At 50.9% G+C, this 70,897-nt stretch overlaps 9 protein-coding genes across 9 annotated transcripts; 7 read left to right on the forward strand and 2 right to left on the reverse strand.

Annotated features, from left to right (window-relative positions):
- Positions 1-13,802: 13,802 nt before the first annotated feature.
- Positions 13,803-13,994, reverse strand: LDX57_013046 (uncharacterized protein; the record flags this gene model as incomplete). The annotated part of the gene is made up of 1 exon (XM_046094795.1): positions 13,803-13,994. The coding sequence occupies one exon, from the start codon at positions 13,992-13,994 to the stop codon at positions 13,803-13,805; it is 192 nt and encodes a 63-aa protein (XP_045950774.1).
- A 1,112-nt stretch (positions 13,995-15,106) lies between these two features.
- LDX57_013047 (uncharacterized protein) lies at positions 15,107-16,557 on the forward strand (the record flags this gene model as incomplete). The annotated part of the gene is made up of 2 exons (XM_046094796.1): positions 15,107-15,298; positions 15,361-16,557. 2 exons carry the CDS (start codon positions 15,107-15,109, stop codon positions 16,555-16,557), a joined length of 1,389 nt encoding a protein of 462 aa, XP_045950775.1.
- Positions 16,558-26,395: 9,838 nt separating this feature from the next.
- LDX57_013048 (5'-methylthioadenosine/S-adenosylhomocysteine nucleosidase family protein) lies at positions 26,396-28,589 on the forward strand (the record flags this gene model as incomplete). The annotated part of the gene is made up of 2 exons (XM_046094797.1): positions 26,396-27,332; positions 27,379-28,589. The coding sequence occupies 2 exons, from the start codon at positions 26,396-26,398 to the stop codon at positions 28,587-28,589; spliced, it is 2,148 nt and encodes a 715-aa protein (XP_045950776.1).
- A 119-nt stretch (positions 28,590-28,708) lies between these two features.
- LDX57_013049 (Pfs domain protein) lies at positions 28,709-32,335 on the forward strand (the record flags this gene model as incomplete). The annotated part of the gene is made up of 4 exons (XM_046094798.1): positions 28,709-29,273; positions 29,322-29,984; positions 30,045-30,767; positions 30,948-32,335. The coding sequence occupies 4 exons, from the start codon at positions 28,709-28,711 to the stop codon at positions 32,333-32,335; spliced, it is 3,339 nt and encodes a 1,112-aa protein (XP_045950777.1).
- Positions 32,336-39,104: 6,769 nt separating this feature from the next.
- LDX57_013050 (uncharacterized protein) lies at positions 39,105-41,116 on the forward strand (the record flags this gene model as incomplete). The annotated part of the gene is made up of 2 exons (XM_046094799.1): positions 39,105-39,423; positions 39,471-41,116. 2 exons carry the CDS (start codon positions 39,105-39,107, stop codon positions 41,114-41,116), a joined length of 1,965 nt encoding a protein of 654 aa, XP_045950778.1.
- A 2,977-nt stretch (positions 41,117-44,093) lies between these two features.
- On the forward strand, positions 44,094-45,138 carry LDX57_013051 (putative MFS polyamine transporter; the record flags this gene model as incomplete). The annotated part of the gene is made up of 2 exons (XM_046094800.1): positions 44,094-44,956; positions 45,012-45,138. 2 exons carry the CDS (start codon positions 44,094-44,096, stop codon positions 45,136-45,138), a joined length of 990 nt encoding a protein of 329 aa, XP_045950779.1.
- A 2,249-nt stretch (positions 45,139-47,387) lies between these two features.
- LDX57_013052 (DUF2786 domain-containing protein) lies at positions 47,388-48,602 on the reverse strand (the record flags this gene model as incomplete). The annotated part of the gene is made up of 1 exon (XM_046094801.1): positions 47,388-48,602. The coding sequence occupies one exon, from the start codon at positions 48,600-48,602 to the stop codon at positions 47,388-47,390; it is 1,215 nt and encodes a 404-aa protein (XP_045950780.1).
- A 2,506-nt stretch (positions 48,603-51,108) lies between these two features.
- Positions 51,109-54,499, forward strand: LDX57_013053 (uncharacterized protein; the record flags this gene model as incomplete). Its single annotated transcript, XM_046094802.1, has 4 exons — positions 51,109-51,426; positions 51,474-51,735; positions 51,785-51,933; positions 51,989-54,499. 4 exons carry the CDS (start codon positions 51,109-51,111, stop codon positions 54,497-54,499), a joined length of 3,240 nt encoding a protein of 1,079 aa, XP_045950781.1.
- Positions 54,500-62,372: 7,873 nt separating this feature from the next.
- Positions 62,373-63,220, forward strand: LDX57_013054 (uncharacterized protein; the record flags this gene model as incomplete). Its single annotated transcript, XM_046094803.1, has 2 exons — positions 62,373-62,958; positions 63,012-63,220. The coding sequence occupies 2 exons, from the start codon at positions 62,373-62,375 to the stop codon at positions 63,218-63,220; spliced, it is 795 nt and encodes a 264-aa protein (XP_045950782.1).
- Positions 63,221-70,897: the final 7,677 nt, after the last annotated feature.

The raw sequence follows: 70,897 nt of genomic DNA on the forward strand, positions 1-70,897 counted from the left end.
ATGTCTTTCCAAGAATTCCCGCCGGGTGAGAAGAGTCTGGGCAGTGATAAGTACCTCCCAGACTGTTTCTCGATGTGTTTCCGAGAATACCCCGCCGGTTGAGGTTGGTCTGGGCAGCGATAAGTACCTACCAGAACCCTTGCAGGCGCTGGAAGAACCTGGGCAGTGATGCGAACCTACTAGATCCCCTCGATGAGGCTGGGTCTAGGCAGCGATACGAACCTACCAGAAGCCCTCGATGAGGAAGAGCCTGGGCAGCGATGCGAACCTACTAGATCCCCTTGATAAGGCTGGGTCTAGGCAGCGATACGAACCTACCAGAAGCCCTCGATGAGGAAGAGCCTGGGCAGCGATGCGAACCTACCAGAAGCCCTCGATGAGGAAGAGCCTGGGCAGCGATACGAACCTACCAGACTTTGTTCTTGATGCATTTCCAAGAATCCTTCAGCTATGAGCAGGTACCAGGCATCGGTGTGCTGAAGTCTAGTACTCAGGCAGATTTGTCCTGACGAAGCGAAAGTCTGCTCTTTTACTCTATTATCCTCGTAATAGCCACTTTTTATTATTGATGTCCATCTTATATATGTAGAATGCAGGATAGTATTATAATTTAAAAATCATGGCGCTAGTACATTGTTCAGGTTTGCCTAACTGATATATATTCTAAAGTAAACCATAGAGTGCAGCTTGACCACATATACAGTACGTCTTTTCTTATACTTAGTCGAGCGAGTTTCGGCAGGTGTCGCTATCTTATAGCGACGTATAATATAGGGTAATTGTAAGAGCGCCCTGGAATCTCCCAGGATCGACGAACTATAGCGAAAAACATAGTTCCGCTGACGGATGTCTATCTTCCCCCTGGCCAAGAAACGAGTTAACAGATATGGGAGCGGATAGCTGTCTTAGGTACTCCGCGCCCTATAAGTCCGTAGACCTCGAGTACCTCGCTCGACATTGCTGCGTAATTACAGTTGGTTGCAGGGTCGCTCCTCGATATTCTTTCTTGGTTGTTAGGTGTTTAGACTAAGCTAAATATAGCTAGGTTATCTTATCAGAACGACTAATCGCGGGTGAATTCGGTACGATATATAGTAATACCGTTATGAGATATCCGATAGAAAATAATACGGGATAAAAAAGATGCTAAGATGTGTCGCTCCCAATCTTGACCGGCTGGACTTTGTCCGATAGCAGCCACGGTGAATGCGCCCGCGAGGGTTTAATATGATGAACATGAAAGTTAACGATAGCCAGGTCCAGCTAGGTCCAGCCAGGACCTGAGTGGAAACTCCTGCCTCCACTGGAACGGCCGTCATCAGCCATAATGGGGCCCTACAGAACTAGGGAGCGCAAGGGCGGTTTAACCACCTTAAACTAGGGTAGGCAGGTGGGTCTCTTTCGTCGCTGGCGCTCAACGAGGCGTCTATTTGTTTGCACCAGGTGCGCTGGCCGAACATGTTGAATAGGGTATAAGATATCACAGCGCGCAGTAAATGCTGAAATATTCGGACTGATGATTTGGCTCCTTAGCAAGTGGGATCTATTCCGCCACAGCTAGGGCTGAACTGGGCTATTCGTTTGTTTTCGCTTGTTAAACGATAGTGAACATTAATAGTGGTCCAGCGAGTCATGGGCGGGCCCACGGCCCCGTTGGTGCGGGTTCCATTGGCAACCAGTATGGGGCTAAAGAGAAGCTAAGGCGACTAGTGTGGGCCAAAGATTGCAAGCGGGATCCACTCTAGAGGAAGAACTCGATTAAACCGTCAGTTGGTTTACGCGCTAAACACGCTGAACCTGCTGAACCTGCTCAACACGCTGGACACGCTGAATATAAGGCGGAAATATTTAACAGATCATTTTGCCCTTTAGTAAGTGGGACCTATTCCGCCGCAGCTAGGCCTCTACTAGGCCGTCCGTTTATTTCCGCGTGTTAAACTCGCTGCTTGAACATGGTGAACGATGTCTCGCCAGGAGATGAATGAGAGCCTATAGTGCCACCTACACGGCTGCCACTGGCGGCCTTGGATCCCAAAGACAGTGTTTACTACTACGAGATGCTAGCCTGGCTAGCGCCAACCAAGACTGGCAAGCGGGATCCACCCTATCGAGAGAGTGCTACTGGGCCATCCGGTTGTTTCCGCTTGGTGAACGAGGGTGAATATGGTAAAATCGGACGATGTCCAGCCAGGAGCTGAGTAAGGGCCCATAGCTACACTACTGCTAATAGCAGCTATAGCGGGGTCGAGAAGAGCATGAAGCACTAAACACTCGTCTAATTTCTCTTAACCATAATAGGCAAGCGGACCGTTCTCCGCCATCGCAGGCGTTCAGCGAGGGCGTCCCATTTATTAGTGCTGGTTAAACTGCTTAGATTATAGCGATACCCAATGCTCCTGGGAAGATTCGAGCGGTTAACTACGTTAAAGACCGTAACGTCCGTCGACCCGGTCATCCTACGCACTGTTCACGCTCGATAGTCCTTACGCTCGCTCAGCATAATCCAACAGCGCAAGGAGTTTAATCCTGTAGTTTTGGCTCTTATCAAGACTAGGGTAGTTAGTCATGGACTGCTCGCGCCATTCTGACGAAGTTACCGGACAGTTCCTGTTATTGGTATTAGGGGGAGTTTTCGGCCGGACTAACGGAAAATATAAGAACCGAGGTGGAGACATTGCCAATTGGTCAGCGACTGGACGTTTGTAGTGGATCTGAAGATGGAAGAATAGATGAAGGCCGAGTCTAAGACCCGGACTATGAATATGATTCTCACAGTCCATGGAGTCTTTACAAGGTATGGCAGAGAGAGTCAGGCAGCAGATTAGATAAACAGCGAAGCTTAATCAGCCTTGCGTCGGGCAGAATGAGGGTGTTTACATCGATTCTTAGGGGGGTAAAAGGGAACCCATGCAGAGCGCACGGGAGAACAGATATTTAAAGAATAAAAGCAGCCATGATCGACTCTACGGGATTTACGAAGCTTTGGGGTGGTAAAAAAGAAATAAAGGCTTCTAACGCCCCTCTACCTCAAGACTAGGATTGTATTATGCTATTGTAAATTAGGTAGTTGCGGGAGTCCGGTATTTGGCAGAGTACTACGAAAGAAGAGCCGATAAAAAGGGTAGTCCAGGCAGAAGTGGATAATGCAAGAAGAGCTGATAAAGAGACTGGTAGCACAGAACAAGAAGCCTCCCTTTCTAGACTCGTGCTTTTTTAGCCCGGCCGTCATTATAGCAGTCATGATCGGCCGCCGGTACCGACCGAATACTTATTCCGCGCTTCGCAAACTCTCCAGTGATGCGGGAAATGACAGTCGCAATCCGGCGTGCGGCATCTTCGGGAACCCCATCGGGGGGAGACCGGGCCGCCAGCAAGTCTCCGGGCGGAGAGGAATTGGCCTCGCCGTTCGGTAGAAGATCAGCAAACGCATGGTCGACCCACTGCGGTGGAGTACTACGCGGGCCGGCGAGGAGCAGGAAGAGAGGCGACAGCGACGTGGCGGGCTCGCGCGAGGAGGGGAAGGCCCGGAGGGTGATAGAGAATCCATTTCCGAGGAGGAGGTCGACCGTACGCGCGAGTGAGCCCTGTAAGGCGTGCTGCTGATGGGCGTGGGACATGACCAGCGCGATAAAATCGGGGCTCACCGTCGGGGAAAGGGCGGCAAGCCCACAGAGCCGGAGAGAATATGACCCATCCCGTAAGGCCTCGACTGGGCTGGGGGGAGAATGGGCGGGAGTCAGCCGCGCATGCGTGGAACCAGGCGGTTGAGCCCATCCGGAAACTGCCATAATCCGCGGCGCATGGTCTTCTCCGGTCCCCGGCCACAGTGGCTCCGAGGACTTTAAGCCATTAACCACCGATACAGGATCCCCCTCGTGCACGGTCGCCTCCGGGAATCGATGCTTCGAGCCGCTAGGTTAGCATCCCATCCTGGACAGAACCGGGGGGGCGCAACTCTGTTCGAGTCGGAGGACTCACCTTCCACTCGGGGTGGCATGGGCCGATGGCGGCTTGGATCCGACAGCCTGCCTGTGCGAATCCGGCGGAGAGACCAGGGTCGATCGGTGACAGGTCCAGAACAGACGGTGCAGGCAGGGCCGAGAAGCGGGGGAAGGGATGTGGGCCCGGGGCATCATTCGGATGGTCCTCTCCGAGCAGGGCAGGCGCCAACGGCGTCACAAAAAAGCCCGCCAGAGGAGAACCGTCCCGAATGGCGTACCGCGCAAAGAAGCCGCGCGCGGGATCTAGGCAATCGGGCGGTGAGCACGGCGGGGAGTCACGCCCGCCCCCGAGCAGTGGGTGTGGAGGACACAGCATCACGGAGAACTTACCGACAGTATGCTGTACGGTCCACGCGCCGTGTTCGGTTTGGACGGGAACCACAGTGTCCGCATCGATCACCTCGGCATCCTCCGCGTCGGCCATGTGCGCCGGGTCTCGGAAGTGGAGGAGGAGCTCGCGCTCCCCAGCCGTGGGGCAACGCGCCCCGATGGCTGGGTGATCCGCTCGGAAGGAGTATTTGGTGACCAGCAGGCGCGGGCTTGCGGGGCCCGCCGCGGCCGCGGAAGGCGGCAGGATGTTATGGATGAACAGAATCCACCGTGTGGGACTGTCCGCTTTGGGCACCTTCGGGTCCACACGCACATAGCTTCCCTTTGGGAAGTCCGTGGGCATCCTGGGGTTCGGCAAGGGCCCGTCGGTCTGGACAGAAATCAGCACGTTGGTGACGAGAGATAGTGGGTCTCCCCGGGAGGACAGCAGAACAGGGGGAAGGGCGTGGCGTGCGTCGCAGCCGGCCAAGCAGCATCTGGTCTTACCTCAGTCGGGGGCTCCGCAGCATCGGATGGACGGGCCTCCGCCTCGGCCTCGACCGCAGAACTGGCCGTCACCAAGGAGCTGGGAAGAAGAGTAGCGGCGGGTGCGATGGGCGATGGACCAGGACGGCTCGGGTTGCAAGGTCGGTCCATGAGGAGTGGCGCCTCGTCCGGAGCCCCGGGGGTGGAGCACGGCGTGCGGCGGTCGGGGAGGTGGGTCTCTGCGATAGGGTGGTCGGGGAGAGGAGGGAATGTCACCAATTCCTGGCTCAGGCCCTCCCCCGGCTGGACCGCGCTGTCGTCACGTACGCGCAATTCCGGGCCACCATCGATGAGGGGGGTAAAGCGCTCCGCGGGGATCGGCGGCACGGACGAGGATCGAGCCTTGGGTGCAGGTGCGCGGGACGCCGACATAGGATCTGACGCCGGCGAAGATGTCGTGGCGGGTACTGGCGCACCCCCGCGAGCAGGAACCGGCCCAGGGTCCATGCCCGCGCGGGCTGAGGGCACCACCGGCTGAACCACCCCCACGAGCGCACCATCCTCCCCTTTCACCAACGGCAGCGGGGAGTGGTCCGCGGCCTGTCCGCCATCGTCCGCCATCCGCACGGCCATCGGGGCCCACGGTCCGTCGCCAACGTCGGAAAAGACGGCCGTTCGCGAGTCCAACGGGACGACTGTCCGGGGACAGCGGCAGAGATCGGCCGCAGCCCGATACACCGGGCCCATGGCGCGGGATGCACAGTCCGCCCGATGCAGCACCACGAGGTAATGCACATGGGCCCCTCGCCGGGCCACGAAGATGAGGGTGTGGCCAGTGTAGAAAGAAACCCGTAGCCCCCCATCGGCTGCGCCCGGCGAGATCTGCAGCATGCACGGTGCCTGATGAAGTTTCCGATGGGCCGCGGCGAGGAGGCCTCGCGCTCTCGGGCTCGGCGACGCACCGTCGGACGGGCCGAAGATCAGGGCCAACGCGCGGGAGTAGAGCTCCCCCACCCGGTGATGGCATACGACGGGGTCAGAGGCGTGAGGGTCCGCGTTCGGGCCGCCGTAGGGGTCGGTGGCAGGGTGGAGCCATTTCTCGTGGACGTAGAGGAGATTCTGGTCGGCCCGGTAGGCCACGTCCACCGCGTGGGTAGGGGAGTGGACGAAGACGGCCCGGGTCGCTTCGGTGCTTGGATCTGATGCCAGTAGGCCGCGAAGAAGGTGTGCGACCCCCTGCGCATACGCCGTCTCCGGGACGTCTACCGACCGAGAACACTCGAACCGCCGGTGCAGCTCCTCCAACGGGCTCCGCACCAGGTGGTGCTTCCGAAGGATGCGCCACAGGACATCCGGGAGCACGCAGGGTTTCTGCTCCAGCTCCCGCTGGATCATGGACAAAACCTAGATAGAGGCCGTGGGCGGCGGTCAGCACGGCTCGTCACATTCTTCCATCGGGAGCGACGAAGGCCCCGAGGGTGGGAAGGGGGGAAGGGTCTTGGATGAATCTACCTCTGGCGGATTGCGCTCGGTGCAATAGAAGACCCCGGCCGCCGCCGACCCCTGGCACAGGACGGCCCACAGCCGCTGGGCCGTGGCTTCGGTCACGGCCCGGTCCGCATCGCGCACGTCAACGGAGGCGGGGTAGTCACGAAAGAGCTGCAGATATCGTGGCAGGGCCACCGCTTCGTTCGTGGCAATCGCGTAGCCCCAGATCCGGTGGAGGTTGTCCGTCACCTGGTCAGGGTCCAGTAGTCGCTGGCGGTCGCGATCCACGCGGCCGTGGAACAGGTTATAGCCGAACCGGACCGCCCGGCCGTCCAGGTTGGGCTCCGGGACTCGAATGCCCTTCAGGTACAGGCGCCCCAGGTAGACCGGCTCCAACAGCAGATCGCCAAACGGGGTGCGCACCCGTCCAGTGGCGGCATGCAAGTCGACCGTGTCCGTCATCCACGCACGGAACTCCTCCGGTGGCAATCGGCCCTTCGGGCCCCCCACCTGCACCGACACATCGCCCCGGAGGCGGACTCTCAACAGCGAGGGCGAGAAGGTGGCCGGCCCGCTCGGTCGGCCGGAATCCGCCCGGGCCCGGGCAGGCGTGAGCCGGCAGTAGAAATTGGCTTTGGACTGGCCGTTGAAGCCAAAGTTCCAGTACGAGTCGTTGGTCGAGATCCGGACGTGGTGGTTCTCGCGGGTCAGCACGAGGGCCGCGATCTTGAGGCCCTCGCCGTGGCCGCCCGCCAGCCGACCATCATCCCGCTTGGTGGTGTGTCCCATCTCCAGGCACTGGGGATCCAGGCGCGAGTCAAAATTAGTGAACTCGGCGCTCCCCTGGATCCGATTGAATCGAATGTATCCCAGCACTATCTGGGTGGGCGGTCCATCCCCACCGGGGGCCGGAGCGGGTCTCTGCTCGACCGTGATGATGATTTCATCTTCGTTGGGCGAGATCATCACGCGGGGGAGAAATTCAAGGAGATCCATCCGAGTGGTCTGCAGGATGGCATCTTTCCTGCAGGTCCACTTCAGCAGCCACGCCTCGAGCCCAGATCGCACTCGGGCGGGAAAAGGGGGAAGAAGAAGAGACAGGGGGGAAGGAACGGGAGGGCGGGTTACCAGTTCTGATAGAGCTCCCGCAGGGCGTCCTGGACCGTCCACTCGGCGGCGTAGCCGCGATTCAGCCCCAGACCGATAGTCCGCGGTCCCGGTTTCGCATCCGCATCATCCGGCTTGTTACTCATGCGAGGGTCGCCAGGGACGCTCGGGGGCGTCATCGGGGGAGGATTGAGTTCCACAGCCTGCGAGGCGGCCATGGTAAACGAATCAGTTGATCGTCTGCGTCGATTTCAGCGATGCCGGCACCCGTTGAGACAGGTGATAGAGTCGATCAAGTGAATGCTGGGATTTTCAGGCATTCGCACCGGACACCAGGTCCCTTTAAACCTGCCGAACGTCCCTCGCTGGGCTCGTGTGAGGGTAGAGCTTCCATGGTCGTGGTACACAGTGCATTTTCTGAAGCTGGGAAGGTGTGTTGGTCATTCCCGCCCTGTCAGTCGTGTTGGGAAGTTGCAGTGGCCCTCATCAAGCAGAGGCGCACGTTTATAACAACTATTATACGACACCGGGTTGTCAGATCTCGTCCTTCGGCCCAAGACCTCTCAGCACAGGGTCAGCCCATTCTACCAGATGAAGAGAACTGTTCAACGAGGACGGGTCTGGTGCGTAGGGTGGTGTAAGTTAACCAGCTCTTGTATATCGGAGTGTAGAGTCGGTGGATCGTGTGGCCCTCACTTTTTCGTAAAGACCAAAAAAGATGGGGGGCGGAAAGAGGGAGGAAGTAAGGAAGGGTACACTTCCTTGAACCATGTCTTTGGCCCTATGGCACGGTTCTCATGAATTATAAGGGGCCCTGCGTGGGATCCCCCACTCGCTGTGTTCCTTGTGAGCAGACAGGAACCTCAAAGGGCGTAGCACCAAAAGCAGTCGATCTTCCCTCGGCCGTGTCCTTTAAACTCCAGGTGCGAACAATTTCGGGAGTCTCTATTGCCTCGGCATACCAGATATGAACGAGGTAACTATAGTGGCCGCTCCCTAATGCGTGAGTCATCCCTAAATCATTCATGAAACAGGATGCGTTCACCATGGGGGCTGGTTCCCCGGCACGATGTGCCATGGTCGCCCAGGCTTTCGAGGAGCCGCGGACACAACTCCAGGACACCCAGGACACCCGGGAGAGCTTGGGCCCTGCCCATACCGAGCTGGTGAACCTCAAAGGGCTGACAGAGACTCAGTTCAAATTGATTGAGCGACTGTGGGCGCTGCTTGGCTCCTACGATCGAGTGAGTGGTGAAACGCTGCGACAACGACAGCTCTCAGAATCCATGCTTGACGCCGCGATCGCACAGTTGAACCTCCAAACCGCCCAGATGGAGTGCGAGCTGTTACGTAGGGAGAATGGGCAGCTGTGGAGGTCACTCGAGGCCAGTCAGGGCGAGGGAGAAGATCAAGCCGACTTGATTAACTCTGCAGTGCGCACGCGTTGACTACGTCTGCAAGAGCCCTCCGAAGGGAGGTTCGCAATTCTGCCCCTTGGTACCGCGTCCGGTAAAACCGCCTTCCTATTTAGAATAACGCGGACTGGACAAGATCTCGATCAGTGTTGATATTGAACTAGCGGTAGGGGGTGGTTTATTTTATTCTATTATATGTGTATATAAATGCATATCTATATCACCTATCTATATATCTGTTCCCTTATCTTTAGCCCTAAAAAGATCATAATATTTTAATCGAAAACGTTCATGTTCTGGGCAAGTGTCATGGAAATGTCCACAGGTAAAGGGTGCGATCTTATGGCTACCGGTCTGTAGATCCCAGTAGGTTCAACGATATTGGAGTAGTTCTTTATGTCCTAGGCCTGTTAGCCTGTCTATCCTCTCTCCTAAGGCTTGTCGAGTTGACATTACTACATTATAGTCTAATTGAATCTAGGGTGTGGACCGTTGGAGGATCCGTGAATATATATATTTAGACAGACAACAGTTTCATCTTACTTGCGCACACGTTTCCTATCCTTAAAACCCGGCTCCACCAGAGTGTATCCAGTAATTTCTAATAGTATGATCCTAGAAACCTACGACAAGAGCTAGTAAGGCCCAATTTCGTCAGTCTACCAAGCGAGAGTAAATGAAAACCGCGTAAATACCCTCCCAACCGGTGATGATGGAAGTTAAACCCCAAGTGGGTCCCGAGTGAAAACCCTTGTAAAAGCCTTACTGCTTGAGAACTAGCGTGATGTATCCGCCATGTGGCGACTTTATCTTCCACCTCCTTTTCGAGGGATCCTCGCGTCGGCTAATCTCATGGGACTCGGCATGATTCGGTGTTAGGGAGCCCCAAGCACTCAACCAGCGCGCTTCTGGCCCTCATTGGGTCCAAGGCAGCGCGTGGCACTATTATAGGGTGAAGAAGGAAGGGCTTGGAGCTTACTACTCCATCCTACCAGTCCTTCGGACACGTCAGGTGGACTAACTAAGAAGATTGTCTTAACAAGACTATGTGGGTCATTCATGGCCTCGACACCAATGAAAACCAGCCCGGTGGATGGAGTGGGTCCTGCCGGACCAACCATGGCCTTGGATTTGATTTCGTCAGGTGGACTCCATCCTTCAACATACGAGACACCGCTCTGAAGCATGTCGCTTACTTCCTGCCGCCCGGTTTTCCTTCGTCTCTCCTCTCCATTGCACGGCACCTGTTTACTACTTAGGACTACGACGCCCCCCTCCCCCTCTTCTCTCCCATTTTCTTCTGCCCCGCGACAGGTGATTCGGGGCTGCCTGTGATTTAAAGGCGCCGCCTTTTACATGCTCGCTCACTGCTGGCGGACTCAGGAGCCCGTTTCCATCCCGTGCAGTAGCATGGTCGGGATGGTGGCCACGAATCGCGGCGGTGATCCGCGCGACCAAACGGGCAGTCCGCCTGTTGGTCTTCCAGAAGCTGCTGGACGGTGGTGGGGAAGCCACCGAGAGGACTGAACCCGATGCCACCGCTGATGCCCAAGTGAAGGGCCTCCTGCAGGCTGACCACCCGGAAGGCGACGCGATGACGGTAGTACCCGCATCGGTCGCATCCGTCGGTATTATCCACGGGGCCTAGGTCGCTCCCTCTGAAGACCGTGAAACGGGCCCCGGGCCACCGACGCTGGACCTGGCAGAGGAGCCCTGCGACGCCCGCCCTGCAGCACAGGATGGACCCGTGGCACTCGTACCATCCGCGGGCCGGGATGGGCTTCTCGTCCATCTCGAAGAAGAAGGACCGGGTCAACCAGGCCTGGGTCAGTTCGTCGGGAATGCGATAGTCAAACTCCCCGAGGTCGTCGAGCGCGTGAACATCGTCCAGTTCGGGCAACGCCCCGCGGACCGGGCGATCCAGGCGGAAGACATGTGGGACGACGTCCTCCGGGATGCTGTCCCGGGCGTCTTGCCAGCCGCGCCATCCATCCACCGCGGGCGAGCACAGGAAGGTCCGGATGCCTCGCGCGATGAAGCTGTCGCCGAAGAGGCGATTGCCCTTTTCCGTGGACGCCGTCGGGGCGGCCGTGTCGTCTAGGGCATGGCCGGTCCCAATGCTGACCACGAGGTCCGGCCTCGGGCAGGAGGGCCAGATGATCTGGCTCTCGCGGAGGGCGGCCCGGAGCGGACAGTTGGCCCGGACGCCCCCGTCCTGGAGGGTTCCGATCCCGTGGAGCGTTTTGGGCGTGAAATACCTGGCTTGGTCAGTGCTGCCACGTCCGTTCTAGGATGCATGCTGGACGGCATGGACGTGCACGTACCCAAGCGCAGCCACGCTGCACCGCGCGCTATTCCGTGACCGGTCAGTACTTCCTGGCAGGGGTCATGCACCCGCACCTGTCCATGGACCCACGACTTACGCTTCCCACAGGAGTGGTTCTTTGTCGGAGACCAGCGCCTGGTGGGCCGACTGCATCCGATGCCGTCCCACGCCCCGGTAGTTGGCAAGGATACCGAGAGCTCCATCGTCAACACGGCTCGCGGTCAGCGCCACGCGGCTTCCGGACACCAGCGGGGCGGTGACGTCGAAGAGTCGACGGACGGTGCCATATGCCGCCTGCAAGGTCTCCTCCAGGGCCTGGGAACTGTAGCGACTGTCGGCGATCCAGGTGGTGAACAGGCCCCATGATTGTCCCCACAGGGTCTGGAGGCGGGACCGTGCTGGGAAGATCCGTCGCGCCAGGGCTCGGAATTTCGTATCTGCTTCTCTGGCCGACGTCCCGCGGACGATGATTTCCGAAGCAATAACCGCACCTACGGACCAAGTGACAGTCATCTGGCATGCTCATAAGATATATACAAAGCACACCACCGCAATATCAACAGCATCAACAGCATCAACAGCATCAACAGCAACAAGAGTAATGGGACTTACCTGCACTGGTTCCCACGGTGAGGTCAACCGCATCGCGAAGGCCTCGACTCCCTCCCACCGCATCCTCCAAGGCCCGAAGAAACCCGAGAGTAACGACTCCACGGACCCCGCCCCCGTCAAGGACCAGGATCGTCGGCCGTTTCGTCGGCGGGAGTTGGCGGACCACGACCGAGAAGCCTTGGAGACACAGAGGACACTCCGGGATCTCAAAATGATACTCGGCGGGTCCCCGGCGGATGCCGACGATGGCAACGCATGTGTCGCAGAGCGCGTGTCCACAGGGTAAGAGGTGCTCGGGTGGCCGCTGTAGACAGAACAGGCAGACGCAGGAGGACTTCAGCGGTCCCCACATCCACGGCTCACGGCGCAGGAACGCCCGCCGGGCCTGTGCCGATGATCGATTCGACGCTAGGGCGGTGAACAACGATGCGAATGCACCCTCGACGGACTGGATCAGACAGTCGGTCGTGGCGGGCCATACCGCCGAGCATGCCGCTCTGCATGGGGCCCAGTAGAGGCGGCGGAACATCGTCTCGGGGCGAAATCCTAATTGGGTCACTGCTATCCCTTTTCCGCCGGGCTCGCGCGACTTACCATGCATCCCGGGCGGGTAGGCATCCATGAGCAGGGCCGACGCGACAAAGGGGGCCACACGCGTGGGCGGCAGGCTGGCCGCGGCCGCCACGGTCAGGAAGTCCTGCATGGACCGCGTGCGATCGCTGTCCGTGGAGCGGCAGGGGCGAGTCGCGCGGATGCAGTCAAACGGCACCGTCGGCCGCTGCGTCATCTGTTGCAGGGCCTTGCGGAAGATCCATTCCCAATGGACGGCGGAAAAGGCGAGATGGGCATCGGCGCGGGCCGCCTGTGCCTCCTCGAGCTGGTCGCGCAGTCGCTGCCGCAGCGGCTCAAAGCGACTGACCGGCGAGAGCTGCTGTCGGTCGCGCAGGTCCACCACCGACACGGAGGCGGCCAGGCGGGGGACCGCCAGGGCCACCAGCGCCGATGCGAGGGCCTCCCCGCCGTCCGACTCCTGGGGGTCGGTCAGGACGACGAGCAGGCCGCGCCAGGGCGATGTCGATCCGTCGAGGTTGACCGGCGGCGCGGCGCTCCAGCGGGCGACACACGCCTGCACCTGGGCGATCCCCCCCAGATCGGCGGCGAACAGACACACCGTGTCGGCCACCGGCAGGCACAGCCGCTGGAGCACCAGATCTCGGATGCCGTCGCTGGTCTGATCGTGGGTGTCCGGCAGCCGGTGTCGGCACACCGGCTGCGACGGTCTCTCCCACCTCCCCTCGAGGTGGTCGGCGTGGCCGGTCTCGATGAACAGAACCGGATCGGGCTGGGACCCGCCGGCGAGATGGAGTCGGGCGAACCCCTGCCGACCGGAGCGACCGACGTTGGTATCTGGGTGCAGGGACCGCAGTGCCTGCAGCTTGGCCCGCTGGCCGATGAACAGCTGGATGGCGGGAGTCCCCGCGCTGGGACAGTCGATGAGGTCCAGGATGCGACTCATGCGGTCGCTCTCCACGACCGTCCAGCCGCCGGTGGCATGCTCCAGGTCCAACCACACTGCCATGATGAACGAGGCGAGGCGAGCAAGTCCGGACGATCCTCGGTTTCATGCAGCGCTGAACAGAGCTTTTAAGGCCCCCAGGGCCGTGTCTCTGGGCGCTGGGGGCTTTTGCGCGGGCCGGTGTCGTTGCTCGCCACGCCTCCACGACATCCTGCGTTTTTACGCTGTCCGTGGATTAGCCATTCCCACAGGACATCCGTGGGGCAGATGGACGACTTCCTGCTCCCTGTCTCCTTGGGCTGAGAGCACCGGCAACCGTTATTACTGTGGCATGAGGGTCGTTTCTCTCCGGCCGTGGTAATCGTTTCGCCCACCCTTTTCCACCCACGGGCGGAATTCTACCGACTATCTACATGTACCCGAGAACGTGAAGATTCGGAAGCGCTGCTAAAATATGCGGTGGACTATTTCGAGGGTCACCGATGGTTCTGCAATATACATGACGCCAATCGCTGGACGGTATGAACACTAAGACCCCTTTCTCATCTCTCTCCAATCTCCTTGCTCCTCGATCCATGGTGTCCCTGTGTTGCATCGGTGTCGCGAAAGGGTCGCCGGGTAGACTCGGCCGGATACCGGCGAGCCGTCTGGATTTTGTGGACCGTCCTCGTTGGGATCTTCGCGGGACCGCTGGACAGGTATCGGGGTGTGGGGGAGGATGGTTGGTGCTTCATGGCGATATATTTCGCGCCTGTCTGCGTTAGCTTCGCTGACGTTTGATGCTGGAGGACCAGGGATACTCACAGATCCAGAGGCTCCCGGCCAGCTCGTAGTTCACAGTATCCTCGTGAGCAGGAGCGTTCAATGCTTTGGGAACCTCGCCAGCTCCGAGGCCTACTGGGGATTGGGCCAGCCTCGGCTGCCGGTGACCCCGGTCCCGCCGTGGTGTTTTTTGGGCTGTGTGAGACTTGCGAGCTGGCCGCACTTGTGAAAGTGGAGCCTCTGGCGTTGGCTCCCTTTTTTGCGTTGGCGTCGCTTCCCGCTCCGGACTGCCCACGGGCGCTACGGGCGATGATGGTTCGGGGCTTGGGGATACACACTTTCCTGGAAACGGTGTCACCACGAAATCTCTTTCCTACTTTTCCAAGACATCCTTCTTGAGGCACGCTATTCCTTATGGCTAAGCACTAGCTACAGCCGTCCACTCAGGTTAGAGTAGGCCAGAGATCCTTCCAGATGTGGGGCATTTTATCTTGGCACTAGGCTCTGGAAAGAAAGGACAGAGAGGGAAGTGGTGACACCGTTTCCCGGAAAGCCTGAACCGCCGGACGAACGAGCCACATTCGCACCGTGCCCACAACGTGGCCCCGCCGAGCTCAAAGACGGATCTTGATAATGCCTTCGAACGCCTGTTGAACGCTTGTTGAACTGAACGCAGCACTTCATAACCGTGCTATGTTGTGGGCGACCCGGGCGTATAGCACGCTACCCTAGTGGTGTCTCGCGCTTCGTATTTTGCTTGGACGCTCATTCTAGGTGCAATTTCGGCTCGGTTCTAGCCGCTCCCGCCACCATTTCCGGCGATGTTACACGCATCTGCCTGCTTCAGTTAACCAAACGGGCAACAAACCAGGACCAGTCCAACAATCGTTAAGCGAAGGGAGAGTGGTTGAGCGGATGGTGGCTTGGGACTCCGTCCCTGACGGCAGGGGTTGAAGTCGGGGGGGAAAGGAATATTTAAATGACCTCTCTGGCCACTTTCTGGTTCCTTTTCAACCAAGGCCTCCGCTTCTCCTGTCCATCAGCACTCAAATTCGTTTATCATTTTTTGACATATTCTTTGATAATGGCGAACAAGACGGACACGAGTACGCGACTCCGACGCCCCACGTTGGCCCTACGGGCAAGCCCTCCAGCTAGGAGACCAAGGAGGGCGGGGGGTTCACGCCCTAAAAGTCACCAGCAGGAAGAGTCATCAGCGACGCTGGACAGGGACGGTTTTTTCAATAGGCCGGAAGCCGTTGATGTTGTTGGAGCTGTAAGTGCTGTTCGACTTACTTCGACTGAGTCCGCTTTCCATTTTGTACTGACTGTTTTCAGATACAGCAGATGATTAAGGGTGAGCATCGGCCAATAAGCCAATTCATACACAATCTCTGCGCCCTGGTTCAACTTTTTCTCAAAAAGGACCCAGCTCTTGGACGGGAAGTGGAGAAACAGCACAAGCGCCTCGTACAAATGATTTTGGATGGGCCTCCGAAGCAAGTCATGCCACAGGATGATTTACCACCTTCTTTCTTAAAGGCTGACGATGATGTTACATCGGACGTCGGGGAAGTTCCATATAGCGGGGAGAGCCCTGGACCGGACCGACGGGTGGATTCTGATACTCAGCTGCACGGTTTACAAGATGACCTTCCGGCGTTTCCCGTAACGACTGGTAAATCTCAAACGACGGAGGAGATAGATACTAGCCAGGATCAAAGCCAACATGCACCCAGCCTGTTTTATTCGGACCAAACCCCACCAACTGTAAACTCGGCGCAAATACCGACTAGCGTGCCTGGTGGGTTGGTGCAACCCGCACCACGACCTCCTGCTCAGATGTCGACAACCGGCGGCTTTTACCATGGACAGCATCCGGGAGGCCGGCAGCCTCTTACACCAAATGGTGCCCAGCTGCCGCAGGTGAGCTCCTCAAACCTTGGTCAGATGCCAGTCCCATCATCTGCAGGGTATCCAACTTCTGTGCAGTCTGGCGTTGGAATTCCAGGCTCTCACCAGTGGCCTGGCGGCCAGACCCATCCACCAGTCCAGCTGGCGCAGGCTTCGATGGGCCCCACAGCGGCCCAGATCCCTCAGCAGTGGGGCTCCAATCTAGGTCCAATCCCACAACCGCCTCCGAACCCTCAGTTCCATCAACCGACCAACAACATTGCCTCTGCACCTGGTACATATCAGTACAATCTCAACCAAGGGTTGAACGGCCAACCAGCTCCGAACCCTCAACCCTATCAACAGACCAACAACGTGGCCTCTACACCAGCTGCATATCCTCAGTACCACTCAGGTCCAAATTTCCAGCCAGGCTTGAACCCTCAACAGGCCAGCAACATGCCCTCGGCACCGGGGACATATTTATACAACCAAGGTTCAAATGGTCAGCCGGGACAGTTCCATATGCCTACTCTACTGCAACCAGGTGCGTCTGCTGCTGAATCATTACCTCATGCACAAGACGCCAGTTTTGTGGGCGACCCTTACGCCGGCATGTATCCTTCGGGATCTTTGATATAAGCAGTCGCCCCTGGGTCACGTGATACACAATTTGCCAATACTCGCCTTTAGCCCTGCAACAAAGGATGGAGGGATGTCATCATTCGTTTGGTAATTTTGAGGATGTGAAATAATGCGAGTTTAAGCCAATCTTATTTTTTTCCCTAGTTAGGTTGGATGCTTATGGTTAGCTCCCGGGTTTAGTAGTCCACTTCGTTTGGCAACTGGGGTAATTCATTGGTGAAGTTGGATTTCACATCGTGCCTGAAGCACAGCAACCACCCGCGAAATTTTAAGTTTTGTAGTGTTTCAAATATATGCCACTGGTCCCTTCAACATTATAGGATATCGGATTGCTGTACGTGTTGATAGTAACGCGATGATCATGTGACATGAAAGTGGGAGAATACGGACCGGCTTCCTTCCAGTCTGGACACGTGATAATACTATAGATTAGAGTCTTACTGACAGAGGAAGTGATCTTCAAAACAATCAAGACTAGGGGAAGCAAAAATTTTGCGCAGATCCCTGACGGTTATCAGCCCAATTGTGCACCTAGCCCCACAACGGTAAGATTAGGTGCGACTCGGCCCATGGTTCATGTGAGACCGTTCAATATGCCATAAACTCAATCGAGATCATGCCAAGCAGGGCCAAGGAGGAAAAAGTTTGCTTTCTTTTCATTCTTGCTCACCTTGCCCGTTACTATGACTGAGGTCCCTCCATTTATTTAGCTGGGGTGACTTTGGATAGCATAGTGGTCAGTGCTGGCCCAAAAAGGAAGCTTGGATTTCCTCGACCTTTCAAGCTCATGACCCCACTCCAAGCATGCGCAGCCACGGCTTATTATGGTCTACCGCAGTAATTTTGTTAGTCGGTTCCACCTGTAAGCATTAGGTGACTAGCGGCATACACAGATTATTCCCATTTTTTGGCCTACCTACTCGCCTAATCTTAATCCCATCGAAGCCGTATAGAATTAGATAAAAGACTGGATTAACCGCCACCATGCGAATAATGACAAGCAATATTCCCACGAGCGTTTATGCAGGATCGTACAAGAGGCTTGGGATGCAATCCCTAGCAGTTTCTTTGCTAAGTCAGTTCAATCTATACTAGCGCGGTATTAAGCAGTCATTGATGTAAATAGAGGCCATACAAAATACTAGGGTATTTTATTCCATTTTATTTTATTTAGAATTGCTTGCGTGGCAGGATTATAGCGTAAAAAGTGGAATACTCTAACAAAAACACCGCGGTACAGCATAGTAAGCCAATGTCTTTCGGAAGCGTCGTTAGGGCAGCTAGTGGCGGTGGTAGTGGTCTTATCTCCGGAGGGTATATCCGCTCCTTACTCTCGCGGGAATTCGGACACGTTCAGGGGTTGGATCCTAGACTTGATTTAGCTCAGAGACAAGAGCAATCCTTATGACTCGGGTTTCACTGACTGAGCATCATCTCTGAATGCCATATGAAGCTGGGTTGACAATCAGCGTAAATATCGGCCCGGCGGAAATCATTATCGAATGATAATGAATTTCCGAATTTCAAGTTTACTTGTTGCTGACCCGAGCTGTCAATGCCGGCATAGATCTCCCGAGTCGTGGGGGTTCACCAAATCACGTGAGCATATGGACAGCGAGAGGTGTTGCACAACTTGTCCTTCATTGAGGAAATGGAAGCCAACATTGATTCAAGGAATTGGTTTAATACACATCATGGACGTACATTCGACCATTGCAGGAATAGAAAAGGCCACCCTGTTCAATGCGAATGATGTGGAAGTATTTACCAAATTTTTCACTATATGAAGGTCAAAGGATCGCAAATCCACAAACGTATGTTCATCTCCGATCAACTGACATCCATATAAAACAATCTTGTACTGAAACTCCAATTCAAAGGATTGAATATAAGAAGGCAAATCTAACTCCTTTCTGTACGCAAGGATAATAGCCATCTAGGTGTCACAATAGCCACTTCAACCACACACTGCTCATATTCTATCTTATTTCTGTCTCTGCTCGATGACTTGAAGAACTTATGCCAGATGACAGTCACGACACCCAATACACTACCTACAGCGATGTGCAGCAAGCTTAAAATCCTTATGCTCCACGGCTTGTCTTTTTCAAAGTCGGTCATGGCGTTTTGCCCCTTAATAACAGACTACCCACAGGTCACGGACAATCAGGCTTGTTCTTCTTTCATAAGACTAGGCACGTGAGGGATGCTATTGAAACAGCCTTTAAGGAGAAACTAGCTCCTCCACATTATGAAGGAGTCGGATTATTTTACCCCAATGGTTGCATTAGTGCATGTGACTGTGTTGATAATGTGGACACATGGGCGTAGGGATTTGGTGATTTCGAGCATGGCTTAGTTCGTGGTCTCGATAAAACGATTGACTCCATTGCGCATATCATTAAAAAACATGGGCCACTTACCGGGATAATCGGGTTTTCCACTGGAGCCGCCATCAAAGCAATCATCCTGTCCTTACTGGAGCGTCACAATCGTGCTAGTTCTCTTCGACTTAATGTAGGTGGAGCGTACAGGCACATATGAGGCACATTTGGTGTTCTTGCTAATAAAAGTGCCTTGATTCTAGGCGATATCCCAACCACTTCTTTTTGCAATCTGCTTTAGTGGTTTCAAACTCGGGCACGCGAGTTACCACTCTCTGTATGATCCGAAAATATTAACACCAACGCTGCACTTCATTGCTCAGTTAGATACAATGATTGCACCTGAGAAAACACAGACGCTCGCAGATGCCTGCTTAGATAGCGTCGTTCAGTATTATGAAAGCACCCATCACGTTCCTCAGGATCCAAGCTCCATGCATATGATCAAGTCATTTGTACAAGAAAGTCTAGATAGAGGCTACTTTTAAGGATAGAAAATTCAGGTTACTCTCCAAGAAGGTCAAGTTACAGATAGCGTATGGCGATTGCTGTACTGGAGTCAGAGGTCATAGTATTGGCTTGGTCATTCTGCTATGCAGAACGTTTACTATATTCGATCAAGTATATTAGAGCCCAAAAAAAAGAACACCGGACCTTCTATGGTACAAGCCAGGTGGCTGCCGACGCCCGGGAACGAGGACGAACATTCCACCTCCAGGGGATACCCAAACACTGCGACGACACTGCAAATAACAAAGTAGACGAATTAGCAGATAGGCCAGGGAAGAGACGCCCCTTCTAGCCACTTTTATCTCGAGAGAAAGCCTCAACTCTTGCTGAAATCCTTGTCTAGTGGGAGCAGGAGTGGAGAGAATGTATTTAATGTGCCATTGAACATGCGAACTGCTTTCGTCCAGAGCTTCCTTGCGAGCTGGTATGATCGGAGCAGTGCTTGACTCTACGAAGACATCATAATAATGGTTCCAAAGTCGTATGCCGAGGGGAAAGCCTTAAAAGGAGACTGACAGTTACGCTACGATAGATCTTGATGAGGCTCCAGCTTGGTTCTCTGGAGGTGGTTTGGTCTTCGTACCTACACCAAAGTACATGCCATTAAGATAGCTTAGGATATCCAAGAATGGTAACATATTCCATAGAAACCCTTTCTCTCGAACTTTCTTGAACCAATCAGAAATTTGTCCCGCTAACATGGAGACATGCTGCAGAAGATCATGCTTGAACAAGTTATATGTCACGGGTTAAACGATTGCTGCCCCGTAGGTACATATTACGACACACTCATAGGCGGGAAAGACTGCTGGACCAGAAAAATGAGCAGGCACTCCCAGTTTAGTTGCTACGAGACCCACCACGCTGCTACATAGCCTAAAAATATTTAACAAAGAAATTCCTTGTTTCCCTCGTAGGTCGTTGAACACTTAGGCCGGCCTCAGAATAATATGGACAGAATAATTTGTACAGAATAAGATGAAGCACTCCTAAACCATCGCATTGCAGACCTCTTTTTCCATTCATCCAAAGCCACGTACACATAAATAAGAGGTTTGCTATCTCCTGTGCCTGAAATCTTTGAATCATTTCCCTTCGATAAACCACGATCGCTCACCAACGCCTATAAGGCGTCGCTCACTTCGCATAAACCGATATCTTGTTGTCAATAATTACTACTCTGCTATCATCAAATGGAGGGAGAGCCTTCCATGAGCTCTTGGGCGGACTACATTGACCAAGTCCTTCGCCAAAATTTCTCTAATGGCTATGGCCATGAGACTGATATAGAAAGCGTCAGCCCATCGGGAACGGAAGGAGATTCTGGAGAAACTCCCTTACCTTCATCGATAAGGTTTGAGGAAGAACTGCCTGCGTAAGAATGATTAAGGTCGAACTTGCCTTTGCTTTGGACTGACTCCGAAAACAGCAACTGGAAGGAAAATATTGCTCTGTAAGACCCCGTGGTTCTTTGATATCAATATTCTTTCTTTCTAACATGTTGATCAAGACTCGAGCAAAAAATTAGGTACATGTCACTCAATATTTCTTACCATAATAGACTAACCTTCAGAAGAGAATTAAGTATAGAAATGTCAAGGTATGTCATCTACTCAAACAGATGCGTGAAGGAAGGCTGATTCACGTAGACAGGGCGATGAGATAAGGTATTTTGCTTGGCCATGGGTGAAATTCGACAACTAATGCATAGAAGTGAGATCCGAAAGCATGTGAACACTATGTTGGATTATCTTAGACAGTTCCAAGAATGGGCGTTATATCTCAAGAAGCAAATGAACAGATCGCGTTCTAGCCAAGTGGAATAAGGCCGACAGCAAAGAGAAGACAATGTGTTCCGCAATGGTTGAAAAGGTCTCATTTGGGGGTTTAATTTAAAGAAAGAGTGCCAAGCTTGGGGTGCAGTGGGCTTCGAGTCCTTCTGCTAAGTCTAACAACCTTTAGCGGCAATGACACTGGGGTGGCTCCAATTTGGCCACAACATGGGTTAGATTTATTTTTGACCCAAGACCGACCGAGAAAAAAAAATATGGTCACATGTAGACAATTGATACGTCTCATTATCTTTCGAGGCTCATGGTGTGCAAAGTAATATATTATGCATTGGGTTATTGGTGGGGTTGCGGATATGCACGTCTAAAGAGCGATACCGCCTAAGCCCTAAGGTCATGTTGGCTGAGAATCATACTCACGCGAGTCCCACATCTGATAGGTTGGCAATGCTACGATGGGTACAACTCAACCCTAAATATATTACTGTAGTACATATGAATCATGTGAATGATACATCATGTATATGTGAAACAAGTGTTATATCACAGTCATGACAATGTCTTCGCGGAGTTTGAGTCCAGGGTCGAAACCCAACCCGCGTTTTGGTGAGGTCTAGCTACAATGCAGGACAAGATAACGGATATGAGGGACCGACAGTTCAGGTCCTGGCGACGGGTCTGAACTCAAGTGTTAGGCCTGGCATCTATAAAACCGAAAATCCGTTGAGTTAGTGGCTAGCTGTTGATCACTGATCAGCTCTCGCAATGCAGTGTTGTACGACCTTATGAAGTGAGCAAAGCGTACTATTTACGAACAGTCCGAAAGAGGCCCAATGTTGCTTAGCACTCTTGATTTATCAAGCCGGGTTGGGGATAGATGCTGTAGCCAATAGTTCCCGCTATAATTTATGAGAAGTAACGGGTCCGTCTACGTCCTCTCTGGTGCGGGCTTGCGAGGATTGCCATGGGCTCTTCTAAGTATGTAGGCATGCCAAATACATCCAAAACCACGTACAAGTTCGCATTGACTATTTGCATGTATTATCGGTGGCAAATATGCATGGGCAGTAGAGAAGTAAATCTCATGACGGTGACAGAGCTCTCCAAGGTCTTCAAGAAGTAGTTCTTTCCCGTATTCTGGGCGACCTCCGATAGCCCATTTGATCATAGTACTTATATAGGGCTTCTGGGTTAAATTCTCGAAGCTCTGACTCAGTACATGTAAACCGCTGGACGCACTGAAACACCAAGCCGCCTCTCGAACTGCGGCTAAGGCCCACGCATGTTACCATGTTTCGCCACGGCTTTTTAGAAATCTGCCGGTGTGGATCTTGGATTCGCGTAGTTTCTCTCCCGGCTATTCAAGTCAGCGTGTGTACGCCAAATCCCTCATTGGCAGCTTACCATCACTATGGGCCGGAGAAGTGAAGGGGCCGGTGGAGTATTCCTTTTTTAGTGAAGACCGTTCATCGTTTCCTGAACTTGGTCAACCTTGTATGAACGAATGGGCATGTGTAAAAGCCATTGAAACTTCGATTCAATAGACAAAATTGGAACTGACCGAAGTGAGGAAACACATCTTCTTCGCCATCGTGAGGTAACCCTGGGTTGTTCGTATATCCATGATTATATCGACTTGCGGTTTCATCCGCATCGGAATCGCTAAAGAAGGAGCTTCTGGGGGTATTTGGAATAGTGTAACCATCGACTATCTCAGGCGAGCCTGGTATGAAGATAGGATTGTCACGAGAACCTAGAATGCCCCCCATTTTGATCTGATTCGATTTTGGAAACTTTGCAGTAGCTCTTTGTGGGACTTGATAGTAATTCTAGGCTTGAGCTCTCCTTGCTTCATCAGAATCAGTAAACACAAGAGGGGACACGAGACAGTATATCGTTCTCTTTTCAATCGGTTTTTTCCTGTTGAAGAGTAACTGAAATAGCACTGCCGCTCAAAGTAAAAAGAGAAAGGAACTTAACCAAGTCGACATTGTAGATGATGGTCCCTTATATACTTCAATGAACCTCGGTAAAGCATTATTGCATCATGGTAGCTTATCGGTAAGCGGGACGCCCTTTTATGCATATGAACCGTGACCCATATCAGCTGCCAATCAAATACTGATGTAGATAAATCGAGAGTGGCTTATTGGCGTTAAAAATATACGAACCGTTATGCTGTCTTCATTAAATCATTTGCCACTGGAAATGAGTATGTATCTCATTGCGGTACGTGATTCTGTTAGTGTGGTAAAATAAGACTGTATCGAGGACTCCATACAAGTCTTCACCCCTCGTTTTAATGAATGCCTGATGCTTGATCATGCATATATGTAGGAAAAATATCCAAGGTGTCTCCAATCAACGGCCACGGCAGTCGTTTTCAAATGATGAGAAGTAAAGCAGTTATTTAGAAGTGCTTACTGCGCTAGAGAGGCTAACAAAGCAATTTGAGGAGCAAGCCACTCGAGAATATGGGAACAATCCGGCCTGTATTGAAGCTCTAAAAGCGTATTTTGATACAGCTGCGTCCCAAATTTAGTCAACCGTTCTTCTGTACTGTATCGCCCCGACTGATCATATTGAACCTGCTAACCCCATATTCTGCCAGGCCGCCCTAGGGACGGTCTTCTTCGGACGTAACTTCAACCCAAACTAGGTAAAAACACACCATCGTCCCCAAGGGCCACGATGTATGGGGACCCACCCGGGCCCGCTGTTTTCCCAACCATATGCCCGTGAGTATAAGCATCCCCAAAGCGGCAGGCCTGGAAGATTTGCTTTGCATGTGCGATGAGATCTTTGCACGGGGTTTGCATGTCGCGATTTGTCTACAGCTTTGTTAATTACTGCATGGCCGCGATTTGGGGGTTTAGAATCATACGTAGTTGCAAATGTAGAGAGCCGCATGTCCTTCGTGCACAGGACGTGAACAAACGCCTGCCTGTACTGTACATGTCTTACCGGCCTTGTCCTTTTGGAGAGTATCAAGGTTTGTAGCCGTTTCATCGACACGAGCCAGCCCATAATGAAAGGAACACTGCGGCTTTGCTTCCTAGCAACGTATCATAGTCAGACAAGCCTTGTAACGCTACTATCTCCCTTACCTCCGACCTCTTGTGAAACTCTGTACCATGGCGGTGATTCACAACTGGAAAAGTCGTCATTTTTGAGACCTGTCATTTGTTTTAGTCGTAAGCCACTGGGTAAACGTGGTCTTGTGGGCTACCTGGCGGTCACTGTCAGATCTGATACCGAGGTTATTTCCTCTTCCGTGCACCTGTTATTAGCTGTCAGATGGTAGAAATATGGCATGTGCAAGTAATGTGTGTGAATTGAGAAGCTCGGGAGCGTAATAGAAAGCACCCTCACCAGTCACTTACTGCGCTAACTGCGACGGAAATGAGGCAGAAGATGAAGGTCTCAAATCTCATTGTGGCGTTTGTCTCCTAAATTTGATCGTCTTCAGCTAGTACTTACAATGCCTTCGGGTGTAGTTGGAGACTATGTATAGTTAAATAATGTACACGAAACTGTGAGAAGACCGAAGGCCTCTTAGCGAAGCATGCAACCGCACAATATTTGGAGGGCTCCATTGGCATCACGAATGTTTATCCCACAGCTTTGAGGGCGTATGCAGCTTGCATTGAAAGTATTGCATGAAAATATATGAGGTTCAAAGATGCTATTTTAGTCATACACTGTTGAATCGACAATCAGTTTAGCAGTTCAGGCTATAATCCATTCAAGCGCTGTTGACCCTTTTTCCGGTTATTCTTTATTGTGAAGTATGAAAGGTAGTATGTGATAAAAGCCAGTGGCTTCATTTGATACTGGTCTCTGCCATAATACTATATGCTTTATTTACGAGTGGGTTAGCCTTCCCATGACGTTGGACATGGGCTGTCCAACAGTCTATTCCCTGAAGCTTCCCACTTTTTTCTTCCTTTCAAAAAGCAAAATCGAGAGGGAAAGAAAGAGAAAATTGGTCCTGGGTGGCAGGTTGAACGTACGTTTGGCAAAAGATCCTAATGAACATTGTTCCAGTAGTCACATGTCACGTGATTATCGCTTGATCAATCACGCTCTGTAGCACTTTCTAGAGTCCTCTTCCTTGTTAACATGGTAATAAGCAGGAGGGAAAAGAATGCCCATCTGCTATTCTAGGGGCAAAGATCTTTCGCTCAAATGGGGATTCTGTCGTAGGCCGTGCCATACGATCTTTGAAACTGCATCCTTGGACTCGGCTTTTTTTTGCCTCCAGTTGACTTATATGCATTAGGAATGTCTGTTTGTTGAGGGGTTCTTGTTGGTTGAAATTGCCCGCCTTGAATCGCCTTGCCATAGCCATACTGTATCACTCCACTATACACTCCAGTCGACTTGCTGACCACCACATCACCTAATCGGATGTGGTTGGTATTGGTTGGAACCCCACCTTCAATTCCCACGATTGATCCATATTGGAGCCGAGCGAAGGTTGAGCCCGTGCGACATACCACAGCTACGTCAGAGACTGTCCCACGCACACCAGCTGGTAGGCAGACAATGGTTATATGATGGCCGTTCAGTTCGACAAGCTCGTAGGCATTAGATTGGACGAGGGTTTAGGCAAGGGGTTGTGGGTTTTGTTCAGCATGACGCGAGCGGCCGCAACCTCTAGCACGCGACTGTGTAGTTACAGTAGTTTGCACAATCAGCTTCACACTCCAAACACACTCTTATACTCATTTTTGGTACACGCCAAGATTGGGCTAGTACAGGTGTGGTTAGCGCCGGGTTATATATTAATCCGGTATGTTCCATCATCGTCACAGTGGACATCTTACGTATTTTACGCTCAATTGATGAATGCAGCCTCGACGCGCTTGGTGTTGCCCTTGGGCATCAAGCCTCCTGCAGGGCTGCTGCGGCTGAGGTGCTAAGAGCCACGTCAGCATCCAACGCAGTCAACCAAGGAACTACTAGAAGACATCACATCCAGCGAATTCCTGAGATCAGAATCTAACATTCTTGACTGGTAGTTCAGCCTGTGACCGACAAGGCGTATGGGTCCGACTCGCCCGCCGCCATCCTACGTTCCCACCCTTACTACTTGCCTTGTGCCTCCTCCCCGTGGTTCCTCCGGGGGCTCAACGAAAACAGCCGAGAATGCCTACCCTCAACCCGAACCTTTATACCATTGCATGGATCGCCCCGCTTGAAATCGAAGCCCAGGCTGCCCTACACATGTTGGATAAAATCCATGCAGGAGGATTCCCGGTTGGACCTGGAGACGACTATGTGTTCCACGCGGGTGAGATCTGTGGGCATAATGTCGTCATTGCCACGTTTGCCACTGTCCAACCATACGGTACAAGCTCTGTAACGTCTCTTGCCAGCTATATACGTAAGCATTTCCCGAACTTATGGTTTGGGTTGCTTGTGGGTGTTGCTGCAGGCCTTCCGAATCTCACATCCTCTCCGCCGCGTGATATTCGATTGGGTGATATCCTTGTAGCTCAACCGGTCGCAGAGAGCCCAGCAATAATCCCTTATGGGTTAGGAAAGCAGAAAGGAGGCATGGGCTTCGAGTTGCTGCCCAGCGGGCATTCCTTGCCCCAGGCAGAACGAATTGTGAGGTCTACAATTGCTAAGATTAAGGCAGTAAACCAAGATACAGAGGCAGTTTTAGGCTATTACAAGATGATGGCAGACACCACGACGAAATTTCCGGACCCTGGGCAAGAAAATGATACTCTTTGTTTGCCTGGTGACAATATACCAGTCCGGCGAGAACGCCGCCGAGATACTGAACGGATACGTGTGTGGTATGGCCCGCTCGGATCCGGTGATAAGCTACTGAAAAGTAGCCGAGATCGAGATGAACTACGAGACAGGTATAATTTAATTGGCCTAGAAACGGAGGCAGCAGGGGTCATGAATGAAATACCCGTTGGTAACATACGTGGTGTTTGTGATTATGGCAACGAACAAAAGAACAAGGACTGGCAGCCCTTTGCTGCTGTGATGGCGGCGGCCTTTACAAAAGTAGTGTTATCGGAGATACCGCCCAAATCTGCAGTACCATCAATAGTCCCGAGAATTGGTGAGTTTTAGAACCATGATGTTCAGTTATGTATTATCTAACTTAGTCCAAGTCTTCACAGTTGAGGATAAAGCCTGCCTGCGAGACCTGCTGGTCACTAACCCTGAAGATGAGCGACAGCGCATTGAGGACACAAAGGGTGCTTTGCTAAACGACTCTTTTCGTTGGATTCTGGATAATGCTGAATTTCGGAACTGGCATTGCAACCCGCAAAGCCAGGTGCTCTGGATCAAGGGAAATCCCGGCACGGGAAAGACTATGCTCATAATTGGGATTATCAAAGAACTGTTGCGGCAAAAGCAGCCACAGTCATCCCGAACAATAGCCTACTTTCTATGCCAAGCAACTGACCCTAAACTCAACAATGCCACCGGCGTTCTCCGGGGTCTAATTTACATGATGATTGACCAACAGCCGCATCTAGTTTCGCATCTGCGGAAGAGATATGAGTCTGAGCCTAAGTTGTTTGAAAATGGAGACCTTTTCTATTCTTTGTCAGTAATTTTCGAAAACATGGTCCGAGATTCAAAACATACCACTATCTACCTGCTTATTGATGCTCTCGACGAATGTGAGGTGGACCTACGGCGTTTAATAATGCTTATCAGAAAACCCTGCCCTAATTCACAAGTTGATGTGAAATGGATCGTCTCCAGCCGGAATCGTGATGATATTAAGCAACTGATAAACTTCGACAATGGAGAAGTTAAGCTCAGTCTGGACCTTAATGCACGTTATTTGTCCGATGCTACACATATTAGCATGAACGAAAGCCCCGTCTTAGAATACTCACAATTTTTACGGAGGGAACGTACCTCCATTGAGCCGACAGATTCTGGATATGCGTCCACTACCCACCAGAAGGATCTGCCCCAAGAAGGGTACCGCACAAAATATATTCATGATGTTCAAAGAACAGTCCCTGGTGAAGAAGGATTCTCGTCAGCTCCGGCGGCAGCAAGCCGGGGGAAAACAGAAGACGACGACGGCGATGACACCGAATCTATCTACACAGCTGGACCTGGCATTTCATCATCAGGTCAGAGGAGCTACATTTGCGAATTGGTGGATGATTTATTCAGAAAAATTCAACATGGTCAAGAAACTCAACATATTCCGGAAAGAATTCACGGCATACTCTCGCGGCTTCTGAAAGCATTTGCAATGAGGTTTGGCCAATTTGGCTCCACTCAGATACACCTGGATATCATGGTGTTCATCCGTCGACATAGAGGGTACGTCCTTCCCCAGGCTTAGTATCGCCTCCATGGATGCTAATAAAATTCCGCGCCAGAGAAATTGCGAACAGCTTAAGAATGAAATACCTAGAAGAAGATCAGACCGATTCCCAATTTTCAACACATGACGACACCAAAATGGAATTAGACGATATCATGGGCTTATGGGACCAACATCTGGAGGATACAGACGATGATGTCGGCACACCACAAGTCCAAAGTGGGGAAGAGAGCCCAAGTATTGACGAGGATATACGGATTGCAGACGATGACGAGGACCTCCCTGGACTTACGGCCTATAGGGAGCTAATCACCGGCAGCCCAGTGTATGAATGGCTACTTGGAAGTCTTCGGAGGGGGCTTCACTTGCACCCAGCGGAGCCCAACGTTCAAGATGCTATTCGCAACCGAATCATTGATTCCCTACCATCATCACGGAGAGTCAGTCGATATGACCAGCCACGGATATATCAGGTGGTATTCCTTCTCAATTGGGATCCCAGTGCTTTCATCACAGAGCAGGAGCATGACTTAAGTAAAGAAGGCTTCCTTTCGAAGATCATTACAATCACAGGGACTAGCCAGGATGCTCAAGCAATGACCTGCTTGCAATACCTTCATCAAACATGGCACTTATATGGATCCGATATCCTTCAACTAGTCGAAGCTACGCTTCTCGATGAGCGCGACTATGAACATAGATGTACTATTTCCCTTTATCGGCAACTGCGGGCGCTAATCATGTCTCTAGGTATCCTCTCAGACAATACACAGCTTGCGGCATGGGTAAACGATAAGCAGTTTTGCGTTGAGGTCACTGGAATAGCCGATTCAATTGCAGAGATTGGTGAGCAACTTGCGTGGCTCGGCTCTGCTCTCCGTTCCTCTCCCCATGCCTCCGGGATATCGTACTGCACGCCCTTCGTCAGCAACGCCAAGGTGGAAGGCACTTCAATCCCGACTTCGCAAGCACCACCCATCACGCGAATATCATGCGGTATTGATTTCAAACATGATGATCAGGAGCAATCCAGGTCCACGTCGCCCATGGGACAGTGCTGGCACCACTTGTTCCGGAACCCAACAGTGGTGATGGGCTTCCCCATACCGTACCGTTCCAGACAGGGCATTGGCCTTGAAATACCACTTAACATTTTGGCGGGTCTAGTCCAAGCAAACCAAGTGGATGCCTTTAGTGATAAGCTCTTCATCAAAGGATTCTCCAACTTATTGATCCCCACAGAGTATATCAGAGATCAGGATCAGATGATATGGCACCTGTGTTATAACGTACAGGGTGATCGCATTTCGTATCTAGATGGCATTGGAGCCCATGTCGGACACATCACACTAGCTGATTTGGAGTCGAGCCGGCATATCTTGGGATGGTGTTCAGACGCAAGATTCTATGCCGGTACGTCATTGCATGATTCTAGGGTGTAACAAAGGGCTTCACCAGCTGACTTGCTACTAGGAGCAGTGGATGCCAATTATTCGATCAATCGGTCCTGGTTGGAACCACCATCCTCTTGCTGCAGCTTGAAGAACACCTTTATCGCGGCAGGCAGGTTGATTACAGGCGGTGATCCAGCTATCTACGGCAACAGAGACATACCATATCGACTAATTCGGGACGAGTACATTGAAAAGCTTTCGTGGATTGCCAGACAGTACGTGGTAATGTGGGATGCAGGAGAGAAAAGAGGGTGGTTGGTGAATGGAGCCTCTGCTCTATTGCACCTTCTCCTTGCTTCGCTCCATTTCAACAGAACCGATCCACTTGGCTTTGCATTCCGGTTAAATCTTACCGACATAAGAGTTCCAGAGAAAACATCCACTCCTAGCTCTGCTATGGAGATCCTGTTGGACCCTGATAATTTGTCTCTAAAACTGTACCACGCGAAACAAAGCGAACCAAACGAGACAACGTTACCTCCAGCACAGCTTCGAGATAGAGTCGATCGTCTGTATAACTTGCTCGAGAAGATCATGGACCATCAGGTAAATATCATGGGGACGGACAACCGAGTATCACGCAATATGGCTCGGGGAAACCTGGAAGGATGGGATTTCAAGGATTTGTCGACCCAGGAGGATCCGTTGTACCCTCGGTTTTGTAAACTAGGAACCCGAGGGAAGAGCTGGGTTGATCTCACTAGAAGTATTCGTGCGGCAACGCTATTTGGAACGGGCTTTGGTGAGATCCTTCGCCCACTTGATACCAGCCAGCTATGCCTCTATTGGAGCAGATTGCCAGAAGGAAAATCGTACCTTGCAGTCAGTGGGTATGATCTCGCCCACATCATCGATCGGTTTGGAAATCCACATTCTAACCCTGTCCGACTGACTCACGATTTGATTTGGTGCAATTCCCCAGACAATGGCGCCCCGGCTTGCAAATGCGTTGGGTGTCCGGAACAAACAGACCATTCCGAACTGGCCCAAGTCATCTTGCCTTCACAGTTCAAAAAGAGAATACCGAAGCACAATACCGTTCGATCAAGCAGTTGGCGTCATGGCGGGGTAGTATTCGGCTACAATAAAGACCTTCGATGGTGCTGGAAAGACACTGGCTCCCCTAAACAAGAAGATGCGTTGCCAAGTTCAGATGATTCAGGGTCTGATTCAGATGGAGACTTTTACGATTCAGGGCTTGGAACAAGCTTTGCTCCCTCTGCTACTGTCGATGGTTCCGGGAGATTGCCTTCGTCCATGTCCACGCTTGAAGGCAGTAGTCACGAGGACTACGAGGTAGGGATTGTATGTGCACTGCCAAAAGAGCTTCTTGCCGTGCGCGCTATGTTCGATTCAATTTATTCGGAACTCGAAAATGACCAAAATGATCCTAACTGCTATTGCCTCGGACGAATAAAAGCATTCAATGTGGTTGCTGCCGGCCTTCCAGACGGTGATTATGGCATGAATTCCGCCACGAACGTTGCTTCTCATTTGACCCGAACATTCCGACGAGTCAAGTTCTGTCTGGTCGTGGGGATTGGAGGAGGGGTTCCTTCGGCAGCCCAGGATATACGCCTTGGTGATGTCGTCGTCGGCACCAGTGTGATCCAAGTCGATATGGGGAAGTGGATCCAGGACTCTGAGTTTAGGATGACGGCAGACACACAAAGACCACCGCATTTTTTACGATCCGTCATTACGAAAATCAAGGCCGTTTACTCCAAGTCTTTCGACTCCGCTGTTAATCCTCTTCTTGGCGATCTTAAACAGATCTCCACGCATGAACCGCAATATCAATACCCAGGCGCGGACAGAGACACGCTATTCGACTCAGATTATGTTCACGTTGAGGACGAGCCAACTTGTGACAAATGCATCGGCAGTCGACGGCCGAGGATTCGACAGCATGACGGCCCAAACATTTTCTATGGCCGCATCGCATCTGGCAATCAAGTTGTTCGAGATGCAAAATACCGAGAGCGCCTGGGCCGGGAAGGCGTGAGCTGTGTTGAGATGGAGGGGGCGGGAGTCATGAGAACTACCGACTGCCTTGTGATTCGGGGCATTTGCGATTATGCCGACTCGCATAAGAACAAGCAGTGGCAGGAATATGCCGCTGCCACGGCGGCTGCTTACGCCAAATTCTTCTTGTCTTGTATGCGCTACAGCGATGATGAATTTGCCATCAGAGTTCCATCACAGTTGGAGGCGTCGATGGGGCCAATCCCCTTACAGAAGCAGAAGCGGGCTGCACCATGTACGGACTTTGGTCAGCCCCTGGTGCTCAAGCGGACTCGACGGAATTAAATTGTATTACGGTGCTGACTGGGGTCGGTCAAGAAACCCAGACGTCACCACGTTCAAGATGGAAGGACATTTCCCAAGCGACAGTGTTACAGTAGTATAGTACGGTGTTTCTTGTGTTTAATGGCAGCAAGGCTATCACTTGAATTGATATGCCCACTTGCATTCTAGACCTTCCTGTTGAGACTTCTTCTGTGAGATACGTATGAGATGGCAGTCAGAAAGCAAACATATCCCAACAGAAATAGATACATGTACCCCAACGAGAAAGTGCCCGTTGAATGTCATGTGTGGTAAACAGTAACCCACATTGTTGAATCTGCCCAATTTTCTAACAAAAAGCCCCCTCTGACAGCAGGGGCTACCACCACGGGCGCATTCATTGCAGCAAACTGTACAATCAACGCTACGCAGAAAGCCAGGGTGTAGACACGATGGTGGCAAGGAATCTGCTTGACTTTGAAGCTCTAAACTAGACATTAGACAGAGCAAGTCTTGGTGCCATTGCGAAATTTGATCATCTTCAGTTTGTTCATAGTTGGCCGTATTAGGAAAACCGAAAGGTGGCAAGGCGGGGTAGATGTCACGGGATTTGTCGAATTAACATCGAAAGGTTTCGTACTGTACCGTCCAACATAATAATACGGTGTTATATAATGCCAAGGCTTGGCATATGCTTTGTGAAGATGAGGGAACATCTAAGGTGTGAATCTGATTCTGCAAACTACTGTATCGTGCGTCAAAGGAGACACTGTGGATTGAACCGGAACCATAAGATTATCATGGGAGAAAGATGCAGAGCGATCTTCAAGAGGCTGAAAAGAGAGGTTACGGCGACATGTCTGCAAGACTAAGCACCCCATCGGTCAACTAGGTATGGCCAATGTGAGAACGTGCTAAAGTTAATCCATACTGAGTGCCACATAAGAGAAGTTTGGCATATAGTTTATGAACATCTTCCATGGAAATCCTCCGGGCTACCACTGCCCCCAAGTCCACAGAAGAATGATCAAGGTTCATGTGATGAATCAAAGCTTTTATTAGGCATCCGACGGCAATCCATGGCCCAACGAATATCCCCACAAAGTTGGTGTATTCACGATCCAAGAAGCGGCCATACGTTTTGTCAAGCGGCGTCTCTTATACACCGTAAATTGCTACAATGCTACAATCCTAGACTAACCAGACTAATTTGTGGGAGTGGCGCTAGAAAAGAGTCGTGTAAAGCCTAACCTGTAGGGCTCTCTATAAACAAAGTTCTTCGCAGTCTTCCATTATTAAGAGATGTAGCGGAGTGGCTTGGAAGCCTTCGCTGAACGAATATAGAAGACGACTAAACAATAACTACCACAAGAAACATTTTCGTCGCGTATGCTGTGGTTTCTGGGGATGTGAACTTGTATCAGCTCTAGTGCTAGTCAGCTTTGCACATGCTCTCCAAGCTTAGCGTTCTTCTCTTACTTTGGCCAGGGTGATGGCTCTGGCGCAGACGGTGATATAGCTTCGGGAGGAACGCCATAAAAAGCTCTATCCTGATTGAGCGCGACCATGGGAAAGTACTGCTTAGAGCAGTCTAAGTTGCGAAATGTCACGGTCTTGCAATTTTGTAGAGAGAAACCTTGTGGGCAATTACAAGGAGCAGCTGGAACTTGGGGGTTGGCTGTCACGATTTGTCAACGAAGTGTCCAGATCAGAGCGGGTAAACTTTGGCGTACCTATTCCGTTGTGGAGAACCTCAGACGCCAGTCCGACGCACTTTCCATCATGTAGCACGATGTGATAGGTCATCACGCTCCCGAATCTTTCCGAAAATGACTCTATCTCATTATCACGCCAGCGAACTATCAAACTCCCGGGGTCATGGGCCAATTCAAGGGAGATATCTCGCGGCATAAGCCTGATTCTGTCTCTCAAATCACGTGATCTTGAGAGTATGTCCGGAGCATTCATCTGCCCTAGGGCATCCTGAGCCAATTCCTCAATCACATGGTCGCAGGAAAATGCGGGGACAGACAAAACCATGTGGCTGGGCATAAAGGCCCTGCACGGGCAACCCTCGTGAATTGCTTCAAAGTCAAGCCATCTATGGTGAACTTTCAATGTCTCGGTTTTGTGATCAAAAAACATGTCGATACGACTGTTCTCGCTGTGCACAAAGCAGAATGTGACTCGCTTTGTATGATCGGATAAAGCAAAACAAGCAGCCAACCCTCTTTGGACATGTTTCGAGAAGGATGTGTCTGGGGCCTTATAAGGGGGGGCGTTCTGGAAGACGCTTAGTGCCTCCTCTTTGGGGGTTCGGACGGCGCTATTTGCTTGAAGGATAGTCCAAAGTTTGGCTGACACAAGTAGAGGCTCCCTTCTGAGGCAATTTCGGATGATGCTGCCGCTCTAAGGAAAGATGTTAGTCGAGCCCTATGGACCTGTCGGATTTCCTACCTACCTCAGGGCCATGATTCTCGCAATAATAGAATCCCGTCACATTACTCTGTTGTTTGAGATAATTCCAGATCGCATCCTTAGCGGGCTTTTGTAGCAACTGATCGGCAAGCTCAACATCGCGAAAATTTGAAAAGTTTCGAAGAAGATTCACATAAACAGGCACTGCCAATGCTTCGGCCCTCTGGATGGCTGATTCCCACATTCGTCGAATGAAATCCGCCTCTTCCTCATGTTTCATCAGCCGACGCCGATCACGACCTACTCTGCCTTGTAAAAAGCTGTAGCCCAATTTGTAGTGTTTTGTGTCGGTATATGAGGATGGAACAAGCACTCCTTTGACATAGATCCGGCCCTCATATTTTGGATCCAGTATGATATGGCCATACTCTGTCTCAATGATGGATGACGGGTGGTTAAGCCCTCGGATATCAATGGTCACATGCAGCCACCTTTCGAAGTCTTTCATTTCGACCGGCCGGCCTCCCTGTTTGGACTCCGGCCCGATGCTGACACAAACGCTGTTTCTCATATTGATCTGCAAGTGCTCCATTTCCGGAGAAACATGGGCGGCACCCGTGCTATTAGACGTCCGAGAGCAGAGAAGGGGCGCATCGGATGCACTGCCGCCTGAAAAAGTCCATTTATAAACTCCGGAAGAAATACTCATTTCATAGCCAGACCGGGCCATCACCACCGCCGCGAGTTTAAGCCCTTCTCCGTGGCAACCGGCGAGGTGAGTGACAGAATTTGGTGACGCGTGACCAAAATAGAGGAAGGCAGGGTCCAACTGCGCACAGTGGTTGACGAGAAGAAGCCTACCTGACTTCTCATCGTACCTAATGAACCCCAGATCACTGTCACCATAGCCTTGGGACACCGCCTCTCGGATAGTAATGGACAGAGAGCCCTCATCCTCTTGATATTGTGGCTGGAAGCTGAGACTATGAAGCTGGAATGATCGAAGAATTGCATCTTTCCTAGTGTGTATATTTCACTTTCAGGTCCGACACTACAATAGCTATTACCTTGGGGAACGGAACATACCAGTTCTGATATAGTTCCCGGAATGCCGCCGACGTATTCCAGTCTTTCACATAGTTCAAAGTTATACCAAGCGACAAGGCCTCTTGCTGCCCTTGTTGCTCTTGTTGCTCTGGAGCTTTTTTGGTTAATTGGACCGACTTGGGTCTCACCCGACGTGCTGTCATAAGAGTGGCATTTGCACTGTAGCATAGACTATCTCTATTATCAAGCATTGGACTCAAGAAATGTATCGTTTGATAGCTGCCAGACTCGTCATCAACCTAGAACAATGAATGATCCAAACGGAACTAACGCACTATATAACCCTTATGGCTTGCCTTCAAGCCTCGCTGTTAAGGTTTATTGAACATTAACACGGAATATGCCCTTCTGAAAAAAGTGTATGTGCATAACATTTCGATAAATTCGATCCCGGTGCCTTGGCCCCTTGCTGGATGCTACGGAGGGCCTGCCTTTACACATGCCTTGTGAAAATACTCGTAAGCGTATTCATTCAAATGGTCCTACTTTGTCTGTTGGTAACATAGTGTATCTACATTATGCACCTATTCGGCGTATAAATAAGGATACCACCGCCACTCGCCGTGATGACGACCAACGCAACCTTCCAAGTCTACCCGCTGATTGAACTTTTCTCATAATGGAAGACTATACCTGGGATCACGATATGCCTTTGCCCAGTGTGGAAAGCAGCAGCGTGGAAGGCGGTATATACCAAGAAACCGACTATAGGAAGCTATCATCTCAGCTAAATTCCCGACTTGGATCGGAAAGTCCAATTTTCATCAACCCTGATCAGTTGCAAATTTATCCAAACGATACCGGCATGAGTCCTGAATCTATCAGTGACTCTGCGTCTGACACTGATTCTACATTCAGTTCTGTAAGTTTTTAACCCTCGGAATAATCTAGACTAACAAAATAAGAGCGGCGGAAGCGAGATCGATCACATCACTGTTGTGAATGAAAGGCACCTAGATGATATGAATGGCAAGAAGCGTCAGTACCTTGTGAAGTGCTGGGTTGATGAAAAACACATGGGTCTCCTCACAGAATTGCTCAAGATACAGTACGATTGCAGTGGAATAAATGACCTTATTGGCCAGTGACATCTGCATACATACAGTACAGCTTGCGTTTAGTGAGGAGCGAAACCTTTCTCAATGCCCTTGCTTCTAGTGTCACAGCGCTAGGCAATTGCTCATCAGACATCCATGGTACTGTAATTGATTGTTGTTGAATAGTCAAAAAACAGAACGAGCAGTTCTGGATGATATAGGTACATCAACTACTGCACAAAAAGACAAGGCGTATTCCAAATGAGTGAACCTTTTGACTGGCACTATGTTGGTAAATTTCCATATTAGTATGTAACAAATATATGATGACTTCTTAAAGTCGCGGTTGACCCATGGAGGACCTCCTTCATGGCTTTGCCAAACGGCCCTTGTATTAACTAGCAATAAAGTATACAACGGTTTGTTTGGTGTATTCCGCATATGTTATCCTTCGTTTAATCCTCGTCTGCTTTCATATTCTCTGCATGTACCACGCTCATTAGCTCAAAAAGTAATTAATTGACCCCAGAGGCACATCGATGCCACAACACGATGAGCCTCCTGACCGCTTAGCTACTGCAGATTATGTTGGGGACAGTCTATGATCAAAGTCGCAGGGCTGTAGATATCAAACACTAAGAATATCGTAAGATAGCGTGTGGCGATGGGAATGGAACCCAATCACCGACAATTTTATCCTCGCGATAAATACGCTATAATTTCACACATTGGTTGGTTGATCTCATTTATCCTGACCCATCACAATGAAGGCGATCGGCAGGTTAGCATAACTATGTGTCTTGGCGTACGTATGTGCATGTAATTAGATTGCTCCCACCTTCATGTCTAGTCTGTCCTGACTCATGCGGGTAGCAAGCAAGATGAATGAGCCAAGCTGTACCCCTCATTCGAAGGACATCCCCTGATCACTGTCGAGGGTTTCAAAGAGCTCCAACTGCATCTCCCTAATGAATATAGTAGTGTCCATTTCTCTCACACGTTTGTCAAGTCATCCTTGTGGTTGTCCTTTTACTTTGAACCATCCGACTGAGCCTTCTTCCCTATGTGCGACGATGAGTCTGCCGCAGACGTCCGAACACCCTCTCGCATTGAGGACAGTGACAGATGTGCTGCCAACCAAGGCACCCCGCGGATATCAATATATCGGCGATGAACTGATTGATGAACGGCGCTTAACGACAACTGAGCGTGTTGCGGAGGATGCAACGTACTACCGGGAGTTAGTGGAGGAGCTTATTAGGGCTATCCAAATCTGTGAGACTGTGACAATGCATCTGGGAGGAACCATCAGCCCTCTCCGATCTAACACTTCACACTACAATATCCGCTCTATATGTAGAACCTTCAGACCATAAACTACTTATACATAGTATGTACATTGGAGAATCAATTACACTAGAGTTCAAAGTCTCAGTAAATTAGAACGTCTCAGCTCCATGACCATGACTGTAGCTTTAATGGAGCCCTTCATTTCTATACATGAGTAGTCCCATAACATTTTCAGTACGTACAATATAGAAAAATGATGAGATTATGCCATGGAAGCAAGGATGGGCGATGTTAGTCAACTCTAAATTCAGCGACAGATTACATTTCCTCTAAAGAAAAGTCGATGTGATAAGGAGGGCCTCTTATTGAATCTAGAACAGAAGCGCAGCATTCTTGATATTTTATCCATCTTTCCTCAATGTCCTATTCTTTCTAATAAATCAAGGTTTCTTAGAGGGGCTAAGGTATATACGTAGCTAGGATACACTATGCTCTGGTGTTTTTCACCAGTAGGCCATATACATGTAATATAGCTTGAGTGGACCGGGACATGGGGCGAGGACTCCACGGCTATCCCGACAGAACTAGTCTATATGGTATACCTCATTGTACATCGATCGACCCCTCCTTTCCAAAAAAAAAGGACAGTAAAAAAGGACAGGCGATGTTTTCCAGGGGCAGGTAAACCTCTAGTCACCAAATTTCAAATAGTTCAACGAAAATTGCGGTGATATCATCTCGTCTACTGCGCTTAGGAGAATCAGCAGGATAATTTCCAGTTATATATATAGAAGTTTGCATGTCAAGAACAATCCTCCAAGGTACAGCTGAAGACATATAAGATTCCATATCCTTCACCCAAGCCACTAGAAAGCTTGCATAGAGCACCATCAGTGCCAGAATAATCAAAGCATTTCCTAGGTGATTGGCTGTCGAAAATGGCTAGTACAATCCAAAAGGAGACGAAATTGTATGTGGCGCTTGTGAATTCCGGCCTGCTCGTGCACATAGGCAGAAATAATGCACCCGCTGCGATCCCTGATACCTTGAAAAAAGGCAAGGAACTGAGCCCACCACAGAGGGAGAAACTGAATGGGATAGTGGACAGCCAGCTGGGTTCTCTTAGAAAGGCCGAGGGCAATGTTGTCGAAGAAGAGGAGTTCAAAGATGACCCGGAAAAGTTGAGGGAGCGTCTGGTTTCCCTAAGGGAAATTGTTCTTTTCAAGAATCCTGAAGACACAGAAACCCTTCTGCTAAGTAAGATGACATAAAAACAATACAGATTGTGGCCTAACCATGTCTAGGGATTGAGGAGGCCGCAAAGATTCTGAACGTGGATATTGACGGAAGTGGAGGAAGTGGGAGTGTGAGAGAGACAGAGGAAGATGAAGGAGGACAAGGTGAAACGGGCGAGCAGGGAAGTAAAGAGGAGGAACAGGGGGAGAAGGATCAGAGAGAGGAAGAAAGCGTGGATATTAACGGAAGTGGAGGTAGTGGGAGTGTGAGAGAGACAGGGGAAGATGAAGGAGGACAAGGTGAAACGGGCGAGCAGGGAAGTAAAGAGGAGGAACAGGGGGAGAAGAATAAGAGAGAGGAAGAAAAGGGAGAAGGAAGGGGAGAAGAACAAGAAAGCCAGAGCAAAGAAAATGGAAACGATTCTGAATACGGCTCATGGAGAGGTCCTGGGAGAGAACGTTCAGCTTCGCCCATGAGCGAAGAAGCCCAGCAAACACTTGAGTCAATTCTGCAAGCCAAGTGTGAAGGCGCCATTGTGGCTCTGCGCCGATATCTGGTTTCCGAATCCTCTGAAGCCAATGAAGCAGAATTGAACAAGATAAACGACAGAATATCTGCGGAAATAGTGGACAAACTGACGTGGGATGCTGATGCAACTCAAGGCTTTTGGATACCATATAAGGCCATTGCAGATGTGCTGGGATCCGGATACGCGGAAGCAATTGGACGACTTGAGACAAGCCCCCATGATGAGACTGCCAACAAAACCATTCGCGAAGCGAAGCTAAAATTATATCATATTTGTCTTGACAGAGGCTTTCAGCCCGCATGGTTCGAAAAGCTCTTTCCAAATGCGGATCAGAATATACCGACCGGACCTAAACGTCGGTACGCGGATGAAAACATGGATGCAACCAGCTTCTGGCCGTATCACTATCAGAATAATGGCACCGAAATTGTCCTCTTTGAGAAAAGGAAGAAAATCAATAACGGAGTCAAAAGTTCCTTCGGAGTCCAGATCTACGATGAGGACGAAGGAAAGTACAAAATCGTGCTGAAACCCAGCATTGCTAACCTTGATGGATGGAGAATGAGCAAGAATGCCTTGAAATTCGACGCCTCCGGGAGAAGATACGACAAGAAAGAGTTCATCGATGTGGACTGGATCTATTTCTATACCACTGTGCCTATTAGATCGGCAAATGCCCTTAAAAACAAATCAGATGCCACAACGGAATTCTGTGTCAAATTTAATGGATCAATCATGCCCAAAATCATCACTCGGACTACGTTGCGTGCGTTCTGGCCAGAAGATGCTATTAACAAAGCTATGAAAGATATGAGTGAAAGAGATGGTGTAACTTTGCCGTGGGAAATGACTGCCAACAATATTTATGTCCCTATGAACGATTCCCGCGGTGCCAAAGTTGGAGAGCGAAGAACAAACATGCAAGACCTGGTAGAAATGCTGCATGGTCTCAAATTTTCTAACGACGGAGCCATGAATGGGGGAAAAGCTCCACTTGGGTCGAAATTGGGAAGCGACGAACTGTCTTCCATCCGCAACGAGATGGATTCCAGAATTGGAGCTATTCATTCAAGGGTAGACATGATGGAGAAAGATGTGACAGACATCAAAGAACAAATGGTCACCCAAAAATATATGGAAGTGCAGCTTGGGAAGCTCATGGATTTGGTGGCATCAAGGTCCTGACATAACATATAGGTGCAAGGTAGACGGGTCAATTGAGATATGTCACTGGCTTTCTTTTACAGAATTTGTGTTGGGTTCGTCTCTTAATAGAACACATGCGCGACTCACCCCGACGATAAGTCAAATTCTACTCAACCCACTGTCTACTGTGTATTCACGCTTGCTCTGCAATGTCTTGTCTACCAGATCCTCGACGATTGGCCCGATGGTTGGATGAAGACTCCGGTTGTAGATAGCCTAAAAACACCTTCAATGTTAGGGCTGACTTCGTTGATTCTCCGGTCAATATTTTTGTGATTCAGAGGAAGGTGTTTTTACTGTTTTATTCTCATATGTATAGAAACCGGAGGGATTATAGACAAGATGAACATCAGATTGAACTCCAATCAATCTGATTATATCCGGAATAAATTTCATATACGAAGCTCTATTGTTTGCTTGGTCGAGCCTCGATTCACAACAAGAACGAATATGCTTAACAGTCTACTCGCTGCATTCAGCTGCAAGTGCTGTAGCAGATATAGACTTACCATTCTTCATCATGTCACAGATAAGCTGTTTCTTTACGCGTGTTAAAGGTGGTGCCATTCTCTGTACATAATACCATAGCAATGAGAGTATATGTACTTGATCAAACAGTGTCAAAGGATAGAAGTCAGCTTATATCACGAACAGAAGACAAACGTTAACACCTGCATACAGGTAATTTACAGGGGCCTTTGTCATGGTTATATAGATTTCAATCATGTATAGGCCTGGCCAATAAAATACTAGCCCATACATAGCGCTCACGGACGGTCGGCCTATTCTTCTGAGACATCCTACAACACAACCAATAGCCATACCTGCCGCCACCTTCTCGAATATCTGCTGTAAATGAGATATTGGATTTAACAGCCTACTGTGCTGGCTGCCGATATTGATCTAGTAAAGTGCTGATAGAACTACATACATAGTGCTATTAACATAATCTTAGGCCCCTTCGAAAATGATCTTACTGTGTTGAAGTCTAGGATTTTAAAGCTTAGACAGGAGTGGATGTATCTAAGACAGAATACTGTACTGTAGCACCAAATGATTCATGGTAATAAAAAGATACGGGACAGTAACTGAACTGGTCGACGATCAGCTTTGATCTTTGCATGCATCTGCATTACACCATAATCTACACTTGCATCCCTGACTATGTATACATTACACTTACGAGCCATCTTGACGCGATAGTGGCATATATCTATGACGTCGGAGTCACTTTATACATTGATATTCAATTATCTGTGAGGCATCGAACACGAAGGGGATACATGTATTGCAAACAGGGATAAGCGTCACTTTGGGTGGTGAGCATACTAGGGAGCTCCAGGCAGATAGAGTCTATTCCCACGGCTATATCCAGCATTCAACAACAGATCCATCCTCACCCAGAGAGTACAAGGTAATAAACCTCGCGAGTAAGAGCTTTGTCCCGAAAATGATGCAGGCGTGCATGATGAATTCACTAAAAGGTCTTCCTGGAAGGCCCAAGATTTTATCAGGGATGGCGAATATGTAGATCAAGCCCCCGATACCGTTGAACGCCAAGTATAAGAAAAAGCATTTTGTAATGTTTCCCAGACCGACCATTGAAAACCAGGCTGCGTGTAGGGCAGGGATCAGAGCAAAGATTCCGTGCAAAAAGCAGACCAGAGGGAAATTGGCGTTTTCTCGGTGCCAAGTGAAGTGAAGAGCATAGATGCCAACAGAGCCAAGCAAGATTGTGTAGACCATGCGGGAGAATATGGCATGATAGAACTGGAAGTGGACGAATGAGATTGCTGAGCTAGCGATGACGAGTAGAATCCCCATCTGTTCTTGTTTTGGTGGCAACCGCCGGAGACGGCCTCTTAGAGAAGAGTAGGAAGACAACGTGATAGCCATCAGGAAGGCCATGACTGGCAGGATGTCGGTGAGACTTTTTTGGACTTTTTCAAGAGGAAGAGCTAGCAGCCCGCATGCAAGATTTGCTGTGGCAAGACCAAAATATAATATTGCACAGACATGTAGAAAAAGAACTGGGGTAGAGGCAAAACTGACTGCTTCGCGCTCAGCCATGTCGATGTTGTAATAGTGAGATATGCGAAATGCAATGCGTATGTTTTGAGGGTAATCTGATGTTGGAATTATAGTGGAAAAGACATATAAATACAGAGCAGAGCGGCGGGGGATGTGTATTCCTTTTTAAGTTCCTCCACTTGCCAATAATCCGAGAGACGCTCACCTTCGGTCATGTATTCCTTGTATCGATTATACTGGAAGAGGATTTGGACTCTTAGAATTATGCCGGGGCAGGGCTCAACATTGCTGAAAGCTATTTGTTATACAATCCTGAGCAACGGACGAATTGACTGGAAGTGCTGCGCTGAACGGTCAAGGTCTGTTTATGCACGAAAAGCTCAACACTACTTATACGATTGAACTGCAGCCTGACCCACCCAAAAGCCGTCACCAGCCCAATCCCAATACAAGTTGCATTCTGTAGTTGAACAATGTTACCCTGGGAGCGGCAATCTATGATCTGTTGTGTGTATCTCTCAACGTTCTCTGCGCGGAGACATTCGTGCGGACACTTCAAGGTTACCCGCTTAAAGTCCCTTGAGTTTCCCACCATGTGTCGGGTTGAAAGATCGCAACCTCCCCGGAATCCTCCAGTCCTATCACAGACATGAGGATATTCAAGAAAGTGACATTCGAGGTCAATAGAGATGCGAGAAATCCTGAAGAAAGAAGTCCTGACCTAGGGCATATTGTACTAGATGGCAAAAGCCAATGTATGCCACAAAATTGGGCACCAACGAAGAAGATATTCCACACCATATGTCCTTCGCTCTTCGCATTTGTCATGTGAGTTGACCGACATCAATAATGCATCATACCTATGAAACTGACCTTTTGAAGTACATTTGGAACCTCCGTCTCAGAACCTGCCTTGCCCGGTATTATGGAATACTTCAGCGTCGGCCGCACCGCTGCCATATCTAACATCACCCTTTACACCGTCGGCCTTGCTTGTGGCCCGCTCTTACTAGCACCGCTTTCAGAAATGTACGGTCGCCGATGGGTCTACATCGTTGCGTCGTCCTGCCTTCTTGCATTCACCGCCGGAGCGGCTGTCGCTGGTAATTTGGCCACGTTCCTGGTTTGTAGATTCTTGGGAGGTTTCCTGGGATCTGTTGGTATTGCTATCGGCGCCGGAACTGTGGTCGACCTATGGCCTGCGGGCCAACAGAGAGGGGCAGCTTCTCTTCTGTTTGTTCTAGGCCCCTTTCTCGCTCCCAGCATTGCCCCGATTGTCGGTGCATATGCGATGACGGCACATGACGGCGACTGGAGATGGACAGAATGGGTCACACTCTTCATCGGAATACCTATTTGGCTCTTGGTGATACTGATGCAGGAGACATCCAAGCCGATGCCCATGCATCAAGGTGACAATGTCGTGGTGACCGGAGGCCAAGTTGACAACCGACTCCGGGCCATTTGTCTGCCCTTCAAAATGCTCTGCAACGACTGGATCGTCTTGTCGCTGACTCTACATACCGCCTTTGGTTATGCTATCATTTTTAGCTACTTCACAAGCATACTATATGTTTTGAGTTCAGCGTACCAATTCGATGCTAAGAAAGCCAGTTTAAGTCTTCTGAGCCTCGTCATAGGTTATTTTTGCGCCATCATAATGTGCGTCCACTTTGACAAAAGATTCTGTCCAAGAAACGGCACTGGGTCCATGGATCACGTGCCTCCCGAAAAAAGGCTGTATGCCGGTATGGTAGGAAGTATTTTGATGCTCCTCGGTGAAGTATGGTAAGTGATTCATTGACGCCAGAGGTTTAAACAGTGGCCAAGCTGATAGCGTCAGGTACGCGCTTGCAGCTCGCCAAGGTGGTCATTGGGCTGTTGTCGTGGCCGCAGGTATTCCCCTGGGATGGGGGGTTTTTGCGCTGTTTGTGAGTGCTGCACCTGTCCGGAACACAAACATCCAATAACATCAGTCCCATAGCTTTCAGCCGTCACCTACATTACCCATATATACCCGGCCGAACGTGTTTCGTCTGGTGAGCCATTTCCCTCCCCTTCGCTCTATCGGTGTAGGCTCATATTAGCTTAGCTATCGCGGCAAACGGTGCTTTGCGGTACACACTAGGGGCGGTATTTCCCTTGTTTACGGTGCAAATGTACGAAAAAATGGGAATCAATTGGGCCAGCGCGGTGTTTGCCTTCGCCTCGCTGCTTCTCTTGCCGATACCGTGGCTGCTTTGTGTCTATGGCAAACGGCTACGGAGGGAGTCTCTTAGCTGAGATCTGTCAGGATGACTGGTGGGTCAGTCTGTTGTTTCTCAACCCACATGTTTGAAAACCGAAGTGCTCGCCTATTCCCAAAAATGCGCTATACCGCCTTCCAGTTGGATTCACCCACGGGTCAAAGAACAAGCTCGATGTACCACGATTGAAAACACAGACCAGAAGTAGGAGGGCGTATGGCGCTCTTTGGCTACATAGCTCTTGTTGGACTGTATTGTATAGATACATATCTTTGGCATATGCACACTTTATTTCCTTCTTCCCAAGCCTTAAAGCCAAGTCAGAAAGTCCCAAATTTATAAGATCTATTCCAGGTTAGTTGGTTTTATATACTAGGGGCTTGGCCATATACGGTATAGGGTGTGTTGGCGGAAGGGTTTGGGAAAGAAGAAAAGAGAGGTGGTACATACATAGTCTGTCAGGTTGACCTGAGTATCCCTTGCCGTATCACCCACCACATTGCAGACTCACCAATTGGATCTTGGAAATTCACAAGGCCGCAGGAGTCCAGGAGAAGGAAAACCGCGCTTGTTGACCCGGGATACTATACACCGCATGAATCAGTAGAGCGTTGTCGTCGTATAGTGCTCCCACCGTATTTGCCGCTAGTATTAGTTTTTGCCGTACCCAGCTTTCCATTGCGTGCAGCCCCGCGCAGCGCTGAGACGTTCCTGTCAAATTCGTGCACAGGTAGGTATAAAGCTGTCGCAGCGACGCCTACGTCCTAATTCCTCCATGCAGAAAAATATCCCCTTCGTTTGATCCATCAAAGGCAGTCCGGTCTGGTTCAATGGGCATTTATTCCTTTATTGGCAACCTGGCTACGGAAAAGTTTGATGGAACAGCTCAAATGAAGGTCTCAGAAGACTTTGTGTAGAAACATGTTGGACACCTCATGCTGGATTGGAAAAATAACTGTATGGTCATGAACTCGAGACCATTACTACCGGGGCTCCAACCTATTGCTCGCAACCTCGGGGGTGGGAGACGCGTCATATCGAGGGTGCTATTATAACATTTATGGAATCTGACCGCTCCCAGATGGAAGATATCTGCATATATCATCCTGTGTACATCCATTCGTTGGAGAGTACTATAAAAGTAACGTTAAACGTTCCTCAATGTCTCCCTGTATCAGCTTGTTACTAAACCTTGTCTATGGCATCTGATCCGTACGCTGCTACCCTTCATCGTCATTTTAGATTTTCTATAGTAGTGGCATAGAAAGATATCTGTCTGGACATTTTCTGCGCTCCAGGTGCGAAATGTAAATTGGAGTTGTTCTCCCTGCTGGGATTGAAAGTGTGTTTTTTTTTGGCATCATATAACGCATGACTGGATTCGTCTTTCATAAGGTGGCTGAGTTTATTGATCTCTAGCTGAATGCTTTGGCAATAAATCGGGTCATTTCCTCATTGGCTGCGTGATTTGCTAAGGACCGCGCTCTAGTGACGTTGATGGTGAAGTCCTCTAAATGGCCCCTAATGGTTTGGACCAAGTTGTGGAGGCGTTTCCTGCGTTGGCTCGCTTGCTCGAGGCCGTTTATGTGACTGATCATCTCCTGTATATTCGCGAGATTATCCTGTTTTACGATAGGGGAGAATATACCCAGACTTGATCAGGAGAAGGAAGAAGACGATGGGTATCAAAGATCAAGACTATATTGTACCACATTGAAGGAGGTTATTGATTCAACTCATATTAGGTGATAGATTGAGTTGCTCCATAACCTGGGATAAAGATATCGATATATATATATATCGCACTTGGATAATAGTAAAACTCTATCAAAATAGTCATATAAAAGAATTAAAGGACGCTACTATACCGCGGTGAGATTTATACATGTCGGCCCTGGTATACTTGCAGATATCATGCAGATTAGCAATGGACTAAATGATTAACTAACAACAAATCTTAATTATTGTTAAGTTCAAGCCACAGTAGGGGGAAGTGGAATATTAATCTTGCTGCTGTCCTTCCAGCCTTGACGATAAGAGTCAAAGTGTCGAACTGCGACAGGTCGAGACTTTCTCGTCTGAAGCTTGATATTTCGCTTCTTAATATAGTCTTCTGCAATTTGTTCGGACATGGCACGGAATTGGACCAGCTGCATCTCCGAGGCCCATGGAGAAGCCGAGAAATCTTCGTCCTTGATAGCCGTACCCGAAGGCTCAGATTGTACCGGATGTTGAAGAACGTTGCCCATATTCAAGGTCTCTGCCTGTTCTCGTTTAACCAATCTCTCCAAATTGTCGTCCACGTCCCCTGCCAGGTCTATCAGATCGACATCATGTTCATTGAAATCGGCTCTTCCACCCACATCCCTGGTGTGCCCGGCCTCGTCGACATCCATGCTGTCTGAGGGATTTTCAATAACTGGCGCAGAGTCATTGTCCGTAAAATCATCATCATCGACTTCTAGCGGCAGCAACATTTGAATACGATCCAGTCCATTCTTTTGCTGTCGTTCTTTCTCTCGATCGCTGGCAGCGATCATATCCAGTTCCTTTCGCTGAACCTCAACCAGCTCTCTCCTCTTGGTCCGATACGCCATATTCATCAGCCCATCCGCAAGGCCAATGCGATAGCTGAAAGTGGGCGTCCCTCCCTTGTACGCACATGCCCATTGGAGCGTCTTGTTATGCACCGCTTCGAAGGCCCCTGCTGCCGTGACAGTGTTTGCCGCAATGCCAAAAAACGACCACTCAATGGAGGTGTGCTTATCCATCGAATAGCATTTGCAATCATAAAGGGTACACAATGCCCCGGCTAATTTGTAGACGAACGTCTCTTTTCTAGCTCGCTTGGTGCGATCGATGGCGTTTTGGATCGAAACCACACTCCGGCCTCCATACTGCGCTTTGTCCGCGACGCCGTCATTGGCGATCAGATCTGCGTGCGTGACGTTGTACTGGGCCATCAGCCTATGGGCCAGGAACAGGGCGGCTTTCGCTTCTGCTTCATTTGCGGATGGGTGACTGGCACGACTTAGGCATTTTTCAATTTTATTGAGAGTCCCTTGCTCGATATTGTTGTTGGTCTGCTTGGGGTTCACTTCCGCGAACTTAATCACGGTCGCCTTCTGGATCGAAGTTTTGGGTCTTTTCGGGCTGTTTGAAGCGTGGGTTGAAGGGTTAGATTTCATTATCGTCGGGGGTTTAGATGAGCTTGGGGATTGGAAACAGAGGGCATGCTCAAGAAACCGGGGGGTAAGGGGCATGGGGTGGAGTGTCTTTTTAATAGCACAGTTGCAACCTCATTTGTTAAGCGCCGCCCTCCACCTCGGCGATATTGTTCCCGCCCACTTCCTTCGAGTCGCTACCCTATTCCATCTTCGTCTCATCTCGGCGCTGTTTCTTCTTTTCTTCTGCACGGAAAAGGAAGCAAAGAAGAATAATTGACCCCTCACAATTGCAAGTTCGCTATACTAGCACTAGCCCCAATACCTGCCTTACTCTTAGCCTCGACTCCGGTCCACCTCCTTCTACGCCACCTCTCTCTCTCTCGCTATATATTTCTGTCCGGCATCTTTTGATCAGCCGTACATCCTCTGTGGCTCTAAATGGATTCTTGGAATCAATAATTTAATAATACACGATGATATTATGCGAAGGATAGTCCCTGGTCCCATGTGGAATCACATTGGAAATGAATAAGCCCATCAAAAATGGATAAACTCGAGTGTTTACCCGACCCGGTGCCTTTCTAAAGTGGTCGGAGCACATCTTTGCTTGTGACATGACAGAGGTAAATCCTTGAAAATCATCTAATTTCAACTCATCAGAACATGATAGATATTGAGAGTTCAATAATTCAAATATGAAACAAGGCCCATCCCTCGCTATCCCATGACATCCATTCTCCCGTGGGCTAGATCAGTGACAGGAAATTTCGATCAGCCCGAAGGATAATTTCCGACATCATTACTCTCCAACTCTAGTTCACAGTGGGTGTTTGCATCTGAAAGACGCTCCGAGTACGTCACTCCCCCATGCGCTGTTTGAAAACCACAACCTGCAGTTGCAGCTGCTAGTGGCTCGCCATCCGGACCGCTCATAAAACCTTCAAGACAGGGAGCATTATACTTCATCCTGATGCTCAATATATAGCCCTTCGGGAGGTCACCATAGTAAATAACACTCATGTTGCGTATAATGACCTCGTTTAGAAGAGTGGAGAATGCCTCCTCGAAGAGAAGAGCGACCAGCCCTTTGGTCCTATAGATGATGCTGTCCTGAGGCAAAAATACTCGGATCTCGAAATAGCTCCCGTAGCAGTCGTATAGCTTGACGCTCTTGCTCCATGCTATGGTCGCTTGTAAAGGGGGGTGTATCGGGGGGAGGAGCTGAGAATATGCATTGGGTGTATGCCCAGAATAAAATGGTTCGCCCTCGTTGTCGGAGTCTCTAGCGCAGATGGTGCACAACAATGGTGCTGGGAGGGTTGTGATTGGTTCGCTGATAGTGGACGGGGGCTCCATTGGTCTCGATTCCAAGCTGACATAAATTGCAATTTGGCTTTTGATTTGAGTTGGCCGGAAGGACGGAAAGAACTAAAGCAGCTATATGAAGCGAAGTATAACCTTTTTCATTGCTTCTTGAATGACATCTGCGACATTAAAACTACATATGTCTCATAAGTACGTAAAGTGAGAAGATCAAGTACCTAGGAGCCAGTTGGACATGACCAAATAAATTGTTCACCTGTCCATGTTTTATGCGTGTTAGTGACTTAGTAAAATGCTTGTACAATGCCTTCAATGAAATCCCTTGCACAGAGAATAACATCCGAACGAGAATGCCTTACAGCTTGTCATGTGATGATAGATCTCCCCACCCTCCGCCATCGGCAGATTTGCTCACCGAACTCACTCATAATACCCGTGGTGATTCGTGCGGATATTTTTAACTGGTACAATTTTAGGCTGGGTGCCGAATGTGTGAAATTTGGACGAACAGAACGCAAGGGTTCAACGCTACAGGGGTGTATTCAGTTGTTGATCAATGGTGGGGAAGGTCGGCCGAATGCTACATGGGACTTGATTGAATGTGTATGATGTGTGGGTAACATCCTTACCACCTGCACGACCACCGAAGGTTTCGCGCTGGCTAGCGACAATGAGAAATATGAAGACTACAGTGCATTGGAAAGCATCTCGAAATATCCACAGTGTTGAACGGTGGCCACCCGAAACGTAAGTCTTTTGTTTATACTTTTTCTCTTCGAGAAGATGGAAATAGACACAAAAACGAGCGCCTTCTCTCATTGAACTCATAACGATTTGAACGAACTTACATAGTCCATAACGTTCAACCGCCTTTTCGCGATGATGAACACAGATCAACCGGTCGGCAAGAGGAGATGTTGAAAGTGTTCAACCCTATGTTTTCGCTTCCGTTTAAGGTCTAGCTTGAACGGTAAGACTGGAGTTGCCTGATGGAGCTGACAATTAGAATATGGGGTCAAGTTTTTTCGTCTTCATCCCAAAATTGTCTAGTCCGTCCAGCCGTGTCCTTAGAGCTGGCCAAGGAACGTTGGGTAGGTGATATACAAGTGAATGGGCTTTTTAAGAATCGCCCTCCATCACCTTCCACAATGGTGAATCTACCTTCACACTCTATCCTCTAATCTCCTGCATCAACCAATTTCCCATGGCTGCTACAACCTCCGACTACTCGCCACCGTGCTTGCCTGACAGTATCCAAGAGCGCGCACGATCCGACCCGGGGAGAATATGGGCAATTTGTCCTATGCAAGATGACCACCAGGCCGGTATCGCTGCCGACCAACCCCAGCCGATCTATCGGAAAGTGACTTATGGAGAGTTTTCAAGTGCGATCGACTCCGTGGCTCGGATTCTGACAAAGTCGTTGGGAAAGGAGTCTTGCTTTGATACATTAGCGTATCTTGGTCCGACCGATCTACGATACTCCATAGTTGTTGTTGCGGCTATCAAGGCAGGTTACAAGGTTCGTGCGCCCATTATTCCTCGAAGAACTTTCATAACATTTTGTAGATCTTTTTACCGTCGCCACGGAATAGCACTGCTGGATTCCAGTCGCTCCTGACTGAGCTCAAATGTAGAGTTCTTGTGACCACGGATCCCGAGCCTCCATGTGTGCTTGACGCTGTTAAAGGCCACGTGATGATCAAGCTGACTCTACCAAGCCTTGAGGACTTACTGAAAAAGAACTACGCCGAAGAAGAAAGCTTTGAGTCCTCCATCAGCTACAACCTGGATGATCCAATATTTGTTCTGCATACTTCTGGGTCCACCGGTGAGAATAGCATCTGAACGGCACCGATCATTAAGCTAACCGAAAGAAGGCTTCCCCAAACCCATCGTCTATACGCATGAATTTGTCCGCCGGTTGGTTCTGGCAGCATCTCTCGGAACGGAAAGAAGCGACCAAAAGAATGACCCGGGCCATCTCTACCACGCTGGGAGCTTTTATTGTATGCTGCCTCCCTTTCACGTAAGTTTCTCGCGTGGCAACCTCATCGGTATGGCTGCTAAAATATCGGCGGTAGGCTGCCGGGCTCACATTCACCCTGTTACTCCCAGCTTATTTTGGCTGTGTTCCAACCTATCCCTTGCCAGGGAACCCCCCTACAATTACCAGTCTTCAAAATGTGATTCGCAGTGTCAATCTAGACTGGGCGCTTTTGCCGCCCAGCATCGTTACGGGATTGGCCCAACAGGATAAGGTGCTCAAGGAAGTTGCCATGCAACTGGATCACGTCATGTATATTGGTGGTAGCATACCACAGTGGGCGGGAAACGTGGTCTCTGGGCAAACTCGATTATACCAGCTGCTAGGCTCAAGCGAGTGTGGTCTGTTTCCTTTGGTTCTGCAGTCAGGACCGGGCAGTCTGGAGGACTGGAACAACCTCCAAGTTCACCCGTCGTTTGGGGCTGAATTCCAGCATCGCTTCGGAAACACGTTTGAATTGACCATCGTCAAGCAACAAAACTTAGATCATTATCAGCCGGTATTTTCCCTGTTTCCGACTTCACAGAGGTATCATACCCGTGACCTATTTGAAGCACACCCATCGAAACCGGAGCTATGGGTCTATTATGGCCATGAGGATGACATCATTGTGTTCCTGAATGGCGAAAAGACAAACCCAGTCTCGTTTGAGCAGCATGTTTGCTCTCATCCGCAAGTTCGCTCCGCATTGGTGGCTGGATATCAAATGAAGGAGGCAATTCTCCTTATTGAGCTGGAGGAGAGAGACGCCCCTGCATTGCAAGACAGAACCGATTTTGTGAACCACTTGTGGCCGACCATTAGAGAGGCTAACAGGCTCTGCCCAGCACATGCGAAGATCGTGAAGGATCGAATCATTTTCACCGACGCGTCCAAACCTTTTGTCCGTACTGATAAAGGAACGGTACAAAGGACGGCGACCTGGGAGTTATTCACAGCGGAGATGGATTCGCTGAACCAGCCTGCAAGCCCACCGATGCAGGTGTCAGATACCGCGAGTATAAAAGATAATATTCGTGAGAGAGTGAAAAGTATTATGAACATAGACACTTTACTGGATGACGCGGACTTTTTTGCATGCGGGATGGATTCTCAGCAAGTTTTGCAGCTGACACGCAAGCTTCAGGCTATCCCCGAGCTATCCGACCTGCAAGTTGTCGACATATATTCATGTCCCTCCATATCACGTATCGCGGCGCTTGTTCCCAAAAGTCATGGTGGGATGGGTGGCAAACAGGATGATACAGGCGATATCTCGGACACGGGCCGTCTCGAGCAGATCCAACACTACCTGGACTGTTACGAAACAGAGGTGGATCGGATAGCTTTGCTGCCCACGCCTTGCCATGCTATACCCTGCGAGGGGCCACCTCCCGGGGCAGTTGTTGCCCTGACAGGATCAACGGGGTCTATTGGTGCTCAACTGCTACACCTCTTGCTATGTGATCCATCCGTCTCGCATGTCTACTGCCTCAATCGCCATCCTGATTCTGAGGTCGTCCAGAAGTCTCGCAACAAGGAGCGGGGCTTACCCAGTACTTTCGAGGCCTCAAAAGTGACATTTTTGCACGCAGACCTCTCCCAGCATCAGCTAGGCCTCAGTGACGTGGTATATAACACGTTGCGTGCCAGCGTTACCCTCCTCATTCACAATGCTTGGCCGGTAAACTTCAACCAGCCCCTCAAGTCTTTTCAGCCAAGTTTGAGCGGTACCGTGAACCTTGTCCGCTTGGTTGCTCACGCCTATCGTCATCCATGCCTTTTGTTTCTTTCCTCTGTTGCCGCGGTCTCCAACTACTCCCAAGTAGAGAATGCTGGACAGCAAGTACCTGAGGCGGTCATATCTCTCCCGCTGAGTGCAGGTCCAGGAGGGTATGGGGAGAGCAAATACATAGCTGAGAGAACCTTGCAATACGCAGCAGATAAGCTACGCCTTACAGTTGGAATTGCAAGGGTCGGGCAAATTGCCGGGAGCGTGCAGAACAGCGTTTGGTGGAACAAAAAAGAATGGTTTCCCAGCCTCGTGATTAGTTCCCAATACCTTGGTGCACTACCTATCACAATCGGTCTATCTCGCTCACGAGGGAACATTCTTGACTGGATACCTCTGGATCAAGTCTCACAAATTCTCATCGAGCTAGCCTGTTCGTTGGGAAGCGACAGTAACGACGGATTTTCCGTATTTAATGTTGCACACCCTCGTCCCACAGAGTGGAAGGACATGCTGCCAAGTGTTCATGCTGCCTTGTCCGCTGGACTCGAGAAACATATAGACCTAGTTCCTTTTCCTAGTTGGGCGAATCGTCTCGAGAAAAGTGCCCTTGTAACATCGGGAGTGAGCTCGACGCTCTCCGCAGCGGAACTGTTCCTTTGGAACCCAGCAATTAAACTGCTCCACTTCTACAAAGCGCTCCTGGAACGAGAGCTCTTTGTTAATCTTGATTTATCTCGGGCTTCGGAAACTAGCTCGACTCTGCGTGGCCTTGAGAGCCTGAAAACTGAATGGATGCAATCTTGGGCAGAGGGGTGGTTTCAAGTGAACGAATAAACTTCTATTTATTCTGTTTGATTCGCATGTTTTAGTGCTATATATGTGTTGTACATTCTCCTTGTTTAAGACTATTCGCTTATATCGATGCTGCCAGTTCTAGGGAAATATCTCAGTAAGCGTTATGGTTTTTCTTCACACATGAAAGAGACAAGGTCGGGGAGGATGGTAGGGAGCATGTTCAACTGCCGGTCTGAGGCCGTAACCGGGTAGAGATTTTAGGTACGAATTCTACAATTTGCTACGACCACATGCATACGCTTCCATCACAGCCACAGGGCATAATTACACACGCGGGAAATATTAAAGGGCTCTTGGATCCCTAAGTTTGGTATGTTGGAAGAGGCTTTTAAAAGCTGGATGATAATTTACTAGATAATAAAGTCGCGGTGGCAAGCGTCATAATGAATTCAAGACGCGGAAGGGCATACGAAAGCCGATCACCTACGCAAAGCCGTGAGTCTAAAGGAGTACAAGTTATCTTGCATGTAACTTGGCAGATACATAACTTGAGTTGGACGACCTTGCTTAAGCCGAGAGCTGTCTTCGGGCTGGGATTGAACGTAAAGCTCCAAAGCAGGGTTCACGAATAAATGCTCTGGCCGAATGCCTTTTCGCGCAGAAGAAATTTGTGGTGGTAGACAAAACGCTCTTCTGCTTGTCCCAGCACCAATTAGCGCTTATGCCTGGCTATTGTCCAAGCTAAGCTATCTCTTGTTCGGTCACAATTCGGAAAGGCCTTCGCTATTGGACAGAAGCCATGAGTAACCTTAGGCAATTCACCCTAGCCGGTGGTCGCACAACATGCATCATTCTCCTCTCATAGTGTCATGTTTTACTGCCAAGGACTCTTCGAGATTAAGAATCGAACCTGGGATCAACTGAATGCTCTTGAGGAATGTGCCGACATTAGTGGAGCTTCACCCTGGATCTCTCGCTTGCGTCATTAGATGGACTAGTTGGAATCATGTAACTAGGTGATGTGCAGTCCTACATTGTGAAGCAAGAATGACTATGCATAAATGAAGCCATGCTGCTAACTCCTAGGAGTCGTTCGTATGAAGTAATTTCAATTGACATATAGTTACTGTAGTCAAATGAGTCTTGCTGATGGCCTGGTCATCGGATGGCCAGATTATCGTGTCAGGATCCCACGATAAGACCATCAAGCTCTGGGCTTCCCAGAACGGCTCGGAGCTGCAAGCCTATAAGGGCCATGCCAAATGGGTTCCAAATGTCTCTTCGGGTTAGAAGAACAAAGTTCTCAATTGGCAATTTAATTATGAACTGTTCAGAGAACGAATATCATTCATACACATGCTAAGGCGACGTAACATATCATGCAGTATCTTCGCCCTTCCCCTTCAGCCAAAGCCTGATGCGACCAACAAATCTGCGGTATGAGCATGGTTTTATAGTAATGTGATGTCGGCGAAACCTCATGTCCCCATAACAGCTGCTACTGAGTTCGTATTATACCCTAGGCTTAAAGACCTCAATAGCTATTTGGGAAAGAGTAGCCAGCTGTTTCTGAATGACTTCTACTGCCGCTGTCACCTGTTTATTCAAAATTTCCTCGACCCCGGCTTTCCATTGATCGACCTCAGTGCGCAACCGTTCATGTTCATCGCTGTTCATCTTTTGCAAGTTCATTATTTCCTGGTCTTTATCTCGCTTATACCGTTCGTATTTGAGCGTCAATTCTTCATTCTCGCGCTCAAGTTGTTCGATGGTGGCAGTGAAGCCAGTTTTATTTGGTTCGCCATTGAGATGATCCTATAAGCTCTGGTCAGCTTGCTTCTTACTCTCGGGGTTACTGCGTAGTTACCTTGTGAGGGGGGCTCTCTTGCAATCTCTCTCGATGGACCGCTTCTATCAGGTCACCGCGTTCCAGGGCAGCGCATATTTGCTGGAGAGTGCGAACACTTGCACTACTTATATTGGCGGCAAATAGCTGCTTTGTACTATCTGTGACAACCCAGTCGTATAGGTCTTCTGGTCCAGGCTGCAGACGAATCTTATCGGGTGGAATTTCTAACCCGAGCCTTTGAGCTACACATCGTAAGTGGATCAGTCTTTATCCGATAAGGGGATCTCCTTGTAAAAGGTTTTGCGTAGAACATACATATGTGGTCTGCAAGAGCGGCTCGACATTTCTTTCTCCAAAAGCTCCGCTTCTCATTGCTGGACATAGTCATCTCGGGATGAGCCATAGTTTGTATCAGCACGACACTTGCAAACTCTTAAAGTCTTCTTTGCTTTCTGGCAAGCCCGTCCATTTAAGTGTCACTGGCTGAAGCTGTTCCCAACTTCCTGGGTTGTTCTCGCGATCTAGTTCATGCCCTAACATCTAAAGAATCGTTCATCATTGTTGAACCTGCCGAGCAGCTCAACAAGTCCTGCGCAACTTTCCCGTTTCACCAAACCGATTCACCAGCCCTGTTCATCCGTGTGCATATATTGTAAAAACACCTCGATATGGTTGATAGCACGATTTAGATATGTTCAATAAAGTCTAACGCTCGGTTATCTCCTATTTTAGCTTGAAAGGAGATGTATTGCGAATGGTTTTAAATTCATGGCTACGGGTGTTGGGGCTGGCACAAACCCCTGGATTTATAGTAAACTATCTTGCTCAAGTCATTTGTCAAGACCGGCCGTGTTGCATTCTAAAAAACCTGAGGTAGTTAAAGGTTTAGATACATCAGATGGGCGACATAAAAAGATGGTACGTACCGTACAGTCTTCTGTTGCTAGGCTTGATCTCTAACAGGTTACAGGTTGAGAAGAATGGGCATTTTGCCTAAGAGCCGACGAACACCACCCGATTCTACTGCAAAGTTACTGTGCAGCATTTGCGAAAGACCTCGGTCCTCTTCCTACTACGAAAAGCACATAGAAGACTCCACCCGTTACCCGGCTGTGGGAATGTGCGAAAGATGTCTCCGCATGAAACGCGTTCTTGAGATAATACAAGACCAATTGAAGCCATCCGTGGCAGAACTGCCCACATAACCATAATAATGGCACTTGTGGTAAAATCCACCGGAGTCTTCAAAGCCCGTTGTGGACTGATGTGACACACGGAGATGCTGGAGAGGTCTTCAGTGAACATCCCAAAGATTCTGACATATGTGCGCGCATGACAATTCTTCAGTACAGTACTGGGGTTCCTGAACATTAAGCTTATCCTTTGCATTAGGAATAAATAATGGAAGATATTCCGGTTGCAAGTTCCATCTTGCCATGAATTGAAGGGAATATCCCCTAAATCACGTGTCTGGCTAAACAGGCTGACGTAGCCTTGTGAGGTTGCTGACGTTCGAGTATATCCCGAGGGTGAAGGTAAGACGCTTGAGACGTTCAATCCACGTGTCTTATATGATATCTACGGCTTTACCGTACGTCGACTCTGAGAGTGGCGCTGTTAGAGAGGTGTCTGCTGTAGTGGGTGCCAGCTTGCGTTGGAGAAGGCACTGTCTGGGCCAAGGGTTGAGCTGGAGGCTGCTGATCTGAGGGATAAAGTATATTCGCATGATGAATTTATGGTTCACTCTGAGGATTGTCAGGAGGCGAAGAAGCTATGGGAATTGAGTGGATAGGGGCTGGACGTCGTTGATCAGTCGGTTGGGCTGTGGAGGTGAATCCTTTGTTCGCTACTCGATGGCGACGATTTGGAGAAAATGCTGGAGATCATGCAAAATTGAACGTGGAGGAAATATTAGTCTATTTCAGTGTACTGCATATGTAGCCGCTAGCATTGGCACCACTATGGTTACATTATAACAAGTCATGTGGAGGACCTCCAAGGCGTAAAGAGACAAAATATCAGCCTATTGAAGATAAACTGTAGCAAGCCAATAAAACACAAAAATCTATCTTCGTTGGCTGGATTTCACAACTATTCTTTTTTTAAAAAAAATATTGACCTTTCAGATTTGAGGGTCATTCTATTTGATGTGACATGGAATGGGGTGTAATCTTCTGCTTCAAATGGTGTCATTTTTATGAGGTAGTTATCAGTGGAGCTTTACTTAAGCCAAGCTCTGTCGTGGTGATTTAATGTATGCAGGATCTCGTGGGTTGTATTTTGTTCCATAATAAGTTCTCAATCTAGTTGGGTTCTTTTCCCATTTTATGTATTTAACTTCTACACAGAATATTAAATTTCATGACAGCTATATGGGTAAATCATCATGCAAACCTGTTGTTATTCTTTCTTACTTTCTTTCTCTGGTGTCATTTGCTCTCGTTGTCCTTGTGGCTATAGGCTGTACGTCTACTTCCGATTTTATCTCTAAAATATACTTTTGGAAGGTAAATAAGCCATTAGCGCTATAGCATTCCCCTCAATTTATATCGTTTGAGAATTGACGTCTCTAACCCCTCACATTGAAGTTGATAAAGCCATCTAAAGTCCACTCGGAGTCCTCTCAAGGTGAGATATTAGCTATATCTACTTTCCATCATGACACATCGACAAAACAGCTAATATACTCACCAGGTAAGTAAATTCATGCCCAAGGCAGGTACCATATATTTCAAGGATACCATTGGCAGACTTGGCAGATACATCGATTCTTGTTAAGTTTTTTAACAATGACCACTAGAGATATATTTGATAGGCCTCTTGGGCTACTGCAATGGCACCCACAGTGGTGACAATTGGATGATCATTAGCTGTACAAAACCAAGGCTGTCTTTCCAAATGGACATTGAGGAAGTACTTGGACTCGAGGGCATTATCACTGATTATTTGACTCCTACGAGTATGAGTGGGTTTTGGTTCTATCGAATGCATACGCAGTGGGCCATTTCCGCTTACTTCGTATCACTCTTCTTGATTGCGATTGCGTTATTGGTTGGCATTTCGGCGACGAAATCACCTCTGGGCAACGTACTCACCATTATTTGCATATCGGTAAGAATATCCGGTTGAGAAATATTTTCACAAAGCGTGCACTAAACTTAGATTTGGTGTTAGGGAGCGATGATGTTCACATTCAGTGCAACCCTCACGGCCATCTCGACAAGCATGGCTCTTCTTCATTCACTTCAACCATTGTCTACTGACCTGAGGATAGAAGCCACACTTGGGCGGGAAATGCTAATAGTTACTACTGCGGCAACAGGCTTTACCATTGTATCAGCAGCTTCGTGGATGTTTAGCATGTGTTGGTTCTCTGGGGGGCAGGTTGCTTTATAGATAGGGCTCATCATTGCTCATGTCAAAAGGAGTGATGGACCATTTGACGATGGCCTTGTAGAAATCCTAAAATAATTGGCCCCTGTGGACATCTGCAGAGACAGCCTTGTTGCTTAACTAACATTCAAATCCGCTAACTTACAATTTTAAGTATTGAACTAAATTTACAGTATTGCGGTTAACCATGTTATGCAAAGATTAGGCCTTTTTTTTATGGTCTAGCATAAAGTTGATTTTGCTGATTTTATCATGCTTCCGTCTGAAGCACTTCACGCTGCAGTGACTTGGAAAAGGATCTTACGCAGTACCTAAATATTATCTAAGCTGCGATAATGAACCGTTCTGCGACCATTGCAGGCAGACAGAACTAGTCTGCACCCATATTTACTGCGATGCTGCCACCCTGTGATAATAAACCAAGTTTCAAATCCATAACTTTCAACCTGAGTCTGCTCACGAGTTTAGTCACTTTTTTCTCTTGTTTTCTACTGGTTTGGTCACGCTTGCAGGTAGTTGTTCCCCTTCAATAGTTATCCTTGATTGATTACTTATCCTCCATAATAGCTGCGTGGGCTGCAAGTAATCAACGGTGTTAATCAACCTGGAGGTGCATTCGGGTACCCAAGAAATTTCAGTCATATGATTGCCTGGTTGGAGTAAATCATAAAGTCACTAATATAGTAGAATTTTGGAATGAGCCGTATGCAGTCCTTGATACAGATCCCTTGGGACTAATCTCTCCGGGTCCATGCAGGAAGTAGATCTGAGCCACCTCGATCGCTCCGCGGCCACAATAGAAGTGTGACGTGTCTGCTTACTAGGCAGTCACTTCGCTAGGCAGAAGCTACTACAAGTAGCTAGATGTCTTTTCATAGGCTGATGAAAATTATAACACACTTGTATCTCAATCCAGTGTTCTAATTTGAGGCGAGGGGTCAGGCTATGAATAAATAATAATAATAATAATAATAGCGTAAAGCCTGGGAATTGGTTCTGCCGGAGTCATTCCATGGCCAGAATCGATTATGTCCGTACGAATCCTTCCCCCTTCTAACCACGATCATTACAGCGGTTGTCGAAATCAGATTCCCTTTCTTACCCAGCGCCCCACTCGAACTACTCTAAGCCAGATACGGCAAAGTCTAGTGCTCTTTGAGCACAGTCTAGCCGGGTGATTGGCTGGATATGGCTTTTTAAAGTTCAACGATCCTGGCCTAGACCGATAGTGGGACCTGAGAAAGAAGGCGTGTGTTATCTTGTGAGGGAATCTGATTTCGAAATTCCCTGTACCCGAAGTCTAGCCCAAACATCTATACCAGTCCTCAGTTACACATCCCTGTCTCGCTTTATCCAATTATCATGGGTTTTAGGACAATCAGGGTCATCTTAATACTGAGACTAGGTCCTTTCATCCCAATTCCGTAGGACCAGGTCATATCAACAATGTAGATTGGATTTTGGAGGCATCCAGCAGTGTGGTGGGATAAAAAGGCGCCAGAGGGTCTAGCGTGTTCCTTTATCTGCCGGCCTTCCGGTATAATCTCGGCCGAATTAAATATCTATCACAAGACTAATCAACCACAGGCCTCAACCTTGTTAGTGCTATTGACCAAGAATCCTGCCGTAACCGCCAGGGTTTGGCGCCTCCATGCTTTGTTGGTCGGTTTCGAATTACGTATACAGTTTTATTGTCGCGATGGCGTGGCTAATATGCGCTCTCTACCATCACTACCGCCGGAGTGTACCGTGGACGGACTAGATGCATAGTTGCAGATGGCAGTTCTGTGGAATGGAGGGGTCAAGGGATCAACTTGGTCTGCGAGACCTTTTGAATCCCTAGCAGAAATACGTTGTCAACACCTATGATCTTCATTCATTGCAGGGCGCTAGCGTGTAATTTCTTATCTTCCTTGACCTCCTAAGAGATCGCCAGATTTCTGGTTGGCTGGGCCTATCTCTGTGCGGCGGCCACTGAGGGCGCCGGCGCCGAGATTGCCTCTTTCGCTTCGCCATGATCAAAAATTCTGTTCTGCTGGCTAACAAGAGAGTTGGGAGTCTTCATTTACGTATAAGGAACGAGAAAGTGGCCACAAGAGCCCATTCAAATCGCTTGTCCCTCGACTTCAACCCCCGCCGTCAGGGGCGAAGTCCCAGGCCACCATGCGCTCAACCACCCTCCCTTCGCTTAACGACTGTTGGACTGGCCCTCGATTGTTGCCCGCTCGGTTGAATAAAGCAGGTACATGCGTGTAACAGCGCTGGAAATGGAGGCGGGAGCGGCTAGAATCGAGTCGAAATTACACCTCGAACGAGCGTCCAAACAGAATACGAAGCACGAGACACCACTAGGGTAGCGTGCCATACACCCGGGTGGCCCACAAAATAGCACGGTTATGAAGTGCTGTCTTCAGTTCAACAAGCGTTTAACAGGCGTTCAGTCGAAAGCATCATCAAAATCTCCGTGGAGCTCGGCGGGACCAAATTGTGGGGGCGCGGTCCGAATGTGGCACGACGGTGCGGTGGTTCAACGGGGTCGGGGCGACGACAGACTCCGCTGGGAGTTGGGCCCCTGATGTCTCAACATGTCATAAATGGTCCCTATCGACGGCAAGAGATATTAGGTCTCACAAATTCAGCTCCTGCCCGGCGATCGAAACATAGCCAGCCATGAAGTGGTCAGACGATGAGCTCCAGAGGTTCGAACCCTTCATGGAACGCGAAATCCTTGAAGGAAGCTCGTGGAAAGATCGAGTCCGGCGTTGGAACAATGAGTTCAAAGAAAAAAAACGTACAGCTAGTTCCCTCCGGGGGCTCTGGAATCGACTGGACTGGGGCTGGGTTCCAAAAAGACGAAGGGGCAGCAGGGTCGAGTCGACCGCCGGCCGAATCATTAAACCTACCGGATCCTCCGGGCGCCTTTCCCAGCGAACTCGCTTACAAGCACGGCTATCACGGCGGAGCGCATCCCCGAGCCCCGAACCATCATCGCCCGTAGCGCCCGTGGGCAGTCCGGAGCGGGAAGCGACGCCAACGCAAAAAAGGGAGCCAACGCCAGAGGCTCCACTTTCACAAGTGCGGCCAGCTCGCAAGTCTCACACAGCCCAAAAAACACCACGGCGGGACCGGGGTCACCGGCAGCCGAGGCTGGCCCAATCCCCAGTAGGCCTCGGAGCTGGCGAGGTTCCCAAAGCATTGAACGCTCCTGCTCACGAGGATACTGTGAACTACGAGCTGGCCGGGAGCCTCTGGATCTGTGAGTATCCCTGGTCCTCCAGCATCAAACGTCAGCGAAGCTAACGCAGACAGGCGCGAAATATATCGCCATGAAGCACCAACCATCCTCCCCCACACCCCGATACCTGTCCAGCGGTCCCGCGAAGATCCCAACGAGGACGGTCCACAAAATCCAGACGGCTCGCCGGTATCCGGCCGAGTCTACCCGGCGACCCTTTCGCGACACCGATGCAACACAGGGACACCATGGATCGAGGAGCAAGGAGATTGGAGAGAGATGAGAAAGGGGTCTTAGTGTTCATACCGTCCAGCGATTGGCGTCATGTATATTGCAGAACCATCGGTGACCCTCGAAATAGTCCACCGCATATTTTAGCAGCGCTTCCGAATCTTCACGTTCTCGGGTACATGTAGATAGTCGGTAGAATTCCGCCCGTGGGTGGAAAAGGGTGGGCGAAACGATTACCACGGCCGGAGAGAAACGACCCTCATGCCACAGTAATAACGGTTGCCGGTGCTCTCAGCCCAAGGAGACAGGGAGCAGGAAGTCGTCCATCTGCCCCACGGATGTCCTGTGGGAATGGCTAATCCACGGACAGCGTAAAAACGCAGGATGTCGTGGAGGCGTGGCGAGCAACGACACCGGCCCGCGCAAAAGCCCCCAGCGCCCAGAGACACGGCCCTGGGGGCCTTAAAAGCTCTGTTCAGCGCTGCATGAAACCGAGGATCGTCCGGACTTGCTCGCCTCGCCTCGTTCATCATGGCAGTGTGGTTGGACCTGGAGCATGCCACCGGCGGCTGGACGGTCGTGGAGAGCGACCGCATGAGTCGCATCCTGGACCTCATCGACTGTCCCAGCGCGGGGACTCCCGCCATCCAGCTGTTCATCGGCCAGCGGGCCAAGCTGCAGGCACTGCGGTCCCTGCACCCAGATACCAACGTCGGTCGCTCCGGTCGGCAGGGGTTCGCCCGACTCCATCTCGCCGGCGGGTCCCAGCCCGATCCGGTTCTGTTCATCGAGACCGGCCACGCCGACCACCTCGAGGGGAGGTGGGAGAGACCGTCGCAGCCGGTGTGCCGACACCGGCTGCCGGACACCCACGATCAGACCAGCGACGGCATCCGAGATCTGGTGCTCCAGCGGCTGTGCCTGCCGGTGGCCGACACGGTGTGTCTGTTCGCCGCCGATCTGGGGGGGATCGCCCAGGTGCAGGCGTGTGTCGCCCGCTGGAGCGCCGCGCCGCCGGTCAACCTCGACGGATCGACATCGCCCTGGCGCGGCCTGCTCGTCGTCCTGACCGACCCCCAGGAGTCGGACGGCGGGGAGGCCCTCGCATCGGCGCTGGTGGCCCTGGCGGTCCCCCGCCTGGCCGCCTCCGTGTCGGTGGTGGACCTGCGCGACCGACAGCAGCTCTCGCCGGTCAGTCGCTTTGAGCCGCTGCGGCAGCGACTGCGCGACCAGCTCGAGGAGGCACAGGCGGCCCGCGCCGATGCCCATCTCGCCTTTTCCGCCGTCCATTGGGAATGGATCTTCCGCAAGGCCCTGCAACAGATGACGCAGCGGCCGACGGTGCCGTTTGACTGCATCCGCGCGACTCGCCCCTGCCGCTCCACGGACAGCGATCGCACGCGGTCCATGCAGGACTTCCTGACCGTGGCGGCCGCGGCCAGCCTGCCGCCCACGCGTGTGGCCCCCTTTGTCGCGTCGGCCCTGCTCATGGATGCCTACCCGCCCGGGATGCATGGTAAGTCGCGCGAGCCCGGCGGAAAAGGGATAGCAGTGACCCAATTAGGATTTCGCCCCGAGACGATGTTCCGCCGCCTCTACTGGGCCCCATGCAGAGCGGCATGCTCGGCGGTATGGCCCGCCACGACCGACTGTCTGATCCAGTCCGTCGAGGGTGCATTCGCATCGTTGTTCACCGCCCTAGCGTCGAATCGATCATCGGCACAGGCCCGGCGGGCGTTCCTGCGCCGTGAGCCGTGGATGTGGGGACCGCTGAAGTCCTCCTGCGTCTGCCTGTTCTGTCTACAGCGGCCACCCGAGCACCTCTTACCCTGTGGACACGCGCTCTGCGACACATGCGTTGCCATCGTCGGCATCCGCCGGGGACCCGCCGAGTATCATTTTGAGATCCCGGAGTGTCCTCTGTGTCTCCAAGGCTTCTCGGTCGTGGTCCGCCAACTCCCGCCGACGAAACGGCCGACGATCCTGGTCCTTGACGGGGGCGGGGTCCGTGGAGTCGTTACTCTCGGGTTTCTTCGGGCCTTGGAGGATGCGGTGGGAGGGAGTCGAGGCCTTCGCGATGCGGTTGACCTCACCGTGGGAACCAGTGCAGGTAAGTCCCATTACTCTTGTTGCTGTTGATGCTGTTGATGCTGTTGATGCTGTTGATATTGCGGTGGTGTGCTTTGTATATATCTTATGAGCATGCCAGATGACTGTCACTTGGTCCGTAGGTGCGGTTATTGCTTCGGAAATCATCGTCCGCGGGACGTCGGCCAGAGAAGCAGATACGAAATTCCGAGCCCTGGCGCGACGGATCTTCCCAGCACGGTCCCGCCTCCAGACCCTGTGGGGACAATCATGGGGCCTGTTCACCACCTGGATCGCCGACAGTCGCTACAGTTCCCAGGCCCTGGAGGAGACCTTGCAGGCGGCATATGGCACCGTCCGTCGACTCTTCGACGTCACCGCCCCGCTGGTGTCCGGAAGCCGCGTGGCGCTGACCGCGAGCCGTGTTGACGATGGAGCTCTCGGTATCCTTGCCAACTACCGGGGCGTGGGACGGCATCGGATGCAGTCGGCCCACCAGGCGCTGGTCTCCGACAAAGAACCACTCCTGTGGGAAGCGTAAGTCGTGGGTCCATGGACAGGTGCGGGTGCATGACCCCTGCCAGGAAGTACTGACCGGTCACGGAATAGCGCGCGGTGCAGCGTGGCTGCGCTTGGGTACGTGCACGTCCATGCCGTCCAGCATGCATCCTAGAACGGACGTGGCAGCACTGACCAAGCCAGGTATTTCACGCCCAAAACGCTCCACGGGATCGGAACCCTCCAGGACGGGGGCGTCCGGGCCAACTGTCCGCTCCGGGCCGCCCTCCGCGAGAGCCAGATCATCTGGCCCTCCTGCCCGAGGCCGGACCTCGTGGTCAGCATTGGGACCGGCCATGCCCTAGACGACACGGCCGCCCCGACGGCGTCCACGGAAAAGGGCAATCGCCTCTTCGGCGACAGCTTCATCGCGCGAGGCATCCGGACCTTCCTGTGCTCGCCCGCGGTGGATGGATGGCGCGGCTGGCAAGACGCCCGGGACAGCATCCCGGAGGACGTCGTCCCACATGTCTTCCGCCTGGATCGCCCGGTCCGCGGGGCGTTGCCCGAACTGGACGATGTTCACGCGCTCGACGACCTCGGGGAGTTTGACTATCGCATTCCCGACGAACTGACCCAGGCCTGGTTGACCCGGTCCTTCTTCTTCGAGATGGACGAGAAGCCCATCCCGGCCCGCGGATGGTACGAGTGCCACGGGTCCATCCTGTGCTGCAGGGCGGGCGTCGCAGGGCTCCTCTGCCAGGTCCAGCGTCGGTGGCCCGGGGCCCGTTTCACGGTCTTCAGAGGGAGCGACCTAGGCCCCGTGGATAATACCGACGGATGCGACCGATGCGGGTACTACCGTCATCGCGTCGCCTTCCGGGTGGTCAGCCTGCAGGAGGCCCTTCACTTGGGCATCAGCGGTGGCATCGGGTTCAGTCCTCTCGGTGGCTTCCCCACCACCGTCCAGCAGCTTCTGGAAGACCAACAGGCGGACTGCCCGTTTGGTCGCGCGGATCACCGCCGCGATTCGTGGCCACCATCCCGACCATGCTACTGCACGGGATGGAAACGGGCTCCTGAGTCCGCCAGCAGTGAGCGAGCATGTAAAAGGCGGCGCCTTTAAATCACAGGCAGCCCCGAATCACCTGTCGCGGGGCAGAAGAAAATGGGAGAGAAGAGGGGGAGGGGGGCGTCGTAGTCCTAAGTAGTAAACAGGTGCCGTGCAATGGAGAGGAGAGACGAAGGAAAACCGGGCGGCAGGAAGTAAGCGACATGCTTCAGAGCGGTGTCTCGTATGTTGAAGGATGGAGTCCACCTGACGAAATCAAATCCAAGGCCATGGTTGGTCCGGCAGGACCCACTCCATCCACCGGGCTGGTTTTCATTGGTGTCGAGGCCATGAATGACCCACATAGTCTTGTTAAGACAATCTTCTTAGTTAGTCCACCTGACGTGTCCGAAGGACTGGTAGGATGGAGTAGTAAGCTCCAAGCCCTTCCTTCTTCACCCTATAATAGTGCCACGCGCTGCCTTGGACCCAATGAGGGCCAGAAGCGCGCTGGTTGAGTGCTTGGGGCTCCCTAACACCGAATCATGCCGAGTCCCATGAGATTAGCCGACGCGAGGATCCCTCGAAAAGGAGGTGGAAGATAAAGTCGCCACATGGCGGATACATCACGCTAGTTCTCAAGCAGTAAGGCTTTTACAAGGGTTTTCACTCGGGACCCACTTGGGGTTTAACTTCCATCATCACCGGTTGGGAGGGTATTTACGCGGTTTTCATTTACTCTCGCTTGGTAGACTGACGAAATTGGGCCTTACTAGCTCTTGTCGTAGGTTTCTAGGATCATACTATTAGAAATTACTGGATACACTCTGGTGGAGCCGGGTTTTAAGGATAGGAAACGTGTGCGCAAGTAAGATGAAACTGTTGTCTGTCTAAATATATATATTCACGGATCCTCCAACGGTCCACACCCTAGATTCAATTAGACTATAATGTAGTAATGTCAACTCGACAAGCCTTAGGAGAGAGGATAGACAGGCTAACAGGCCTAGGACATAAAGAACTACTCCAATATCGTTGAACCTACTGGGATCTACAGACCGGTAGCCATAAGATCGCACCCTTTACCTGTGGACATTTCCATGACACTTGCCCAGAACATGAACGTTTTCGATTAAAATATTATGATCTTTTTAGGGCTAAAGATAAGGGAACAGATATATAGATAGGTGATATAGATATGCATTTATATACACATATAATAGAATAAAATAAACCACCCCCTACCGCTAGTTCAATATCAACACTGATCGAGATCTTGTCCAGTCCGCGTTATTCTAAATAGGAAGGCGGTTTTACCGGACGCGGTACCAAGGGGCAGAATTGCGAACCTCCCTTCGGAGGGCTCTTGCAGACGTAGTCAACGCGTGCGCACTGCAGAGTTAATCAAGTCGGCTTGATCTTCTCCCTCGCCCTGACTGGCCTCGAGTGACCTCCACAGCTGCCCATTCTCCCTACGTAACAGCTCGCACTCCATCTGGGCGGTTTGGAGGTTCAACTGTGCGATCGCGGCGTCAAGCATGGATTCTGAGAGCTGTCGTTGTCGCAGCGTTTCACCACTCACTCGATCGTAGGAGCCAAGCAGCGCCCACAGTCGCTCAATCAATTTGAACTGAGTCTCTGTCAGCCCTTTGAGGTTCACCAGCTCGGTATGGGCAGGGCCCAAGCTCTCCCGGGTGTCCTGGGTGTCCTGGAGTTGTGTCCGCGGCTCCTCGAAAGCCTGGGCGACCATGGCACATCGTGCCGGGGAACCAGCCCCCATGGTGAACGCATCCTGTTTCATGAATGATTTAGGGATGACTCACGCATTAGGGAGCGGCCACTATAGTTACCTCGTTCATATCTGGTATGCCGAGGCAATAGAGACTCCCGAAATTGTTCGCACCTGGAGTTTAAAGGACACGGCCGAGGGAAGATCGACTGCTTTTGGTGCTACGCCCTTTGAGGTTCCTGTCTGCTCACAAGGAACACAGCGAGTGGGGGATCCCACGCAGGGCCCCTTATAATTCATGAGAACCGTGCCATAGGGCCAAAGACATGGTTCAAGGAAGTGTACCCTTCCTTACTTCCTCCCTCTTTCCGCCCCCCATCTTTTTTGGTCTTTACGAAAAAGTGAGGGCCACACGATCCACCGACTCTACACTCCGATATACAAGAGCTGGTTAACTTACACCACCCTACGCACCAGACCCGTCCTCGTTGAACAGTTCTCTTCATCTGGTAGAATGGGCTGACCCTGTGCTGAGAGGTCTTGGGCCGAAGGACGAGATCTGACAACCCGGTGTCGTATAATAGTTGTTATAAACGTGCGCCTCTGCTTGATGAGGGCCACTGCAACTTCCCAACACGACTGACAGGGCGGGAATGACCAACACACCTTCCCAGCTTCAGAAAATGCACTGTGTACCACGACCATGGAAGCTCTACCCTCACACGAGCCCAGCGAGGGACGTTCGGCAGGTTTAAAGGGACCTGGTGTCCGGTGCGAATGCCTGAAAATCCCAGCATTCACTTGATCGACTCTATCACCTGTCTCAACGGGTGCCGGCATCGCTGAAATCGACGCAGACGATCAACTGATTCGTTTACCATGGCCGCCTCGCAGGCTGTGGAACTCAATCCTCCCCCGATGACGCCCCCGAGCGTCCCTGGCGACCCTCGCATGAGTAACAAGCCGGATGATGCGGATGCGAAACCGGGACCGCGGACTATCGGTCTGGGGCTGAATCGCGGCTACGCCGCCGAGTGGACGGTCCAGGACGCCCTGCGGGAGCTCTATCAGAACTGGTAACCCGCCCTCCCGTTCCTTCCCCCCTGTCTCTTCTTCTTCCCCCTTTTCCCGCCCGAGTGCGATCTGGGCTCGAGGCGTGGCTGCTGAAGTGGACCTGCAGGAAAGATGCCATCCTGCAGACCACTCGGATGGATCTCCTTGAATTTCTCCCCCGCGTGATGATCTCGCCCAACGAAGATGAAATCATCATCACGGTCGAGCAGAGACCCGCTCCGGCCCCCGGTGGGGATGGACCGCCCACCCAGATAGTGCTGGGATACATTCGATTCAATCGGATCCAGGGGAGCGCCGAGTTCACTAATTTTGACTCGCGCCTGGATCCCCAGTGCCTGGAGATGGGACACACCACCAAGCGGGATGATGGTCGGCTGGCGGGCGGCCACGGCGAGGGCCTCAAGATCGCGGCCCTCGTGCTGACCCGCGAGAACCACCACGTCCGGATCTCGACCAACGACTCGTACTGGAACTTTGGCTTCAACGGCCAGTCCAAAGCCAATTTCTACTGCCGGCTCACGCCTGCCCGGGCCCGGGCGGATTCCGGCCGACCGAGCGGGCCGGCCACCTTCTCGCCCTCGCTGTTGAGAGTCCGCCTCCGGGGCGATGTGTCGGTGCAGGTGGGGGGCCCGAAGGGCCGATTGCCACCGGAGGAGTTCCGTGCGTGGATGACGGACACGGTCGACTTGCATGCCGCCACTGGACGGGTGCGCACCCCGTTTGGCGATCTGCTGTTGGAGCCGGTCTACCTGGGGCGCCTGTACCTGAAGGGCATTCGAGTCCCGGAGCCCAACCTGGACGGCCGGGCGGTCCGGTTCGGCTATAACCTGTTCCACGGCCGCGTGGATCGCGACCGCCAGCGACTACTGGACCCTGACCAGGTGACGGACAACCTCCACCGGATCTGGGGCTACGCGATTGCCACGAACGAAGCGGTGGCCCTGCCACGATATCTGCAGCTCTTTCGTGACTACCCCGCCTCCGTTGACGTGCGCGATGCGGACCGGGCCGTGACCGAAGCCACGGCCCAGCGGCTGTGGGCCGTCCTGTGCCAGGGGTCGGCGGCGGCCGGGGTCTTCTATTGCACCGAGCGCAATCCGCCAGAGGTAGATTCATCCAAGACCCTTCCCCCCTTCCCACCCTCGGGGCCTTCGTCGCTCCCGATGGAAGAATGTGACGAGCCGTGCTGACCGCCGCCCACGGCCTCTATCTAGGTTTTGTCCATGATCCAGCGGGAGCTGGAGCAGAAACCCTGCGTGCTCCCGGATGTCCTGTGGCGCATCCTTCGG

Source organism: Aspergillus melleus (genome assembly GCF_016097325.1).
Source record: "Aspergillus melleus strain CBS 546.65 chromosome Unknown contig10, whole genome shotgun sequence".
Lineage (NCBI taxonomy): Eukaryota > Fungi > Ascomycota > Eurotiomycetes > Eurotiales > Aspergillaceae > Aspergillus > Aspergillus melleus.